The sequence below is a fragment of the Crassostrea angulata genome, chromosome 2, assembly GCF_025612915.1.
Source record: "Crassostrea angulata isolate pt1a10 chromosome 2, ASM2561291v2, whole genome shotgun sequence".
In the NCBI taxonomy this organism is placed as follows: domain Eukaryota; kingdom Metazoa; phylum Mollusca; class Bivalvia; order Ostreida; family Ostreidae; genus Magallana; species Magallana angulata.
In genome coordinates this window covers 38,543,250-38,615,338 of record NC_069112.1, presented here as the reverse complement: position 1 = coordinate 38,615,338, position 72,089 = coordinate 38,543,250, and the positions used below count along the sequence as shown (strand labels likewise).

The window sequence follows — 72,089 nt, the reverse complement described above, 5'->3', positions numbered from 1 at the left end:
TCAAGATTAGAACCATTTACAATCTGGTTCACTAAGGAGACATGGTTTGTTCCAGAGCTTAGAACCGCGCCAAATAAGGAACTGGTTATTCTCCCCTTGTGCAGGTCTCTCCACTGGCTGCATGCCCTCTGTCCTCTTGTTTTCTACTCAATGTACGCGCTGAGGCTTTCGTTGATTGATATTGTCATGGGCACTTTGTACAAAAAAGTTATTGAATAATCCTTCTCAGTTTTACTTTTACATTTTTTTACTCTATATTTACATGTAAACAAAACATTCTTACAGTCCTCATCAGACAGGATCAGAGCTTTCATAGCCTTTTCCATCGGATCCTCTGTTGACTCTACCTCCACTTCAGATTCAAACACTGGGCTTTCATCCGGAATATTCCACAAGTGAACCATGCCTTTCAAAAGAATTCATTTATTTTATTTATGTTATGTTTTCAGAGGAGTTTTAGTTTTAGTTTTTTTTAAATTGTTCATCCTATAAGATCCTATCAGTTGTTGATATAAATGTATTTTTCTTAATAGTGTAGTCAATTAAATTTTAAACTAAGATCATGTTGGAGTATGTTAACTGACCAGTATTGGGAAATATGCTCTTGAGCAATTTAAGCTGCTCAAGAGAGTGGCATATATTGAACTTTCTCTGTGTTGGATGACTCGGATCAAAATCCAAATTTCTTCCATCTGTGGTCCTGTGCTCAATCTTACCACTCTCTTGCAGTTTTGGCTATGCAAAATTCCACTCCTTGAGGGGCTTAGGGTCAATCTTGATTGGTCTCGGCACGTTCCACATACATTGTTTCGAAGTAGCACTGTCCGATTTCAAAACCTCATGTAAATGGAGATGGTGCCAATGGAATAGGAGGCCACCAATACGGGTGAACGATCGGGCTAATCTGTAATGATAATATAAATTATTAACATATAATTATATATTTTTTCATCTCATTAATATTTATGTTCTACTTGAACCAATTATTCATCAAATTAAATACACATTGTTCAATCGATCCACCAGTAAATTCGCTCAAGACTCCTGCATTGCCTGTATTTTACAGGATGCTTGATTTAAATGATTTGATAGGGTTTGAAAGCATCAAATTGAACATTTTTATGGAATTTAAATGTTTTCTGAGAGAACAGCTGAATGGTAAAAAGCTCCTACCCAATTGGGCAGTCACAGTAGGCAAAACACACATTTTGTTTGTCCTCGATGCAAATATACACTTTGTATTTTGCCTTTTTTATTGAAGCAAGACAAAATCCTCTAATGTATTCAACAGAATCATCAATCTAGAATAAATGATTTGATAAATGATTATCAAATAGGCAATATATCACATCTATTCTACAAATTGTTCCTCTTTAAGGGTCAGATATAACAAAATGTTTAACTTGTCTTAACTGACATATTAATACAATATGTTAAAAATTTGTAGAGCAAGCTTGCAAATGAACTTATGAAAAAAAAATGTTATGTATTTTTATGAACTAAAAGTATGTGGTTGCTGTGTATGATAACACTGATATTTTAAAATAATTTTAAATAATCATTGTAAATCCCTAGTTTGAAAAATAAAAAAAATTATACTTTATAATCAGGGATTCATTTGCTTACTTTAGAGCTACAATTTGAGAAATATCATGGCCCCGTCCAAGCCCTGGTAGTTATTAATTTTTTCCCATCAACTGTACGTCGTTAAATCATGTGATGGTAGATTTGTTGAAAGGAGATCTTGGGAAGGGAATTGGGAAGGATGGCAGAATAAGACGCCAACTGCAATGGGGGAGGTTTTCATGACCAGGTATATCTGGAATAATACCATTAAGTGTTGTAGCCTGGTACTTGATGGGCAAATCAGTCAGAGCACCCTTTCTTTTCCTCTTTTGGTCATTTGAATTCTCCCGGGTAGCCATCTTCGATGAAGTATATAAACAAGGAAGTGCCCGTATTGCACGAAGTTAACTCTTACTTTTAAATTTCAATGGCGTAATACTTTGTATGTTTGCTCATAAAAAGTGGAATTTGGATACAATGATTACTTTGAAATAAATAACAAACACACTTTCACTTAAAACTACTTTATTTTATGTGTATGAACTTCTGTTCTTTTGTAGTAGAAATAGTGACCTATATAGCAGTTGCCCTGCGGAAGTAGTTATGCGCATTCGTGGAATTTATCGTGAAACAGCTGTCTATTCAAATTAATAGTTTGGGTGAATTTATTTTCGCAAAAATTATTAATTCTATTTGATTATTAAAGGTACTAAATTAGAATGAATTTCCATTTTCAGCTTCAATCAGCAAAAATTGTATTCTGGTGAAAGAAAACATGTCTATTTTAAAGAATTCGCTATAGTTATTATTACGAATTCGTTATACGGATATAACGAAATAATTGTTTTGGTCCCTAGGAGTTCGTTATAACTGAGTGTTACTGTGCGTTACAGTTATACTCTGTCCCGAGTTTTTGCTTCCACCACGTTTTGCTTGATATTTCAAAAAAAAATAAATACCTTTGTGCTCAAACTACGTTCATCCACTCATATGAAAAATGTACAGATTATTTCTTTTGAAACGCTCCCTCTACCGCTTCAGGTTTCAATACACATCCAATAATTGAAAGTTTACGGAGATTTTGCATTGCATTAGCCATAAATAAGCCCGGACGATAATGTTAAAAAATTGTGCGATGTATTCCGAGTGTATTCCGAATTGAGAAAAGATGTAAACATTTCCAATTTCAAATCTCCGTAAGAAAATTGTTTTCGTTCCTGTGAAATTTTAAGAGAGAAAAGCGATAATTGTTCAATGAAGATATCTTAGATATATTCCCTTTCATCGATTTCAATTGTATTTCTGTCACAGGTATGTGTATGTTTATTAAAACTCATCAAAAATTGATGGAAGCAACAAGCATTCTGAGAGAATTGCATAAGCAATACACGTCCCCTACCGGTTTGTATTATTCTATGAAAGCTTCCAAGCACACAACTATTTCAGAGCTATTGTAAACGAGATGTCATGCTTTAATCAGAGATAAAAGAACAGAGGAAATTAAAACTATATCGTTGATATAGAAATTGAATACAAAATTAGTAAAATAATACTGTTTATTTTATCTCCTGTAATTTCGCCAAGTCTATTCTGTATTCGCTGGTAAAAATTTGTGAAAACAATGCACTGTTATGCACAATATCATTTCTTATCGTCTTCTGTACCCCGAATCAAACCAAACAGTTTAAAAGCCCAACCCGACAACGAACCCTATTGTAATAATACAAAAAAAACCTGCCGATTAAATTTACAACACAATGCTTGACAGTATTTTACTTAATTCATTTGTTTTTTTTAGAAATGGTACAGGTGACGCACGATATCATTACTGACTACATACTGGCCTCGTTTATTTAATACACACCGAACCGGATAACGAACCCGAACATTAAAAATTGAAATATAAAAAAAATATGTCAATCAGACGCTACAAAAGTGTAAACTTGATCTGTAGTTTAACATTTTGAAGCTGCTCAGCAAGTTTCATATTATTCCTCAAAATGCATAAAGAAAAAAAGTATGGAAAACTGAAGTGGGACAGACAGACGGACGGACGGACAGACGGACTGACAGACGGACGGACTGACGGACGCAAAGGAAAGCTATAGTACTCCCCTCCCCTCCGGTGAAACCGGTAGGGGACTAATAACTTGGGACAGACTATAATACTTTTGTTTTATAAACCAATTTTTTATCATCATTTCGTGACAATCATTAGGTTTGAGAACTCTAGAGTGAGGCTTCACTCAAATGTGATAACACTGTATTCCTTGTTGTGCAACAAAATCGTTTAAATCATATTTTCATCTCTCGTGTAACATCTGGTTGTTAACACCCGTGGTGCCTTACAACCCTAAATCAATGCAATAAAAATACTCATAGATTCATTATAGTATTTTTTGTAGTGAATGCATTAGTGTATATCAATTGTTTTCAAAATAAAGCTATTTTGATTCAAGTATAAGATTCAATATGATTACAAGTATGAAAACTAATAGTTTCCTTTCAGAAAAAAAAATAGAAATGATCCTGTAATAAATGTACAATGCGCTACGGAATAATGTCGTCTCAATTTCACATATTACCAATATATCGTAGATATCAATATCTCTTTTTCTACTAGCGTATTCTTTTCTGTTCATACAGTTCACACATTGCATATTTAACAAATAAAGGTAATGGAGAACTAAGTAGCAGGAATATGTTTACTTTACATTCATTAAAAAGATCGTGCACGAATATCTCGGAACGAATAATTATCATCCATAAAATCGAATCAGAGATTTTAATTCAGAAACTTATAAATGAATTTAATATGTTTTAGCTGCTTTACAAAATGAAGTTTTAGAACCTGTATATACTAGCTGTACTGTCTAAGTGTATTGTTCATTTAAACTTTAGGGATGGAGGGTCATTGTATGTGCTGTCAAGTTGTTTTGTCAAGCACGTGCCATCATTCGTGAGCGTGTAACTATTTCCGTAGGCTGTATTAAAAGTAACCTGACCAGGAAATGTGTTTTCTTTAAACTTGTCAATGTTAATTGATTTCTTGTCATTGCTTCAAAATCCGGATTTTCTAAAGTATTATCTGTCCGATAAGTGGTTTTTTTTTTCAATAATTATTTTAGTTATACAGACGACACTTCAATGATACTTAAAAGAAGTAATTACGGGATATAACGTATTCATAGATATGTATATTAACATAGGTTAAGATATACTCTTAATTGTGATATAATCCATTTCCATATACTTTTACAATGAAAAAGAATATCACTTTTATCCATTAGATAAACCAGAGTATATCCTGGTTGATAATGTAAGATATTACCTTTTCCATCATCCGTAACTTATCTACCATATAAACTTACACAGCACTGTACACACCGCTAAAACTAACTCAAAAATCTATCATGAGAGTCAGTTTAACAAAAGAATCCTTCTACTTCTTTAGCACTGGTTTTTGTTTTCAATTTTCACATAGTTGTGTGCCCCGTTTACTTGCAGTTGTAACAAATTATCCTAATGTTAATGATCCTAATTGTCAACCGCAATGTTTGTCACCTCCTCAACTATCTAAGCTTGCATTATCGTCTTTGAATCTGTATGTTCTGATGGTTGTGGGGAGATTGTAAAGATTGTTTTATTACTCAATCATTAGGTCAACTACACATGCATTTGATACGAAAGAAAACATTTGAATGTAATTGTGCGTAAACTATATGCATCTCTCTACCCAGTATTTTCCTTAACCTCGCTAATGGCGCAGATAACTTTAAAAATCAATGAGCTAAGGTAGTATTTTTCTACTTAGTTCCAACATATAATATTTGTTATGGTTATCTATTTTTTTTTATTTTAAGAACTTAAGCCAATGTGAAGTATTTTCATTTCAGGAATAAAATTAATATTGAAGTTTCTGTGCACAAAACACTATAACGCGTCAAGAGCATCCAGTAATACAGATTAAGTACAAAAGTTCGGCAAGTTGAAATGGTTTGATTTCTACATTGTTGCAGCGCTTTAGATTATATAAGTTCCATATTTAATCTATATACGTATTGTGATAAGAGTTAGTTGTCAAATAAATGATATGTTGCTTGAAACCAAGTTTAAGTTTAAGATTACGTAGATCAAGAGCATACAAATTACCTTGTTAAAGGACAGGGACCCAATGAAGGGACAGTTTTATCTGTAACAATAAAAAATAAGACAGGCTCAACAATTGCAAAATCACCATTTTGTAAGTATATGATAAAACATATTATATACCTTATTAATGGCTATTTAGCATGGACAGATATCAAGGAAACTATTTCATGGTTAGATAGAATATCATGTATCATTTTACATAGAATATATTAACTGAAGTATAACAAAATGATATAGTCAACGTAGAGTTAGGTTAAAAAAACAGGAAAATTATCCTTGCTTAAATTGATTGCACGTGCTTAATTTATTTAGAATTAGTTCCCTGTGTCCTCATTAAAATGTAAAAAAAAAAAACAAATCTTATAACGTTAATTATAAACTTCCTCTTAATGTTAATGTGTATCACTTTTTTACGTCGTTTACACTTCGGTACGTCGCTAATCGGCTTAAGTAAGATACAAACGTCCATTTACAAGACATTACATTAATTGTTTTGGTCATATTGTTAGTTTGATTTGTAATTGTTAATAAGTGGGTCAACAACTAAAATAATTATAACAATTTTGTGCAAACATTTAAGAAAACGTTTACAAAAAATGATGAACAATTATGATTAAAAATATACAACTGAATGCAGTTTTCTGAAGGAATGTACTTTGAGATTTTAGTTAATTTTACATAATCACAATTAACCATGCCAATTAAGAAAATCGGACGTTACATACCGGACGGTTTTAGAACAATTTGTGTGCTTAACTTGTTCGTATAATGCATAAAGTAAACCAAAACCATTTTTTTCTTGACTAAACGAACTAATATTTCATACGTGTAATTAACATAATCTGATTAAATATTTTGCATTATGTTGAATATGCCTGACAATCGATTAATATTTGCACGGTAATTAGTAATCTCTAATTTTTATTGTTTAGATTATTTGCATACAACGCTTTATTGGTCGATGGTTATATTCAAAATCGGAAAATTATTGAACGTCCTTCACACTCTGTTTTTCATTTCTGACATATGAACGCTTATTATATCCGCAGAAAAGCCCAGTCACGGAAATTTATGCGTTACAAAGGAAAAATAAATAATCTTAAACACTTAATTTTGATTCTTGATTACCCCACACCGTTTAAAGTTGTAGCAAATTCATTCCAGTTCCGTTTTCAAAATGTTTAAATTCGCATCGCAAATTGAATAAACGGTGGACGTTCATAGTCATTAACTGTGAGTATTTTCTTATTTAAACTAGTACAATTAACTGCAATATTTCTGCATTATTAAAGAATAAAGAATTATTTAAAAAAAAAAAAAAACTACAGGTATATAAGACAGGTTAGCCAGATTCGAAGCTACATGTAAGCATGAATATTGTCTTCATTTAAAATGATCGATTAAATTTCTCAAATGTAAAACTAAATACAAAGTAACAATAATTTTAAAATTGGGACGTGAAAGATATACACCAACATCCACCATGTCGAGGCATTTTGATTTAAGGGGTTTGTACCGAAGCATAATAAGTTTTTTACATAAATCTCATTAGTATGATATCATGGTTCATGTGACACTGACACTAAGCAGAATTAATGTTTAATGAAGGGTCTGGAAAGGTGACAAAATGTTATAACTATGTTTGCATGTAAGGGATATTTTAACCATTGTTCAATTTAACGATAACATAGCTTCTTTCAGTCTAAAAACATGCAAAGATAATTGTAGTCTTTTGCGACGATAATACGAAAAAGCTTGATTGTCCATATTATTCTTTAACTTTTATTGATCCAATTATTTACTTAGAGCAAACGATCAATCTAAAATAAATAGTTTTCTTATGAACAGATTACTTAAAAGGGCCTTAACCAATATTTGAATACATTTGAATATAAGCCATTGTTAATGTTGCAAATTAGGTTTATTTTCGCCATAGAATTCAACAGAAAAACATTGACAGACGGACGAACAGAAAACCGACGATAACCTTATATTTAAAATGATTGAAACTTTATAACCGACATTCAAATGTTTGCTGACCATTAAAAATAAAATAACGTTGCTTTAAAACGGGGGATGGGGTGGGTAGGATTGAACAATTTACCATTCAGTCAATTAGGTATGAATGAAAAGTACTCTCTACATGAAATGAAGAATGTCAAACCTACAGTATGCCATTCACTCAAGGTTTTAGACCTGTCAAACAAATTTTACTCATTTATTGGCATGGTTTTATCCCTTTAGTAGCATTTAGATGAAATCATGACCACTTCTCTTTTCATGGGCTATGTTTTTTAATCTTTCAAGCTATAACTTCCGTTCAAATTCGCTAAGGAAGTGTTGTATTGTTTAAATATTTTTACTTTCAGGTACATATACTCAATGGTTGCATTACCCCCATGGGTGTCACACAGTTTTACATTACTTTTAGCGTTTTATTCTGCCAGGGTGTAACATACGGTAGGAATATTTGTAATATTCACACAAATATTTATGGTTAACGAAATTGTGATTTTATAAATACATAGTCACTGTCAAACCAATGCTTTCTTTTTTCTTTGTTTTTGTCTTGATCGGGAAAAGTTGCATAAATATTAAAACTGTTAAACCAACATTCAGGATAACACAATACCATTCAGTTATACTTTCTGAATTACCATAGAAACCCAAATCTTAAATATGCATGGGCAGTAGGTATACATCATGGACAGGGCATCAGCGGTTTCTTTAATAAAGAGCATCAATCAGTTTTAGATATGCGAGTGTGGGGGGTGAGGGAGGGGGTAGGTAACTTGAAATCATTTTTTTTTTAGATCGGGATCTTTCTTGATTCAAAATGCAAGAAGTACATGCAGGGGAGTCGTGTCACACCCATAAAATGTTTTCATCACTTGTTAGTCTTTAATTCTTACAAACAGTCAAATTTTGAAGATGGGGGAATAAGATGGCACAACTGCCCATTTGGTTTAGTCATAAAATACAATTTCAAAGTTAACATTTTTTCAATTAAATACATTTGATATATTATAATACAAGTTTACAAAAGGGAAATTCATAACTTTATTCAGTTTGAAATATTAAAAAAAAGATAAGAATTAATAATTAATCCTTAAGGTTTGGTGGTATCAAACCCACAATCTAAAAACCCAAGTTCTATAAAATTACCTAATGTTTGGTGCTCTAGCTACTGAGCCATTTCATTCACATCAAATTGCTTCATTTAATTGCTATATGAGACGTTGGTCACGAATTTACGGACTTGTATTTTTTTTCTAAGACGTTCAATTGTCGGGCTAAAAAATGACATTTTTAAAGTATATTGGGTCATCTCTCCACATTTTTTCCGATTAAAATCGGTTTAAATTCCATTAAACCGCATCAACACTATGACTAAAATATGGAGCTCAGACCCACTCTATAAAAGAAAAGGCATTTAAGTTCTAAAACTTTTTCTATTTTGAGGTTTTGACACGCATACGTCAGTTTAAATCAACCTATTGCAAGTATTTAAAATACTGAACGGTTACAAATCCATGTTCAGTTAAACATACAGTGTTTTAAATTATTTTTTTTTTAAAGTATCAGATTTAATGATATTTTAATTTTGCACTATCAGATCATTCCTCATATGGGCATTTTACACGCCTTATTCACCCATCTTCTTGATACAATATCCAAGATTGGCATTTATAACCGTATGACATAAAGTACAGGGGAGGGAGGATGTCATATCATCAAATCTAAGGGAGGGGGGGGGAGAGAGCTATCGTCCATGACAATTGCTCGTAAAATTTATTTTATTTTAAAAAATATTTCAAAGAGAAAGGTGGTAGAAAAGGCATGGTAATACTTTAATTATCCTCCCCTTTAACATCATTTTGATCTAACTCAATCTATTATGCACGGGTGAGATACAGTTTAGCATGTAAAAAATACCATTTTATTGTTCTTTGTGATTTCGAAACTAAAAATGTTGAACAGTAATTAAAACTTGACTTGTGTCTTATCAGAAATATATATTTCGCTAATAGAAAAGACACTTTGTCTACAAACAGAAAACGTTGGGTTCAATAAATCAGCATGGGAGAGGTATCCTTATCATAGTCACGCAATTTCCTGTGATTTCAAAAGTAATACTGTCTCAAAACTATCTGAAACATGTACATCAAATCAACAATATATAGCGGAATAAAAAATAACACGATTATTTATTTTTAAAACAGAAAACATTGGATTAAATAAATCAACATGGCAGCAGTCTCCCTACCATATTAAAGAATGGGGAGCAGTGCGTGCTGTAGACGGTCTCTATTCAGACCTGACTGCTACTGGAGGACAATGTGTGATATCAGGCAATGGAAAATCAACCGCAGAGTGGCGGGTGGACCTTGGAAGAATACACATAATCCATCATATTGTTATATATTATAGAGCGGAACATATATATTCGGGTACTTTTATTTAGATATTCTAATTCTAGTACATTCGTGAATAATTAATTAGTTTCTTTCTATTATTTTGTTACTCATTTTATGCACAATATATAATAAAAGCAGTTTACTTTCTCTCTATTCATGTTTGATTTTAAGTGGGGGTTTTCATTAGATATGATCAACGCGTATGCCTCAAGATTTTTGGGATTCTCGGTGTACGTATCAAACACCACTGACAAATACGATGGAATTCTTTGCTTCATGGACAGAAACTTCACAATAGAAACAATACCTAACCCGATGAACATTATATGCCCAAACCAGGAAAGCGGAAGATACGTTATATACTACAACAATAGGACGCATCCTCCTTATCCTGATGGTTATTCTACCTATGCTTACAACGAGCTTTGTGAGATGGAAGTTTTATGTATGTTTTTAGCACCAATTTAACAAACAAATACAGAGAGAGAGAAAGAGACAGAGACAGACAGACAGAAACGAAAAGAAAGAGAGACAGACAGACAGAGAGAGACATAAAGAAGAGACAGAGAGAGACAGACAAACAAACATACAACTACACTAACTTTTTAATTGATATATTTGTTAGCTTGTCCATATGGGTTCTTTGTAATCGAAACAATTCTAAAAATCGTATGGGTCCAAGCACTATTGACATCGAACTCTAGTCTCGTTCAACCGGACGCTCGGCTGTCTCCGTAAATCTCCGACAAGCAAGAGAGCCTCTCTGCTTGTCGGAGATTTGCGGAGACAGCCGAGCGTCTGGTTGAACGAGACTTTATTACACTCTGGCGTAGGAACACATGAGACTACAAAAATATCTAAATTGCATGTTCGTATTATATAAAATCTGACTATTTTCAAAGTGTTTAGAGATAAGTTTCCTTCAAAAGAATGCTTCAGCATACGTTAAATCGAATTTTTCTATTATTTTCAAGAACAAAATCTTATCAGCGGCGATGATTTGTGCTTAGGTCCAAACACTGTTTCACTTTCGGTTTGCCAGAGTAACTGCATAGGAGAGTTTATTAAAATCAACTCCCAAAAATCAAAAAAATTGTCTTTTTTTATTTAAAGTCAATTTTAAAATACTTTTTTTTTGTTTAGAGTTGAAAGCAATCTAGCATAACGTGTCATAACCCCCCCCCCACCCCCTCAATAAATATTTAAAAAATATTTTAGTTTCATCATTTGAATATGTAATTAACAATCATTACTAATTTATTTTATATGCACTTTTTTACTAATAAGTTTAACAAAATTAGCATGCGTATGATTTGTCCTTATTTACTACGGGCCGACATGACGTTTATTTCTTTGTTGTTTTATAAAGAATCTTAACTTTTTTCTTTAAATAAAAAAAAGGCTTTAACGTACATGCGGCTCTTTAATTAAATGTGTAAATCACTTTGAATCCATTTAGTTTATGCACATGTTTTCTTAACTAGTTCTACACCTATAAAAAAAAAAACCATAAGAAGAGTTTCCATTTTGAATGGGATAAGCCCACTGTTTTCAATCGGCCCATGCTACATTTTATTGGCTCACCTGAGCTGAAAGCTCAAGTGAGCTATTCTGATCACATTTTGTCCGTCGTCCGTTGTTCTGTCTGCCTGTATGTACGTCTGTAAACTTTTTACATTTTTAACGTCCCCAAAATCGCTTGGCCAATTTCAACCAAATTTGGCACAAGACGTCCTTATGGAAATATAAATTGCAGATATGGAGGACCAATCTTAATTAAATGCGGAGAAAACATCGAAAATGTAGGAAAAGGGGGTGCTTTTAAAAAAAAATCTTCTCCTCACAAACTACTGGGTCAAATTTAACGTAATTTAGCTGAACAATCCTTATGGGAAGGAAAATATAAATTGCAAAAATTATTGGCTCATTTTGTTTCAAAACTGAGTAATTACGAAAATAATAATAAAGTAAAGACGTGTTTCAATCAGTTGATAGCTTTGGGTTCAGTATTCCATACGAGTCTTGGTTAAATTGGTTAGGCAAACCCGGACCGGGACAAAATAAAAGCCGGGGCAGATTGAGATTTTTCAATTTATGTCGATATTAATTAACCAATGTCATTGAAGATTTCAGGATATGTTACAGACCGGTATATATGTATTCGCTGTAAATATTGATAGACAACGTATTTTGGAATATATTGACGATACTGTGGTTTCATCAATATTCGTTGAATACCAATTTTCGTGGATTTCGTTATTCAGTTGATCCACGAAATTAAATGTTCATTGAAGTGCAATTTCTAATAAAATTTTGTATTGATAAGACCAATGGCCACGAATTTACGTATCCTTGAAACTGTGATTTTCACTTTATCCACGAAAATTGATACCCTTGAATATTAATGAAACCACAGTAGTTAATTTCCAAGTTGGTAAAATGGGTAAGCAAACCCGGGTCGACATTTTACGGGTTTGTAGACTTATTAAAAAAAACTTAATAATTCATATTTAATTCCATACTTCTAAAACGAGGTTCTTTGTTTAAAGCAGCCATGACGTATGATAAGGGGGTCGATCTCACAAAGATAATTTTTTTTGTTTTGCAACAGTTCGCGTGCAAAGGGAATCTTTGAAACATGCAAAATACATCGGTGCCGATTTTGTGAAGTAAACTGAGGTTAAATATTTCTATGCGTTCACTGTTTTTACATATGACGGCGGTGTTGGCTTGTTTTGATTTTCGTTTCGTTTTCATTATTTATGCTTTGTAACCTGGGAACTTTCGCCAGTATATTGTGTATTTTTACGTATCAAATCAGATACTTCGGTAAATCAGACAGTTGGCAGTTAACATCCGCACAATCTGATGTATACAAAGTACTAAAATATAATTCATTTTATCGGTATTTTGGTATGATCTTTTGCGTAATGGTTGATTAATGCAATGTGTTTTGTTGAGATGCTCAGCGTTTTCTCGAGTTTATTCAGTTTAAAAAGAGTTTATTATAGCTGATGAAAATATGTAGGTATATATATATATATATATATATATATATATATATATATATATATATATATATATATATATATATATATATATATATATATATATATATATATATGAATCTTTTTGAAAAATAAATTGCGCTCTATATTTGTAATTGTGCATGTTTCTTATGTTTGGTTTTTTTTTTCTTACAATTTCTATTTACTAACCATGTTTGGGTGTTAAGCTTTGAATTATAAGCAAGAAACAGCTTTGCTCACAATTCTATGTTTTTACACAGATATGATGCCATTCTTTTTCAAGTTTTCCATTTTAAATGCTGAATAGGAAATACCAAGTAAAAAATCTTAAGCTGAATGTAATAAAATCATGTGAACAGAATATGACTCAAACCTAGCAGAATTGTGAGCTCTGTATCTTGCTTATAATTCTATGATTGACGCTGAATTTTTTGTTGATCATTAGAAATGTCTCGCTAAACTTTAAATACTTGTACAAAAAATTAATGGATGATATGCTTTAACTACTCTCTGGGCCCCCTTTTTATACAATGAATAATATGACATCAACATTAATTTTGATAGTTTTTTCCAGACACGAGTAAATAATAATGACACCGTCAAAACAGTTTTTATAGTTCTGACACATTTCTGCTACGGGGATAAAGGCATTATCGCTATTCCAAAGAAAATATTACAGCAGAAAATCATCCTGGTTTGAAGCCATTTGTTGTTTTTTTTAATAAAGATGGAAATAATGGGTGGGCCTTAGTAAAACAGTGATATACCTGTCAATATATTGACTTTTGTAACACTTTAGCATATCACCTGACAACATTTTTCATTCCGGCGTATTCATCAATTAAGTGTGAGTAAGGTTATAAAAGTCACACGAGTTTACGACAGGTAAACAACACTCGTTTGATTATAATGGGAAAGACAAATTAGATATTGGAATGTTTTTAATTTGAAGAATTGAGCGCATTTAGGTACAATTTTCTTTTTCACATCTATAGGAATTTTTAAATAAAATACAACAACTATTAACATATATTTTTAAAAAAATACAATAACTATTAGTAGTTGTGGAAAAAAATGTACCTACATGTATATGCTCATACATTTTGATCCCTTTATAAAGTGAGTGTGGGGGGGGGGCGAACATATAGGGAATTGGATGTTAACAATGTACCCCTACCAAAAGTTTAGTTATATATCTTGCGTAGGATTTTCTTAGTCTCGGTAAAATTAGTGTTCCATAAAGGTACAATGTCAAAGATTACGCGTATGCACAAATAAGTGTACTAATCGAATACTAATACAACCAATGGGCCATGTTGCACACAATATTTTTTGAACGCCCATTTAAAGTCATTTTTGCTCAGGTGAGCGATGTGGCCCCACGGGCCTCTTGTTTATTCCCTAGTTATTTGCTTACATTATTTGCACAATGGAGTAACTTTTAGCAGACACAGTAGTGAATAATTAAACAATGCTGTCAATGTTATTGTTTTAGGACGACATTGATTATGCTCGTAAATTGCTTTAGTGCATGAGGTCTATTTTTTCTACATTTACAGGTAAAAGAATATACAGTGTATATTTATATTTTTCAACAGCTTGTGCTGTAGGTACATATGGATTCGAATGTAAGGAAACTTGCGGTAACTGTCGTGATATTAGCAAGTGTTTAAATACTAATGGGACGTGCCTAGGAGGATGTAAAGATGGCTTTCATGGATACTTGTGCAAATCACGTGAGGAATTGAATCACACAATCAGGAATTTACACAATACTTCTCAAGAAAGTCTATCATGATATTTTTCTGATGTAGTTACTGTATACAGGAAAATATTCGCCCCATTTTGTTTTCGCCCCTCTCGCCCACGTTGTAAACGGGCGAATTTAAGCCTGGGCGAATTCCAATGTACCATATCATCTCTTTTTAAATACAGCAACCAATGGGCGAATTTAAGACGGGGCGAAACCGTTTGCAATTGAAGAAGGACGAGAATAACATGGGGCGAAATAGCCCTGTATACAGTTTATTGAAAATACAAAAAAATGTCTAATAATATTTCAACAGCTTGTAGCACAGGATCATATGGTATCGATTGCAAAGAAAAATGCGGCAACTGTCTTGATGTTTACAAGTGTTCACTTTCTAACGGAACGTGCTTAACTGGATGCGTCGCGGGTTATCATGGGAATTTGTGTAAAACACGTGAGTGAATCTTCCATAGAATCAGGTATATGGATATGTTTCAATGTTTAATAGATCAATGGATCGGTGTTCTGATGGATTTTATTGTTACCAGTAATTACTTTGTATTGCCATGCGTTGTGCCCCCTTGCGTTGTTATTGTCATTTAAATTTAGACCACGTGGTTTTATTAGACCCTTTCAGTTTTGCAGTAAAAGTCTTGCCACCTGTTAATAGTCAATTTTCTAAAATCTAGATACTTGTAGTCAAATATAAAATCTAAACGTTTATTGATTTTAAACTTTATATTCATTACTTGGTGGATAAAATGAGTTCTAGAGATAAATGTGTCAATAGAAAATATAGGGTTTTCCTTCTATTGCAACAATTAAAAGCAATCTCCTCTACGGATTAAATTTCGATCCGCACCTGACCTAGTAATAAAAAAAAAAGTGAAACAGACTATTCTATTTTATGCAGAATGCTATTTGAAAATTGCTCGATATACTAAGTTTTTTATACAAAACAGACACCCATTCTTTTTTTTCTTAAAAAAGCATGGTAATGAACCTCAAAAGCTTTAAACATGGCTATGGTTTTATCAATCCACGTAACGTTTACATGTTCAACCACGTGTAGAGTGGTTAAACACGAATGATAAGTCTTTTCTGAATATCATCTGTTCGTTTAAATAACCGCTAGATGATGAAATAAGGCATATATTTCAATAGAGTTTTATATTTTAACATAAATCAAAGTGGGTATGATATGAAAACGACCATCACTTACTATTTTGAGATTATTATCTGAACACTTATACCCCTCAATATTCACAGGAACTGAACAAATCTCGGGGAAGTCTCGTGAACTTTCATTCGAGCACCTCTGGATTACATACATGCTTAGTAACGATAAAGAAAACATCCCGAACACATTCGCAGGGAAGTGTGGGTTGAAGTTTCAACCCACATGGGTCATGATGGGTCATTTATATACCATTTAGTGATGCAACTGTATTTAGTCTTTGTTTTTGTCTTAGTATAAAGAAACATAAATCGAACAAAAATACACATCCCACACACTCCGACCCCTCTTACAATGAACTCTTGAAGAGTTGAATTGACTTAAGTTCACTGCCCTTAGTCATGTATATTTGTCAGCATATGTGAACGGCTGCTTTGTACAACGTACCATGTCAATTCTCATATCAAATTTGATATAACATTTATTTATTATTTAATTCGACATTTTACAATATGTACGTCTCGTATTTGATATAAATAAGTTATAGACCTATATCGTTTTCTTTTTAATTTTATCAGGGTATTAATATATGTAGATTTTTCAACAGCATGTACGTTAGGTTCGTATGGACTGGAATGCAGAGGCACATGTGGTAACTGTCATATGTGTTCAAATGCAAATGGTTCCTGCTTAACTGCGTGTGATGCTGGATACTTGGGAGAAATGTGTAAAACGCGTGAGTAAATCATTCATATTGTTATTTATTTCATGAATATATCTCTTAAAAGGATGAATGAATGAATGGATGAATAGATAGAAAGATAAATAGAGATAGATAGATAGATAGATAGATAGATAGATAGATAGATAGATAGATAGATGGATAGATAGATAGATATAGCTAGAAAGATAGATAGATAGATAGATAGATAGATAGATAGATAGATAGATAGATAGATAGATAGATAGATAGATAGATAGATAGATAGATGGATAGATAGATAGATAGATAGATAAAACGATCGATCGATAGATAGGTAGATGAAATTTGATATATGTTTATGTCAAACAGCTTGCGGACGAGGATTCTTTGGGAAAAACTGTACCCATACATGTATTGAAACATGTAATGGATGCAACAACGTCAATGGTTTGTGTGATTCTGGTTGTCTCTTGGGATGGAAGGGATATTTTTGCAGTGAACTTTACGGTATATATATTTTCTACCAACGCTGTGTTTTATTTAAGGATTGTCTTAAAAGGGCATGGTCACGATTTTGGTCAAATTTTATTTTTCTGTTTCTATGCTGTAGGAATGTATTTCTAATGATCAAATAAAATTTGAGTGTCAGTCTTTGAGTGTTCAGCAAGATACAGGGCTCACAATTCATTGTCGTGTAAACAAGGCTTGTGCCCTACTTTTGTTTACTGATTATGTAATGTACCAGTAAAAAATCAGTTTAATCTGATTTGTCTATCTAATTATTCACTTTAGGCATGAATAAACAGTTTCTAATGATTAACACATTCATTTTTGGTCTAAAACTGGAATTTTCACTTCAACATTCAAAATGTAATCAAAGGCTTCAAAATGTAAACAAAAGCTATGCTTACATAGCAAAGCCCTGTAACTCACTTATAACTCAACAAATGACACTCAAATATTGGTTGTCTATTAAAAATGCCTTACTGAAGCATTGTAAACATTAAAATCGAAAAATGATTGTTGACCATAATCGTGGCCATGCCCCTTTAAACGTTGTTCAGTTTTTTGCAATGCGACCAGTGCAACTTATTGTTTATATATATGTTACATTCAATTCATGTGTCTTATATAAACCAGTTACAATTTGATTTTATTGAAGAGATCCTTTAACAATACATACAACCGTCTCAATGAATCAAACGACCATGCAAACATGGATATCATATACGTACATACATGTATACAGTTGTTTTAATACAGATAATCTAACGACAAGAATATATTTCAAAGTGTATGCTTTCTACACACATAACAAAGATAATTCTATCAAATATAGGCAAAACAACCTTTGTCAACTTTATTATTTTGAGCAGCATTATGAATTTTCTAGGATGTTCTCCAAAAGGATATTTCGGATCCAACTGTAGCATCCCCTGTCCAGATGTCAATTGTCAGGAGTGTCACATGGAGTCCGGCATCTGTCATGTTTGTAAACAGGGATACAAAGGCCAACGATGTGAAACTGGTATTGCTTTTATATTTCGTTGAACAATATAGAAACAACATTATACAAATATTGACTGGGGTTGTGGGCAACATTAATTATAATAGCCCCCGAGGGACGAACGACAATTTCCAAAATATATTCGGCATCAAACAGTGATATCAATAGCTGGTTATATTCTGCCGCTCGTAGGAATTAGGTTACAGATGTTCTATCTGATTTTACTTCACAGTAATTCGCGAAACTTATATCAATTATTATAGCAAACTGTCGCATTGCGTTTGGTGTTTACTTGCCCTGACTGATTGCCTATTATGACGTCATCTTGTTTTCCTGTAATCTATTTAAGTCACCGTTAACGAATAAGCAAATCAGAAGCGATTACTTAAAATAGAGGGAATATTATCCAAAAATTGTTACTAACCGGTCAATATAAAAAAAAATATATTGACCGGTCAATATTTTTCGGACGAGTTAATATAACAATTATTGACTGTTCGTCTATATAGAACAATATACTACTGAATATAACAAATAATGATATTTATTTAAGTTATACAATAGCAAACCTATTAGCCTGGACAAAAATGATTGTCATAACGATTTACTGATATCTTTTGCCATTATTATATCGGTTCCATAAACTGAAAAATATCACGTAGAACTGTTTTCATAAATGTAGTCAAATATCAGTTTCAAAATTTGCAGACTTCATAAATAACATCAAGTTCTACAGTCTTCTCGGCGCCTTTTGTCTCTCTCTTACTGTCATTGGAATTCTAATTGGTTATAATATAATGATACGGTATGTATTCCTTTTTCTCAATACTTGTGCATTTTTTACACGTTAATCTGAAATTATGTTTAACGTAATATGAAATACACCCTGCTTCATACCATGTTTTTTTTGGGGTTTTTTTATAAATCTTAAATGACAGGAAGAGACAGCTAACACAGCATCAACCATACGATCATCAAGAATCATGTGATGCCAACCTTCCAGATGTTTCTAGAGGATATGTTAATTGTGAGGAGCTAAGGGACATGCAAATGTACGATACAGCTCAGTAAATGATAGTAGATCGTTCCTATCTTTTTGTCAATTATTCTTACATTAGAAAGAAAGAATCAAACATTCTCTATTTTATTTTGTAAATATCTTGTATATCATTTAGTTTCGGGAATATTTTTGTTTTTATATCTTGCCTTATCTAGTACTTTCAATTATTTTTCATCAGTTGATAAACTGTTAATCAAAGTACTGATAGTACTGAAAAACGCTAACCCAGCTTCTGTATGTATATGGGTCATTATCAAAATATGCAGCCTTTTGCGCCAGTGTCAATTTCAAGGGGGGAAAATAATGCTCTGGGGAATATATACAGTACCATTGGATTTTAGAAACTTAAACCTATATTGTTGAACAAATAAATTGACAATTTTACTGCTTAAAGTATAAAAAAAATATTATTTGTTATGAGATTTCAGTGAATTTATGTTGTCATTAAATTTTTCAAACGTCTTTAACCTACACTATCTTCAATAATATTGATGTTTTATTCCAAACATCAACGTTAATTTTCAAAACAACATTCATATATTAATTTCTGCTATGCTCCTTAACAATTTCTCTTTTAAAAACAATGAATTTGATGAGATATATGCTTGTACAAAAATTTTTTGTCATTGGTGTTACAAGGCAAATTAAATAAAAATATCTTAAAATACATCAAGTAAATAATATTGTACTACAATTGGAATCCCTCAGATCATAGTGACATCATTCCCTGCTACTAAAAAGATAAATGTATCAGTGATGACATCATTGTAATAAAAAATATGGCAGAAAATATTAGTATGCTCAGAAAAATACAATGTAAACTGTGTCAGTGGGATAACGTGCTATTTAAGGTTTTCTATTATGATAGAACAGAAAAGTTTTTCACATAAATGATGAATGTTAATCACATTATAACATAGGCTATGTAGCTTTGTGTAGTATTTATTCTCTTGGGTCATACTGCTACATATACATCAGTGGTATAACGGTCAGTGGTGTAACGAAAAAATTGTTGTTACACCACTGATAAAACTGTTACACCACATGATATTATTTAATTATTTTACGTTTTCTTCCATTTCATTTATATTTTGAGCATTTTGAACAATTTCTATTTATCAATTTTGCAAGTTAGACACTGTCACAATAAAGAAAGCTTGACTATTTAATTGCAGTTGTGTTTTCTTAATCTGGAAAATGAGACCTGTTACACCATTGACATTATTTGAAACACCATTGAAACTTTGTATGCTCTAATTATGTTTTACCCATTTAAATACTTGATTAAAAAATAGAAGTAAAAACAAATTTATTCTAATAAAGAAATGAAATAATCCACATTTTATTTTTTATTAAGAAATAAAAATTTTTATTGACTTATAGTGTATTATAAGAGATGTTATTTCACTGACATTTCACGTTCCCTATTATGTTATACTAAAATCTTTCAAATGCTAAAAGGTAACAAATGCTAGCTGAGCTTCAAAAAACATATATAAACAAAGAGGAAGTGTATATGAGTTGTATGCATAGATTTTGGAGAAAATTGGAGAAATTTCAATTATATAATCCAAAATGTATGATTGATATGAGCCGGTATAGTATTGACGATGTTGTTTGTGAGATTGATGAGCCAAAGAAAGTTCGAACTCGGTACAAGGTGGATAAAAGTGTGTGGATGCCAATAATATAAAATATAACATCAAAAAATGAGTGAATTCATGTAAAAAAAAACATCTACATGCCATTTTTGTGTCAGTGGTGTAACACTGATTATAAGTGGTTTAACAGTGTGTCTATCTTCAGATTATGAAAGAATGAGGTACAGAACTTTTATTTAAGATCAAATTTATCATGTTTTAAATGCAATTAAAAATAGAGATTAGTTTATTTTACAAAATTTAATACATTTATCTCTTATCTATTATCGCTATGTCAGTGGTGTAACTTTAAGTCAGTGGTAAAACATAATAATCAGTGGTGTAACATGTACATTTTTCTCCAAATAAAGTTAACTGGCAATGATACATGTATATTTGAAAACACCAGTGCATTTATAGTAATGTCTTTTTTATGCTCCATTAAAAGAAAAATCCAGTTGTGTTCTTTTTAATGCTCAAATTAAAAATTTGTTGAGTAACATCAAGACTTTGTCTCAAATGTTATGTTGGTCACTATGTAAATGTGTCAAATATTTCTGTTATCTAATTCTGATAACTTGAAATGAAGTTTGTTGATATAAACATTATGTCCATCATTTTAAAAGAAATATTTTATTTTATTTAAGAATTTTTTCCTATACTATATGCCTGTTACACCACTGACAAAATTTTCACAATTCATTATATTTTAGTCTAATTATCAACTAAATGGTAGATTCCAATGTTTGCAAATTTTTAGATGTTATACTTCATTGTTTGTTAACTGTGTTTTTTGCAATCAAAGTATTTTTTTCAGCAATAATTTTCTCATGTTTTACATTTTTCAAAAGTCTGCATATTTTGATAATGACCCAAATAAAAGATATATGTATATAACATTTCAGCTTATGTATACGCACTACATGTCTTCATTGCTGCATGACAGTCCCTGCAATTCTGTAAATACGTCCCGTACGTTAAATTCACAATAGTCCGTACATTAGATTCACAATAGCCCGCGCAGAACTCTACTTTATGTGCATAAACCCTTGAAACTTGATCCCAAACCAGTTTAAACGATGTATACTTCTGCTCATAGGCGGTTATCTGATGCAGCGGAAGTAGAAGTCTAACGACAATAAAACGCTGAGCTATGCTTAACGCTTTAAAAAGTAAAAATTGGATATTTGTGTCTTTCTCATTTTTTGAGATGTTACATTCATTTTTTACTCTATTCCATGCGTTGTCTACGAAAGTAAATTACAGCTCGATCATAAACTCTTATGGATTTTTAGTTTTCTTATGACATTCGAGCTTTATATTGATAAACTGCAAGATGTTTTCGCTTTTTTTCTGCCTATTTTCATTGCCATATATCAATTTTATATTCTAAGATAAATGTGCGTTTATCGTAAACAAAGTTGCTTTTTCTATTTTATGTTTAAATTTACTCTTGTTTTTAAATTCCTTAAACCTGTTTGACTGCATCCTCACATCCGTTTGGTCAAGGAGTCCAATGCTACACATTGCTTAATTTATGGCTCCATTGGGTTATCGAATAGTTTTGAGAATTGCGCAACGTTTTTTTTTTAAAAAAAGCTAATATATATATATATATATATATATATATATATATATATATATATATATATATATATATATATATATATATATATATATATATATAATTTTCTTATTTATCCTTCAGATAAGGGTTTAAACGACAGGTTCAAGCATTGTTTTTATACTGTTATATATCAATCCAAGTCTAAAGCGTTTATGCATGTTTTATGTATATATAAGGGGTTAAAGCTACACATTGACAGTAACATGATGTTTTATTTAGTTCATAGAACAATAAGCTCATTATTAAAAATATCTTTAGTTATATATAAAAAAATAGGTTTTATTAACAAATCTTTTTTTTTTCTTACCTTTGGTTTTGTATCTGAATGTATACATATAGTTTTTGCAAGATATAATGCTTAGATTGTTTTGAAAATAAAATATCAAATCGTATTATTATTTTTTTTTTGCTATAGATAAGCATGATACATACATTCATTACTTCCTTCTGTTGCATTATATATAAATGTATATATATATATATATATATATATATATATATATATATATATATATATATATATATATATATATATATATATATATATATGGAGCATGAGTGATTTTCAGTTTATTTCATTGATTCCCTAATTCTGTTTTTTGCATACTAGACTCACCTTGTTGAAGCTTTTCAATTCAATAATTGCTTGGTGAATTTTGATCTATAAGATACACAAAATGATCAATACAAGAATTTTTAAGTTTTCTTAAAATGCTTTATAAATATTGATTTTACAGTTTTTCGGATTAAGATCTAGAGTTTTTGCACTTTGAAATGTATACCATTAAGAAGTAGAAAGTGTTGTCTTTGGTCACTTAATGTTGGTGTCATCATTTTACGAATGAAATTAAACGCGGGAATTCAAGCACCTCTTAGAAAGACGCTCTAATTCACTTTCTTTCACAGGCTGACGCTGCACAGGTACATGTAACACCTCAGACTACCAATTTTATTCTTTCGGACTATTTCTTTAAAATTCCCCACCTCCCCTCGTATGTTTATTTTTTTCAATGTTATTTTCTTTACTTTTCTTTTTGTCTTCTTTTTCATGCGTTTATTTTAATGTATATGTACAATTATTTTTTATATTAGCGCGTTTTCAGACCACAAGGATTTTTTTGACAATATTATGTAACCAATTTTCGATTTCAGTTTCCCAATACAGCCAATTGATAAACTGCATAATTGTATATGACTGTTATCGGAAATTTATGATAATTACATAATGTTAATACCAAACGCATAATTGTGAGATCATTCTATAAAATTTCAATTGTAGTATTATGTAATATCATTTTATATACATGTAATTTTACGTTATGTATTACAATGTTACGTAACAATTAAGGTCAAGCTGGTGGCAAAGATCAACATATATCATGTCTTGTTTTGCTTACATGTTATGTATAAATGAATCACAGAGGTAGCTTCAGATGCAAAGCCTGATCTCCATTGTCAAGGATTCTAAAATTACAACTTAGCTGTTACTGGTCCTAACTTCACCAAACGTAGATGTTGCATCTTATGATACAACCGAACCTGACAGCATGAATGCTGAATCTGTAGTTTTAGAGAAATTATAAGACGCACCATCCATGCAAGTTTGGTGAAGTTACAACCAGTATAAAGTAAGATTTAATCATCAGAGGGCACCTGCTCCAAAAACTTTAACCAGCTCTAAAAACCCTAACCAACTCTGAAAACCTCAACCCAACATCCGAGAGCTATGGCTAAGATTCAGCATTCTAGCCTGTCAGGTGCAACTGCTCCAAAAATTTAAACCAGCTCTAAGGACCTTAACCTCCTACAACAACCTTAACCTCCTCCATCATCCGAAACCTATGGCTCAGATTCAGCATTCAAGCCTGTCTGGTGCATTAGTATCAAACGACGCACCATCCATGTAAATTTGGTGAAGTTAGGACCAGAAGTAACTTAGAAATTGCTATCAAAGGGCGCCTGCACAAAAACTTTAACCTACTCCAAAAACCTTAATCTCCTCCAGCATCTAAAACTCATGGCCAAGACTCAGCATTCAAGTTTTTCGAGTCCATGAGTAGGTCCAGATGCATCATCCATGCAAGTTTAATGAAGATAGGACAAGGAGTAACTTTGATACAGGACCTGCAACAAAAACTTTAACCAGGTCTGGACGCCGACGCCGGGGGTATAGCATAATCAACCCCTGACTTCGTCTCGGTGAGCAAAAAATGAACAATTTTCATAACTCATTAGTTTAGAGTACTCTTATTTTAGTTTCCAAACTTTCAGCGCAGATCTATCTTCATGATAGTTTGTGTATTATGATACATTAATGTTGTTCTGTAAAACATATTTAAACAATATTTTGATATTTTTATCGAGATATTTTGGCATATTTAGCTGATATTTCATTGAGGTCAAGTAAAAATTAACTCTAATTCTTGCATAAAATTAGGTTATTTTAAGCAATATCTGACATTTTTGAGACGTGACCTTTTTTTATTTTTACATTAAACATTGAGTGTATTCGTATACAAAATATTTTTTGGAAAGATGACATTACTAATAGTTTTATTATTGCGTCATAATTTGACTACTTCAAAATTCTATAATATTCTTAACATCTGCCATTGTTTTAGTACTGGTATTTGAAGCCACCAGTCAAGCAAGGTTTATAAAAACTGAATTAAATATATTACTTTTACAGTCACTACATGTGTTCAAACTGTAAAATATTGTCTAACTTCTTCATATAATAAATTTTCATGCCAAATGTCAACAATACTTTCAAGAAAAAAACCAATTCTGTGTGAGGCCCGATATTTCGAAAAATTGGCATGTGATATGGGTCACAAATAAAATAAATAAACATTTTATCTCCCCATCTTTATATCCAAGTGATTTTCAGATGAATGACATTACTAGTGTATCAGGTGCCAACCTCCTTAATGTTAATTGATTTCCTGTCATTGCTTCAACATCCGAATTTTGTAAAGTATTATCTGTCAGATAAATGTTTTTGATTTTCAATAATTACATATGTATTTTAGTTATACTGACGAAACTTTAATGATATACTTATACGAAGTAATTACGGGATATAGCTTATTCAAAAATATATATAAACATAGCTTATTTTGACATATACTCTTAACTGTGACATAATCCATTTCCATATACTCACAGTGAGAAAGAATATCAATTTTATTATTTAGATAAATGACAGTAGTGCATGGTTGATAATGTAGAAATATAACACTTGTTGTGGGTTCGGATGCTACATTTATTCTAACTAAACTTTCACACCGATTAATGCTTTCCCATGCATTCTAACATTTATAATGTAAACAATTGTTGGTTTCACATAAACACACAGCAAGCGCTAATGGCTAGCTAGCTGAAGGATTAAGATAAACTGTTTCTAATGGACATTACAGTGGACTATACCTATGTCTTGTAACATCAACCCCGTCATCAGAAGTAATGAAAATTACGATATGCGTTACCGGAACAAAGTGTTAAAAAGTGAAAATAATCTCCCTTTGATACAGTTACTGCCAGAAAATAATAATAGTAAAACAATATTTAAAAAAAAAACATTGAGAAAAGCTATAATTTTTTGGAGACTATGTCTGAAAAAAAACTAGTGTGTATTGTTTTGATTTTTGTTTACAAAACAAAACCAAAACAAAACATGTCTCCCCTTCTTCCATTGGTTTGTAAAATTGGGCAAATTTAATGCTAGTGTAAATGTCATATTAGTGTATTTAGACTAAGTCTTTTTTTTTTTATTAAGGTTAAATATTATTGGTACTGTTCATCTATATTTATATCATCCGTTTATGGTACAAGTCCTTAATATATGGAATTCCTATTTATAACTAGTAAAATATTGTCAAGCATTTTCGTTTCAGGCATAAATATCGAAGTTTCTCTGCACAAAACACTATAACATGTGTCAAGGGCAACCAGAAATACAAATTAAGTACACAAGTTCGGCAAGTTGATATGATTTGTTAACTACATTGTTGCAGCGATCTAAATGATATAACATCCATATTTTATAACAATCTATATTACATAGATCGTTGAGTATACAAATTACATCTTTAAATGATAGGAATTCAATTAAGGGACATTTTTATCTGTAGCTAATAAAAGATAGAACAGGCTCGAACATTGCAACATCACCTTTTTTGTGAGTATATGATGAAACATATAATCAACGAAGAGTTCGGTAAAAAATAAACAGGAACAGTATCATTCCTTACAATGTTTTCACGTGCTTAATTTATTTAGAATTAGTTTCATATGTCCCAATTAAAATGAAAAAAAATGAAAAAAGAAGGAAATTTTTTTAATATTAATGATAAACTTCCTCCTAATGTGTATCACTTTTTTGTTGGTACGTTGCAGATTGACTCAAAGAAGATACGTCCTCTTACAAAATATGACATTCAGGTTATTATTCTTTTGATATTGTGAGTTTGATTTTTACATGTTAAGATGTCGGTAAACGAGTTAGATATGATAATTCTATGCATACATTTAAGAAACCCGTTACATAAAATGATAAACAATTATAATTAAAAACTATTCAAATGAATGCATTGTTGAAGGAGCGCACTTTGATCTATTAGTTAACCTTACATCATCACAATTAACCATGCCAATTAAGAAAATCGGACGGTAACAGAACAATGTGATTTCTTAATTAGCTCGTATTATACATAAAGTAAACCAAAAAACAACATTTTTTCCATAGACTAAATCAAAAAGTCATACGTGTAGTTCCGTATTGCGATCAAATATTTTGCCTAACGTTGAATATGCCTTACAATAGATAATTATTTGGACGGTATTTAGGAATATGTAATGGTCATTGTTTAGATTAGTTGCATTGAAAAACATGGGCTTTTTCTAGCTCACGAAACGCATTGTCAGTCGATAGTTATATTTGAAATCAGGAAATACTTGTACGTCCTTCACCCTTTTTTTTTAATTACTGATATATGAACGCTGATTACATGTACATCCGCAGACAACCCCAGTCACGGAAATGTATGCGTAAAAAAGGGGGAAAAACATAATTCTAAACACTTAATTAATGTTGATATTTGATAACCTCATAGCTTTTCAAGTTGAAGCTAGTTCATTCGAATTCAATTTTTAAAATGTTTTAATTCGCACCGCAAATTGAATAAACATTGGACTTGATTATCATTTACTGTGAGTATTATATTATTAATATTGCTACTAATTACTGCATTAGTTCTGCATTATTGAAGAATAAAGAATAAACTTTAAAAAAAAACACCAAAAAAACAACCACAGGTTTGTAAAACAGGTTAACCAGATTCGAAACTAGGCATGAATATTGTCTTCATTTAAGGTATCGGATGTACAATTGAGCCTGAGAGCTCTGGATTTTTCGTGATGAACTCGGTAGATTACGGAGATTGAAATGAAGTTTAAAAATGCAGAACTATTTTTGATTTTATATAAAATACAGTAAAGAATACCCAATTAATGCATAAAGTCAAACAAGAATTGTTTAATTTAATTTTAGAACAATATATTTTAACTCTTTTTCCGTAAGCTGATTATGACGTTGTAGCAGTTATGCGTTGTATGACGTTGTTTTTTATCCTGCAGAGCTCTTGCGATTACGTTATGAAAAAAACCTTAATTTATAGAGTAAAGTTTGCAGTGTGTGTGTCTCCTATTCTGTCGAAAAAAAGGTCGTTTTCACAGGATGAATGACCATCTTTAAGTCCTCCTTAAAGATAGCTTAAAGGTGTTTAAAGGTAGCTTAAAGACGATCTTTAAGCCACCTTTAAGCTACCTTTAAGCTATATGTATTGCTTAAAGGTGGCTTAAAGAAAGCGTAAAGATGGCTTAAAGGCAGCTTAAAGACTATCTTTAAGCCACCTTTAAGCCACCTTTAAGGACAACTTATAGGTCCTTAATGTCCAAACTTCTTTAAGCCACCTTTAAGCTACCTTTAAGCCACCTTTAAGCCATTAAAAAAAATTTTTAATTCAATATTGTGCTTAATTTCCAACAAAATGTATTAACTTTATGAAAGAAAAGGTATTAAAACGGTTTTTGTTCTAGAAAGAAAAATGAAAAAAAAAAACCCAAAAAACGGGCGCGGTGAGAATTGAACCCGGGAACCTTAGTTTACTAGCATCACCACACATCCTCTGCGCCACGACAACTTACATATTTATAAGTGTTTTTATATCCTATATATCAGTGGATATTGAATCACTGTATTGAATGTGTTTACTTGAAAAGATTTTGACAAACCATTCAGTTTGTAACAATCAATTATATCTAATTTATAAATTACATGCATGCATGTATTTAGAATGAAATACGGAACTTGGTCTTCAGTGAACAAAAATATATTATACCTAAATGGAAACCGTTAGGTTCACTATAGTAGGCTTTCTTAGTTAATAAATTTAAACCGAGTAGATATACGTAATTCATCTAATTTATAGCTATAAACATGTAAGAAAGAAAATGAAATCATTTCTTTTATTAAATGCATTGATACAATTAGGGTATTTGTTCAATTTCCCGCAATTTCCCGGTTTTCATGATCGCGGCGCCGTTCCAATATGTTTAAATATTTACATGTAATTGTATGTACATGATTTTTAAGCTATCAATTCTATAACAAACAAAATTACCAATTACCGGTGACGTATTTACTGCATGTGGCAATTGCAAATGACTTGTACATACAATTGTATAATGTGCCAGGCCGGGTATATTTGACATATTTACCCTTATACATATATTTAAATAATCAACCCCTATTTATGATCACCGGTACATTAATTAATTAGCCTCAAGATTTTACTCTTACATACATGTATCGTTAATTTGTAGACGTAACATATTTGAAACCCAGAGCTAGGAAATAATACTTTGAAAATGAATTACAAATGTAAATTAACTTTTATTCACTAGACTTATCGTATACTCGTACATACTAAGATTCAACGCCTTTAGAAACACTGACGTGCACCTGGGCACACGACACACCTGTTGTGTATATCTTGTATATTCTGTGTTAGTTCCAGGGGTTTTCTTAAGTTGGACAAACAATAGACTTTAATTAGATATACACAAACATGCACCTGGGCACACGACACGACTGTTGTGTATATCTTGTATATTCTGTGTTAGTTCCAGGGGTTTTCTTAAGTTGGACAAACAATAGACTCTAATTAGATATACACAAACGAACAAAACTATGTCTAGACAAACAAAGCAGTAATATCCTGCCCGATATAACAAAGGCAGTTGAGAGTCTTTTCATCTTTAACATGTATCTAGCAGATCTAGAGTTAGAAATAATGAAAATTGAAAAAAAAAATACAAACCTTAAACCGATTAACAAATTAAATCATGCATTTTTGGTTCATTATCTTTATTTTGTTTAATAACCAGATGAACTGAGAGAGAGAGAGAGAGAGAGAGAGAGAGAGAGAGAGAGTTTTTTCACCGATTAATTTATAATAGGAAACAAACATACTTTAATTAGTTTTATGCACATATTAAGATACAGAGACTGCGCTCATCCCTACAATAATTTTGAAACCCCCAAAAAATTATAAAGAATTTTATAACGGCAATCTGTGTCCATCGGAGCGGTGCTGATGATAGCGATCTGTGTTTAATGGAGCGACGATTAAAACCGCCTGGAACCCCCCCCCCCCCTTCCTTGGAATTATATTATCACTCGGATGACCCCCTCCCATCTCTGTAAAAGAGCTTTTGCATTTAATATATGTTTTTATTGTTCAGCTTGATCAATATTGACTTAAAGGCCACTTAAAGACAGTGTAAAGGCAGTGTAAAGAGAGCGTAAATGCCACTTAAAGATGCTTAAAGGTGGCTTAAAGGTGGCTTAAAGGTAGCTTAAAGAAGTTTGGACATTAAGGACCTATAAGCACTTGCTTAAAGGTGACTTAAAGGCGGCTTAAAGGTTGTATAGCCTTTAAGCTCCTTTAAGTCACCTTTAAGCCACCTTTAAGGACTTGCTTAAAGATGGTTTTTCGCCCTGTGTTTGATCATTGAAGTTTTAGCTATTGTAACTGTGCATAACTCAAATTTAGGGTCTTTCGGTAATTATATAACCTTATTTAATTTAATTTAATTTGTTTGTTACTGTGCATTAAAAAGGTAAACATACATAATACTTCAGACTCAACATTTGTTTAACGGCGTATTTACCATTAACTCTTTTTAAGTACCACGTATATGCATTTCATTGGGGGGGGGGGGGTTCGTACACGCTTATTGTAATCATTGTGTTCACATCTACTTGTTATTTGCCGTTAAATCGAATTGAAAAAATCAAATAATATCATGTATAATCATTTTTTTATCGAGATTCGAAACATATTTCTTCTGTTGCATTTGCAGAATGTGAACAGCATATAATTTTCATTTCTTTTAAAATTGCTAGATTTCCAATCAGTCAAATTATACTATTGAATGATGATTCCGATTGCTTTTATTTTATTTAATTTCAATTGACTTTTGATATAAAAGAGGTGCGTAACCATTGGAAAAGAATATAATTTTGATTAAAAGATAATACAATGTATATTAATTTGTACGAGTTAAAGGTTTGAAATGATTTAATTTCACACAGTTCTCACACGTTTTGTTCGTAACGTTTCATACTCCTAATGTGACCCGTAATTCACGAATTCGTTGTACTGGTCACAATATTTTTTCGTGTTAAAATTTTGCTGAACGAAAAAACTCAACAATTTAGCTTTTTAATTCATAAATAACAAGGTCTCAATCGAAAAGAAACAGAAAAAAGTAAAATTACCGGGTAACGAGAACATATGTTAGATTATGATTGCAATGAAAGGGGGGGGGGGGGTAAGTTTTTATATAAATTTTATCAGTATGACATTATTATTCATGTGACACTGACACCTAGCAAACTAAATGTTTAATGAAGGGTCTGGAAAGATGACAAAATGTTATAACTATGTTAGCCTTTCAGGTATCTCACTCCTCCCGTTTTGATTTCATCGCGCAGATGATCATTATATTTAAGTGAATATGATTTTATTTATTTAATTAATTATCATAAACAAATTTTTATTTGATAATTACACAACGTTAATAAAGAAAACCAATTTGAATTCAGGAAGGAGACAAGTATTGGGAGGAATTATCTTTTTCGTGCGGAAGGGTTTTTTTTTTCTGAGAGGAAAATGACAGAGACAAGCAATTTAATGAATTTTCAATATGCTTTTTTTTCTTTTCTTTTTTACACTCCATTCATTATTCACATTTTTAGCATTTGATAGGTTTGTGAGACACGTTTACAATTAAATATTGAAGGAGTGGTATACGTTTAGCATGAAATCATGCAAATATATAGGAAATATCTGATTTTTAAATCAACATTTTGCGGGAATTTTAACTTTGAAGCAATATATCTAAAATTTGACTTCACTGACCCCCATGTTTTATTATGTCAAAATGATATATATTAAATATCTAGGCAAACTGGATTAATCCTATAAAAGTCTTGATATTCAAAAAGGTTTTTTTTTTAAATCATATTGCAACTACTTTAGAAATTGTTTTTTTTAAGTGGAAAAGGTCACACACAAATTATGCAGCTTTGTACATTTTTGTCGTAATTCCTCTATTCAGTGTGACCATTATGCACAATTAAAAACAGGATTGGCGAAAATAAGTTTAATCAAAAATACCGACAACAAATCCTAATCAGGCTGAAATTGCATTTTAGGTGCAAAAAGGTCAAATCAAATTAGCGGTAACTCAGAGGGATGAACACTAACCCATAAGTATATTTGTATTTTGTAAGTATGTTTTCTCTACAGATTTCAATGATGTGCTTCGTAGGAAATTCTTGACACAAGAACATTGAGGAGTTGGATATCTTAAGTTATATTACCATCGTTTAATTTAACGATAATATAGCTTCATCAAGTCAAAAAACATGCAAACATAATTGCAAACATATTTTTTTTGTGACAATAATACAAAAAGGGTTGAATGGTAATATTATTCCTTAACATTTATTAATCAAATTATTGACAGAGAGCAAACGATACATTTTAAAGAATGGTTTCTGATTAAAATATTGACTGCTGGGGTCGTTTATCAATATTTGAATACATTTGAAATTATATTATTGTCATTGTTACGAATGAGGTTTAATTACTCCATTCGGTTCAACAAAAGAAATAAAAAAAAAATACGATAAAAATTGACAAACGGACGAACAGAAAACCGGTGATAACCTTGTATTTGAAATGGTTGAAACTTTATAACTGGCATTCAAATGTTTGCTGACCATTTAAGGTGAAATAACGCTGCTTTAAAACGGGTGGGGGATTAACCTCTGCCTTTCAGTCAATCAACATATGACGGAAAAGTTACATGTACTCACCACATGCAATGAAGAATGGCAAAAATAGAGTATGCCATTCAGTCAAGTTTTTAGACCTCTGAATTAAATTTTTCCCATTTATAATTCATTGGTTTATTCTTGTAAGTGGTATTTAGTTGAAATCTTGACAACTTTTTACTTAATGTGCTGTGCTTTTTAATCCTTCTAGCTGTAAATGCCGTTCAAATTCACTAAGGAATTGTTGAATTGTTGAAATGTTTTCACTTACAGGTACATGTTCTCAATGGTTGCATTATCCCCATGGGTGTCACAGAGTTGTGCATTACTTTGAGTGTTTTATTCTGTAAAGGTGTAGCTTACGGTAGGAGTATTTTATTATTCACACAAAAGATTATGGTTAAAGAAGTTGTGATTTTATAATTATATAATTACTCTCAAACCAATGGGTTTTTTTTCTTCTTATCTTAGATGAAGTTTCAATTTACTTTTGTCTAGATAGGAAAAAGATGCTTAAAATTAAAACTGTAAAACCAGGATAACACTTTACCATTCGGTTATATTATTCTGAATGACCATAGAAAACCAAATTTTAAATAGGCATGGACAGTAAAAATACATCATGGACAGGGCGGGCTTCAGTGGTTTCTCTAAAAGCACCCATCAGCCTTGGATTCACGAGTGTGTGTGTGGGGGGAGGGGGCGGGTGGGTGGGTGTGTGTGTATGTGTGTGTGTTTGGGGTGGGGGGGGGGGAGGTCGGAGGGTGAGAGAGGGGGAAGTAACCACTAGGTTTGAAACAATGCGGTGAAAGTGGTTTTTTTTTCATTTAAAACAAAAAATACATTTTTAGGCAAACTGGATTAATCTTATAAAAATGTTGATATTCAAAATGTTTTTATTTCAAATTAAATTGTTATTCTTATATAAAAAGGCTATTTAAAATGCATGAAGGTCACATAAAAATTTATGAAGCTTCGTACAATTTATTTTCGTAAAAAGTTACAAGAAATCCTAATAAGGCTGAAATTATATTTTAGGTGCAAAAAGTGGTCAAATTAAATTGGCCATAGCTCAGACGGATAAACACTGACCTCCAATTATCTTTTTATTTTTTAAAGTTTGTTTTTTCTACAGATTTCAATGATATACTTCTCAAAAAAGTCTTGATACAAAAAATAATTTAGGAGTGGGATACCGTAGAACAGAAAATCAGTTTCTACAGATCTTGGTCTTCTTCACAATACATGCAGGGGGGGGGGGGGGGTGTGTCACACCCATAAAGGGTGTTTTGATAACCTGTTAGTTTTTAATTCTGACATACAGTCAAAATGGATAGAATATCCAAGATTGGCACAACAAATATTTAAGACCACATGACAGGAGTTTCAGGGGGTAGAAGATATAATATCATCGAGTACAGAAAGGGGTGGAAAAAGCATTGTGATACTTAAATTGTCTCCCCTTTTTCATTATTTCGATCTAACTCAATCAACCATTGCATGTACAGGTGAAATGCAGTTTAGCTTTTAAAATAATAACCATTTTATTGTTCATTCTGATTTTGAAACTTATCATGTTTATCAATACTTAAACCTTGACGTGTATCTTATCCGGAATATAAAGTTGGCTTATAGAAAGACATTCTGTTTTCAAATAGAAAACGTAGGATTTAATAAATCAGCATGGGAGCAGTATCCTTATTATCATCCTTACATGCAATGGGGAGCAGAGCGTGCTGTGGACGGTTTGTATTCAGACCTGACTGCTGCTGGAGGACAATGTGTCATATCAGCAAATGGAAAATCAACCGCAGAGTTGCGGGTGGACCTTGAAAGAATACACATAATCCATCATATTGTTATATATTATAGAACGGAACATATAGATTCAGGTATTTATTTAGATTTTTGCAGACTTTAGTGTATAATACAGTGCGTAAATTATAAAAAAAAAATATGAATAGGTTTCCTTTACTTATTTCATTATATATATTTTTGCACACATAATAAAAATAACATTTACAAATGTATTTCTATACAATGTTTGATTTTGATTAGATATAATCAACCTGTATGCTTCACGATTTTTGGGATTATCGGTGTACGTATCAAACACCACTGACAAAGACGATGGAATACTTTGCTTCATGGACATGAACTACACGCTAGAAACAATACCTAACCCGATAAACATAACATGTCCAAACCAGGAAAGCGGAAGATACGTCATATATTACAACAACAGAACACATCCTCCTTATCCCGATGGTTATTCTACCTATGCTTTCAACGAGCTTTGTGAAATGGAAGTTTTCTGTATGTTTTGTACACCAATTTCATAGATCAAGAGAGAGAGAGAGAGAGAGAGAAAGAGAGAGAGACACAGACAGACAGACAGACAGACAGTCAAAGGAGAGAAAGAAAGTGAGACAGACGGACACTCATATAACTATACTGACGAACTTTTATTTGATATATTTGTTAGCTTGTCCCTATGGGTTCTTTGGAAAAGATTGCACAGACAAATGTAACTACACGTGTACTGGATGTAATGATGTCAATGGTTCCTGCGACTCTGGTTGTCACCCTGGCTGGTTTGGAAACTATTGTAATAAAGGTTGTTGTATTTATTTTTACACTATACATTTGTTACATACAAGATTCTCCTTTTGTTTGTGTTTAACCTGTTTATTTATTTAATTTTTTTTTTTTTGGGGGGGGGGGGTTTGCTTGAAATGTAGATTACCACAATCTTTAAAATCGTTTGCCTTTATCTATTCAAAATCAATTTAAAAAGACTTTTTCGTGTTCAAATTTGAAAGAAACATATCATAACATGTAATATTAACCCAGAAGATATATGTTTACAAATAACCTAGCTTCATTTTTGAACATGTACTCAGCTATGGTAAGGGCGTCTAAGAAATAATAGCGAGATTTATTACATAAAATGTTAGCCTTTGAATAATCTTGGAATTCTATTTCTATTGGAATTTCTATTGTTTCACAAAGTGATACTTTATCAGTATACAAATAAGATAATTCGCTATTGCATGAGGAGTTTTTGAGTCTCTTGGGAATACCCTGTCAAGTGATACTGCTAAAAATAGATAAACAGGGAATAACACGAAAAAAATAATGCAATGTGCAAGGGCTGAACATTACCAACTATGATTATTTCTGTTTCTAATTTGTAAAATGAACATCTAAAAATTCGAAAAAAGTTTCTGAGCAGCAATTTACAGGGAGTGCTAGAATTTTGATACCTCATCATAGCTGAGTAATAAACAATCAATAACATACATATTTTATAAGCACTTTTCTCATAATTAGTTTAACCAAAAATAGCATGCGTATATTTTGTCATTATTTACTAAGGGCCGACGTGACGTTTATTTCCTTGTTGTTTTATATAGAATATACCAATTTTTCAAAATAAATAAAGGTATTCTTTTTAAGTGGGGGATGGTGGGGGGGGGGGGGGGTAGATGGATGTTAAACTTCACGCTTTAATAACGTACATTAGAAAATGGGTGAATCTCTTTGTATCCATTTTGTAAATGCAATTTTTTCGGGTGGATATCAATATAATTAGAAAACATATGAGGAGTTTCCATTTTGAATGGGCTAAGCTCACAGTTTTCAATCGACCCATGTAACACTTTATTTATTTGTTAATAGCCTACATTTTATTACAAAAAAGAATTAATTTTAACAGACACAGTTGTAAATGATTAAAAAATGCTGCCAATATTGTTGTTTTAGGGCAATCTTGATTATGCTCGTATTTTGCTAAAAGTAAGATCTATTTTTATTCTACATTCACATCTAAGTGCCTGTACAAAGTGTATATTTATATTTTTTAACAGCTTGTGCTGTAGGTACATATGGTTTCGAATGTAGGGAAACATGTGGAAAATGTGGTGATATTAGCCAGTGTATAAATACTAATGGGACGTGCTTAGGAGGATGTAAAGATGGCTTTCAGGGAATCTTGTGCAAATCACGTGAGTAGATGAATCATTCATTCAGGAATTTACACAAAAATTCTCAAGAAAGTGTATTATGAAATTTTTCTGATGTAATAACATATACATGTATATTGAAACTGCAAAAAAAAAAAAGAAAGAAAGAAAAGAAACATGTCTAACAATATTTCAACAGCTTGTAACACAGGATCATATGGTATTGATTGCAAAGAAAAATGCGGCAACTGTCTTGATGTTTACAAGTGTTTATATACTAACGGAACATGTTTAAATGGATGCGTCGCGGGTTTTCAGGGAAACTTGTGTAAAACACGTGAGTGAATCTTCCATAGAATCAGGTATATGAATATGTATCAATGTTTAATAGATCAATGGATCTAATGTTATCAGTAATTACTTTGTATTGTCAAACGTTGTAAGTTGATGGTAAGGGTCAGTTTTGTACCATTTAGTGATGCAGCTTTATTTAGTTTTAATAGAGAAACATAAATCGAACAAAAACACACATTTCCATTTAAAGCAAAGATCTTTATCCATTGTGACTATTAAAGCAATGTATATCTATCTTGAACTTCCTTCAACCCTTGACCCCTTACAATGATCTCTTTTTTGGAGAAAAATAAAATGTATTTATTTATGAAATTTATGTATTGATATTATAAATTTCAGATTGTATTTCTTACAAGAAGGATGTTTAAAAAAAAAAAAATGTCAGTGTTTTTTTATACGTTGAACCCCTACTCAGTTCTACTAAAAATTGAGCTGAGTTCACTGCCTTTAGTCATGTACACTTGTCAGCATATAAGAACGGCTGCTTTGTACAACATACCATGGCGATTTGGTATCGACATTTTAAAATGTGTACGTCCGGTATTTGATATAAATAAGTTATAGACCTATATGATTTTTTTTATATTTTATGAGGATATTTCTATATGTCGATTTTTCAACAGCATGTACGTTAGGTTCGTATGGACTGGAATGCAGAGGCACATGTGGTAACTGCCGTATGTGTTCAAATACGAATGGTTCTTGCTTAACTGCATGCGATGCTGGATACTTGGGAATATTGTGTAAAACGCGTGAGTAAAATGGTTAATATTATTATTTATTTCATAGATATATCTCTTAAAACTAGATTAGCATAATTAAGGAAACTGCACAACTCAATGATTTTATTTTGATTTCTTTCATATAATTATTATCAAAATTATAGAAAAAAAATATGAAGCTGAATTATATTTTGAAACAGCTTGCAGCGAAGGTTTTTATGGTCCTGATTGTAAACAAAAATGTGGAAACTGCCTTGACGTTAACAAGTGTTTACATACTACTGGACAATGTTTAACTGGATGTGATGTTGGATATCAAGGAACACTCTGTAAAACACGTCAGTTAATATTTCAAAAATTATATTTATATCAAAGTGTATACAGAATTCAAAAGAAAAAATAATGAAAACTGTTTTCAAGCTCAGCCTCATCAGTCTTTCAGATGACAAATATAATAACTTTTGTAGCCTGTGATAGAGGATCGTATGGATACCAATGCCGTGAAAAATGTGGGCATTGTCGTGATTTAAACCAGTGCTTCCATATCACAGGGGTGTGTCTTACTGGATGCGATGCTGGCTATGAGAGCTCTATGTGTAACGCGAGTGAGTATAATACATAAATGATAGATAGATAGATAGATAGATAGATAGATAGATAGATAGATAGATAGATAGATAGATAGATAGATAGATAGATAGATAGATAGATAGATAGAAGAAAGGGATGAATGAATCAATAGATCGGTGAATGGATAGATAGATAGATAGATAGATAGATAGATAGATAGATAGATAGATAGATAGATAGATAGATAGATAGATAGATAGATAGATAGATAGAGAGAGAGAGATAGATAGATAGATAGATAGATAGATAGATAGATAGATAGATAGATAGATAGATAGATAGATAGAAGAAAGGGATGAATGAATGAATAGATCGGTGAATGGATAGATAGATAGATAGATAGATAGATAAATAGATAAATAGATAGATAGATAGATAGATGGTACGTAAAATTTGCTATATTTTTATGTCAAACAGCTTGCCGACAAGGATTCTTTGGGAACAACTGTTCTCATACATGTATTGAAACATGTAATGGATGTAACAACGTCAATGGTTTGTGTGATTCTGGTTGTCTCTTGGGATGGAGGGGATATTTCTGCAGTGAATTGTACGGTATATATCTTTTCTAGCACCGCTATGTTTCTTTAAGGATTGTCCTATACGTTGTTCAAATTTTTTTTTACAATGCAACAGTGCAACTGATTGTTTATGTATGTTACATTTAATTCATGTGGCATATATAAACCTGTAACAATTTGATACCATTTGATTGAAAAGAAAACCCCTTTATTAATGCATACACACGTTTTAGTGAATAAAGCGACCATGAAAACATGGATATTATAAATGTACATGTTCAGTTTTATTAAATCTGATGTATATTTTTGATAGAGGTAACATCAGATGTTATCATAATCTAAAGACAAGAATATATTTCAAAATGTATGATTTTTACACACATAACAAAGATATCCCCATCAAATATAGGCAAAACATCATTTATCACCTTTATAATTTTGAGGAACATTATGAATTTTCTAGGATGTTCTCCAAAAGGATATTTCGGATCCAACTGTAGCGTCCCCTGTCCAGATATCAATTGTCAGGAGTGTCACATGGAGTCTGGCATCTGTCATGTTTGTAAACAGGGCTACAAAGGCCAACGATGTGAAACTGGTACTGCTTTTATATTGCGGTGAAATATCTAGAAACAACATTTAATGATAATTATTTAAATTATACAAAAGCAAACCTGTTAGCCTGGACAAAAACCATTGTCTTAACGATTCCCTGATTATCCTTTTTTTGCCATTAATATATAGATTCCTTTATCTGAAATATTATGTAAAGTTGCTTTCATTAACGTAGTCAAATTTCAGTTTCAGAACTGGCAGACATTATAAATGGTGTAAAGTTTTACAGTCTTCTTGGCGCATTTTGTCTCTCTCTTACTGTCATTGGAATTCTAATTGGTTACAATATAATGAGACGGTATGTATTCCTTTTGTCAGTATTTGTTTATTATTTACATGTAATCCGAATTGATATGTTTAACACACAATGAAATACACCCTGCTTTTTAACATTATTTTTTATAAATCTTAAATGACAGAAAGAGACAGCTAACACAGCATCAACCATCTGATCTTCAAGGGTCACGTGATGTCAACCTTCCCAATGTCTCTAGAGACTATGCTAATTGTGAAGAGCTAAGGGAATTGCGAAGATCTGAAATATACGATACAATTCAGTAAATGATAGTACATAGTTCCTAGCCTTTTGCCAATTTTTTCTTACATTAGAAAGACAAGAAACAAACTCAGTATGTTATTTAATACTTTGAACAAAAAATGTCTTCAAAATCATTTAGTTTATAGAATACTCCTTTTTTAATATCTTGCCTGATCTAGTCTCAATTTTTTTTTCATCAGTAGATAAAACGTTTAAAAAGTAAAAATGGGATATATGTGGGTGTTTTTTCCTCTTTGGAGATGTTACATTCCTTTTTCTCTATTTCATACATTTTTTTTTACAAGAGTAAATGTTTGACTGGTCGATCATAAATTCTCCATGGATTTTAAATTTTTGGAGGACATTCCAGCTTTAGATAGCTTAACTAAAATTTAATCACAAAATAATAAGACAGTTGTAATCACAAACCCTCGTTCAAATGTAAAATGTTATATACATGTAATATAATTTTCCAAATGGCACTGTCTTTGATTGTTGGCGTTATTTATTCTTTTCTACAGGGATAGGGGTCCAGGGCGTTGCACAAGTTGAAATATATACTTGTTTGGAACTGCATTGTTTTTTTTTTCTGCATATTTTCATTGCCATATATTAATTAAATATTCAATTATTTTTATACAATGCATATAAACCGATTTTTTGTAGCAAAGTTGTTTTCATGTTTTTAATTTGTATATTTGAATGCCATTTTTGTTTTTTATGACATTCCTTCAATGTGTTTGCATTCTAGAATTCCCTTGGTCCAGTAGTCCAGTGCAATACATGGCTGAAGTTATAGTTCAGTCAGGTTTATCGAAGGGTGTTGACAATCGTGCAACTTTTGGTTAAATGAATAGCTATGGGATGCCTCCTTACTTTTTGTAATTTGAAAAACAAACAAACAAGAAACAATACAAGCCATACAAGTAAAATTACACAGAAAATCGCCATATTTCCCACGTCAAATGAAGGAGGTGCGTTAAGCACTCTTTTTCAAAATGTGAAACGTACGCACGTGAAATCAAACTTTGCTGTTTGTAGTGTAAATTTTAATCCATTCCTTAATGCATACTTATACCCCCCGTCGAAGAAGGGAGAGCATATTGCTTTGCTGCTGCCTGTCTGTCGGTCGGTCGGTCCACCAACAGTTTCCGTTCATTTTCTTCGCAGAGGATGCACATATTGGTTTGATTTGGGTTAAGATCGAGCAATTTTCGACAGAGTTATGTTCCTTGGACGAAAGAAAAATTTCAATTTTTTGCAGTTTCTGTTCATTTTCTTCGCAGAGGATGCACATATTGAAATGAAATTTGGTATACAGGTTAATCATAATAATATCTAGGTCAAATTTAACTTTGGGTACAATCAAGCATTTTTGGGGGTACAATCAATCATTTTGACAGAGTAGTGCCCATTGGACTTGGAAAATTTCAAGTTTTTACTGCTTTTGTTCATTTTCTTCGCAGATGTTTCCAAGGGAGGGGGCATACGTGTTTTACAAACATGTCTTGTTTTTTGTGGGTTTTTTTTTTCAAATTCATATATGTTGTTTATATAAGGGTATGGACAACGTTCAATGCTTTGTTATAATATTGTTATGTGTCAATCCAAGTCTAAAGCGCATGTGCATGTTTTATGTATATATAAGGGGTCACATAAACAACATGTATTAATTGACTGTAACATGATATTTTAATAAATACATAGAAAAAAGGTCAACAGTTCATAGATATGATCTATTGATAACCCCCTCTCTGTTTTACTTATCATTGGTTTTGTGTATTAATGTGTACATATAGTTATTATGCTTAGACTTTTTTTGTAAAAAAAATATCTAATATTATTAAAATCTTATTTATGGCTATAGATAGGCATTAAACATGCATTTATCACTTGTTTCTGTTGCATTATATATGAACATATGCACGTAAATTGGTTAAACAAAGATATCTTCCGTGTCCACTTCCTATATATTATTTTTGAACCTCGGTAAACTATCACCCATTGTAAATCTGCCATTTTAACCTGCAACCCAGCAGCCTGCTGGTAAAGAGAAGTTTAACACTATCATGTGTTTTAAACCAGCAATATTGAGAAGACTTGCAGTACTTATGGCGCACATGTTAACGTTTGCATCATTTTCAAATAAAATTAACCATGCTTTAAACACTTTGTGACAAGCTACATCAAGAGAGCTGTTTCAATACTTAGTGCTTACTTTAATATCAAACTAACTGTTTTGTAAATGTTTTATTCATATGATCATTTGTTTGTTGTACCAGCTTCAAAAACTGGACTATATGTATGTCTTGTAACTCCAACCCCGTCGTCTAGTATTAGCTGAACGGTTCTGCCGTGACCAATTTTACAAGTTATATAATGCGGGCTTGTTCCTTTTTTATTGCATAAAATAAGTTAGGCCAATTTCTTGTAAAATATTTACATATTGTATATGTACTATGCGATGAGTTCGGGCCTTCAATAAGAAACGCTACATATGTAAGATCAGTATAAATATTTTTGTTTCTTCTTTTTTTCAAGAAATCTAATGAGCGATTCATTCAACGAGAGAAAAGGCACACTTTTCGCTAAACGGAGTAAATGATAGTTTCTGATTTTATCTGTATTGAAATATTTCCCTCGCTTTTTACAAGATTGTATGAAAAATATGATGATTTGGTCTTGGCCAGTCAATGAAAGCAAAATATGCAAAATCTAATTTTGCTGAACACATAATTTTCAAAGGAAAGTACGATTTTTTTCTTTGGCCAACAGGAAGTTGGTCTACAGAGACTAATGGAAGCCAAGTTTTAATCACAACATCGTGAAAACATACATACTGCTGATTTCATATGACTGTGAAAAAGGGAAAAAAGTGAACCAATGCTGCATCTGTTCGCTACAAAATCACCTTTCAGCTTTTTCTTTTCAAGACTGCGTTTCGTGGCTATCTGTAAGGCAAGGGGAAACTTTTCCTTTGATGTCTTTATGTTGGCCGAAACTCTCTTGGCCAATGCCTCCAGCTGATCTTTGCTCCAATTCGGCTTACGCTTGTGTTTATTCAATGTCAAATATCCCGCCGATTTTACAGACGATTATATAACTGGAAGATTTGTATGTGCGGTTTCGTTAATAACGAAAGTGCTTTGCTTGAAATCTTTTGTCGAAAGTTTAATCTTAAGTGTGTTTCTAGATCGAACTCTTAGGAATTCTCTGAAGTCTATTTTTTCACTTACAAGTGGTTTCGTGAAAACGACTTAAGAAATGACTGACGGTATTCGTAAGACAACTAATTAAGGAAAAAAACATACGAACTTTTGTGTAAAGGGCTACTGATATTGAATTAAATAAACCAAATATTTATCATCATTAAGGAATTGTTCAGTTTGTTTAGTAAATATAATTATCTCGCATTTCAACATCACAATGCAGGTTGACATTAATTTGCATGTCAACATATTTACTTCGCGGGTCAACATAAACAATTTGCATATATACTTATCTCGCATGTCAACATAACTAAGATGAATGTTGGCATGAATAGGTTGCATGTCAACATATTCATTTATCTCGCATGTTTACATAAATAAGTTTCATATCCACAATTAGAAGAAGCATCTAGCATGTTGGAAGTCACATTTGAGCAACATTCGATACTTTTTTTTTTAGACTTTTTATAATCCTTATCCAATTACAATTGTCTTGCATGTCAACATAACTGTACAGTGGTATTTTGAGATATCCAGGTTGTAGATCAACATTTTTAAAGTGCATTTCAAAATATATGACAGACACACAATTTGCAGGCATGTGGTAAAAATATGTTTCAATATTTTTTCTTTATTTCTAAAGATGCAGAAACCCATATCGTTGAGATGCGGATCAAAGTAAAGAACGGGTGTCCAAACATTGAAGAGCTACTCACTGGCATTTTAAGCGACTTTGTATGGAAACTGGATTATGCTTACTTTTCCAGCAAATTGGATAATTTCCAAAAAATGTCTTTAGTACATGCCAAAACTATTTTTCAGAGAATTATGGATGGAATAGAAAGATCAGATGATAATGAAAGCTTTGAAAATATAATTTTGGAAACAAAGAGTGCCCTAAAAAAGTTTATTTCTGTCCACAACAGTGATGCTCAAAAGTCGTCAATAATCATAGTTCGACAATTTCTTAATTTCTTGGATCGTATGAAAAAGAAATACTGCGTTCAAAAATGGCGAGTAGATTGGAAAGGACATACTGTGATTTTTGTTGAATTCAATAATCTTTTTGATTTCGAAACGTGTTTAGAATCAGGATCATTAAAAAAAGAAGCAAAAGATACATTTGAGAGTATTTTTAGTCATTTTAACGACGTTCGGCTTCATGCACCATATGTAGAGATACGGAGGATTCAATTGGATAATAAATGAAATAACGTTTATTAAAGTACTGAAGTACTAACGGGAGTTGATTCTATCGATTATCATTTATTTTAAAATCAACTTATCTTGCATGGCAATTAGTTTCTAGTCTGTATTTGAATTACGCACTTTTTAATAATATGGATTTTTAGACTTTTCTGACAAATTTTTTGAGAAACCCCATATGAATGATGTTTAATATATTTAATGATGGATTTTAAACTATGTATAAGTAATGGAAACAATTGTAAACATTGTATGTATCCACGCACTATTGATATCGAACTCTTGTCTCGTTCAACCAGACGTTCGACTGTCTCCGTTCATCTCCGACAAGCAAGTGAGCCTTTCTGCTTGTCGGAGATTTACGGAGACAGCCGAGCATTTGGTTGAACGAGACTTTATTAAACTCTGGCGTAGGAATACATGAGACTACAAAAATAGCTTCAGCATACATTACATCGAATTTTTCTATTATTTTTGAAGAAATAAATCTTGTCAGCGGTGGTAATTTGTGCTTAGGTCCAAACACTGTTTCACTTTCGGTTTGCCAAAGTAACTGCATAGGAGAGCTGACTAAAATCAACTCCCAAAAACTTGTATTCCAGTTTAAATGCGCTGAAAGTTCTTTGACGCATAAATGTGTAAAGTATTTTTTTTTACGTTTGTATAACTAGAAAAATAAATTGTTTGTATCAATATGGCTTGTAGTGGTCTGTTTATATGGGCATCTGTGCACAGCGAAACGAATATGAAAATAGAAACTAAACAACACCCACAATTGAGACGATACAAACCAAAACTGAAAAGGAAAATCAGAATAAGAGTATTATGTTTTAGGCAATTTAAAAAACTAGATCTATATTTACAAATGTAAACTACAAAAAAAAAAATATCAAAACTAAAGAATTACAAATCGACTCGCAAAAACAATCGATCCATCGCTTAACCATCATCGAATTATCACATCATCGCACTATTGACGAACACCAAGATGGCGCGATGTTCGATAGTGAACAACAAGAACATATCTTAATTACATAGATTTCAAGGGCATCCGGGTAAGGCAGTATTATGGAATCTTAATGGGGTCATATAGTCACGCACCATTCAGATTTGCATCAATAATGCGATGCTGTGATAATGCGATGACGATGAAGCAATAGTGTGACGATTTGTTTGATAAAGCGATGAGATGTAATGGTACGATGAAGCAATTACACGATAACGCGATAATGCGATAGCAATGAGGCGATTGTGTGATAGTGATAACGCGATACTCTATCGTTTCATCGTTTGTTTTCTATTGCGCAATCGTCATTTGACTATTTTGCTCATGCGTAATTGAAAAACGAAACGACACCAAGCATGGAGTACAAAACTGATTTAATACAGTACCCCAACGTTTACAAGATAAAAGTTAGGATAGGATTCACGCACAGTAGGATAGAATTAACGCACGATAGAACAATATACACGCACAATAGAATAGGATTTATACACGATAGGATAGGATAAACGATGTTCATGATAAACGTATAATCGCTTTAAACGATCTTTACGAATAAACTGGTAATGGCAAAATATGAGACAGAATACGTACGAATACAGATTTACGTGGAATTTCTTTTAAGTAACAACTTCTAAATTCTTAATCATCGCTGCATCATTCATAGAATTAATAAAAATGACCAGTTCATTAATTTTTTTAACTAAAATTATGAGCTTAAATGATCAATAAATTTTCTGTATTGTTAACATTGTTTCTTTTACCGAACACCCTAGCCGACCACCGCGGATACTTCCCGAGATCAAATCACACGAAAAATAGTGGGTTCAGTTATGAAGAAATCCAACTCTTGTTTAAAGTAAATATCTATCATAAATACATTTCTTTCTGCGTAAGAAAATGATGCAATAAAACGAATTATATTACATACCAGTTAAATAAATATTCACGCAGATATACAATTTGCGTACGAATTGTTAACATTGTTTTCATTACCACACACCCTAGACGATTGCAGAGAACATTTCAGCCCGGAATCAAATATCACTTGGTAAAAAAGGGGTTCAATTTAAATAAAGTCTGGTTTTAATTAAATACAAATTATATCAAATACGTTTGTGTCTGTAAAATATGATGCATAAAACACAAATTATATTGCATATAAAGGAATGTTTACGCAAGTATACACTCCGTGTACGGTTCAATATATTCGACGTACAGGTAAATATTACCTTGTTCCTAAAAACTTTGATTCGACAGTTTACATTAATTCTTCATTTTCAATGCTTACAGATATGATTTACCTGAAATATTGGTTAATTGTGATCTACAAAATTAATAAATTAGTATTATGATAGAATGCTGGATAGGAGTTTACAAATCATATATGATAAATTTCCGTGTCCGGCTTATTGAATCTTTGTATCTTTGAAATAAATTAACTTTCCTATGAAAAGGAAATAAACGATTAACACGATATGATAAACGGAAAAACTGTAAAAATTAAACGATAAACCTGATAGGATTAGCGCGCGATAGGATAGGATTAACGCACGATAAAACAATATATACACACACAACACGGTAGGATTAACGCACGATAGAACAGTATACACGCGAGGATAGGATTGATACACAATACGATAGGATAGGATTGTAAAAAAAAAAATAACGTATATTGTTTCAGACATCGGTATTACTCTGATTCTTAAACTTGTCTCACTAAATATAATTAGGTTTTACAAATTAACCGCATACTTCTTGCCAGACAATATACATATTTAGAAGTTCTAAATTATAGTATATTAGAAAATTTACCGGTTTTGCCAAAACAACAGATTGATCAAGTTAAGAGAGTTTTTTTTTTCAAAATTGGTAAGCTATCCCAGGTAGCACAAAACGTTTTCATAACATTTTATTCTGGTTGTAAGGTTGATTTCCAAGAATGTTTTCATAAAAACATTTTTAGAACGTTTTAAAAACATTTTATTTTTGTTGAAAGGGTGTTATAAGAAAACAATATCAATACAACCTTTTAAAAACATTTCCGTTTAGTTTTGACAACGCTGTAAAAACATTATTAAAAATGTTATGGTTATTTAGCATAAAAACATTTCTAGAATATATTATAAAAATGTTTTATTTGTGATTTTTATAACACTGTCAATTAGAAATTCCTGACCAAAATTGCTTTCATTGTATTGGTATTTCAAATGTATATTTCTGTATCGTCAGAAAACTGCTTATAATACAGAATGAAAATGTTATTAGACAGCATAATAAAAGCATTACCTGGCAATGTTTGGAGAACTTTTTGAAAACATCTAAATAATCGAATTGTTTTTTCCTCTTTTAAATGCTAAGGATTGGCATACCTCAGTTATGCATGCTACGCACAAAATAAAAGTTAAGCAATAATTACATTTTAAAACAGTGTATATTAAATATCATTATAAAAAAAGAGATTAATTGATTTCCATATTCATACTGTTTGTTGTATTTTTTTAAAATCTAAATATTAAAAAGACAGAGCATGAGTTTGATTAGACTTGCATCTCACTATGGAAAATATATGAAATACTTAAAGTGCAGGGCGTTGGGTTTTCCCTTTCAATATGTTTACTGCGAGTTAATTGAATGTCACAGCGGGATGCCATGGCCAGGGTGAAAGCAGCCGATCCCAGTTATACAGTTTCCGCGCTATTTGTTATCTTACTCGGTCAGAATTTTTGAAATACTCACGCCATTTTACAAAGAGCAAGGATTTGGAATGGGGGATATTTTCGGTAAATGTTAGTATTTGTTTATCTTTCAATGCAGAATAATAACTTGGGTAGTGTGCACATGTACATTTAACGACTTTGTACTAAGCCATATCATATCTATATACTGCTTGTGTTATTTAATTGGCGATAAATGTGTACATATGCTAGCGATATACAACTCCAATACCATGTTGTTTTTAACTTACAATTATATTTTACCATTTATTAGGGGCTGCTCCCAGAGCTTGACTACAGTGTACCATTCCAGAGTGTGAAGTTTTGTTTCATTGTGTTGATGTTAGCCGAAGATATGACTTTCATGGGGTATCAAGCATATAGGTATTTGAAAATTTTTCCCCAGCATTATATATGTATTTTTTTATATAAACTACATGTTATTGTTGATTGAACTTGCTAAATGCATCACATGATAAACCATGCATTTTAATGATTCAATTCCACCGACCAGATATTTTATTTAGGGCTTTTCGACTTTCGGTCGAAAAGACCTATTGTTATTCTGATGTTTTATTATTAGGGCTTTTCGACTTTCGGTCGAAAAGACCTATTGTTATTCTGATGTTTTATTATTATTATTAGGGCTTTTCGACTTTCGGTCGAAAAGACCTATTGTTTTTGTCTTTTTTTATTAGGGCTTTTCGACTTTCGGTCGAAAAGACCTATTGTTTTTGTCTTTTTTTATTATTATTAGGGCTTTTCGACTTTCGGTCGAAAAGACCTATTGTTTTTGTCTTTTTTTATTATTATTATTTTCTCGACAGTTTTTTGTCAACGATTTCTATACAACTGGAAAGTATATAGATACAATTATGCAACGGTCTTACAGCAAATATATCAATCTATGGAATGTAAGGTTTTGAACTTCCAGTTCCGGTTCTTCCGGTTTATATAAGGAAAATTGTAAAAATTGAACGAAACGCAATATTTTGTTTAGTTTTTGAATTAGAACGTTCAGCTTTTGGAATTAGATACATCTTGTCTTGTTGTACAAAATTGTAAGCGTAGACAACTTTCTATATCTTACCGTTTTTGAGATATTAAATCCAAAACTTTAGAAAAGGGGGGATGAAAAACAAAAAGATTCAAATGACCTTTAAAAATTTAAATTATACCTTACCATTGTTAAGATAGAAGTAATAAACGTACATTCCGAGTTTCATTGACATATATTGACTACTTCCGGTTTTATAGGTCGATGAAAATCACCTATGGGAGTTTCAATGTTAAACAAAAATCACGCGTCGTTCGTTTTCTAAAAAAGTTTTCAAGTTAACATTACAATATTTCATCTGTAAAATGGTACACACAATCCGCAGACCGGAAAAGTTTTTGGGTAGACAATTTGAGAAAATTAGGGATCTGCAGGGGCCAACGTACAAAACAGCACTTTAGCTGTAACTTTTTTATTTCTCTTCCGATTTTAAAAATCTTTTCAGTTTATTGTTTAGAATAAAGAGAACAATCTTAAAAGTATGGTCCGAGGGGCCACTTTATGAGTCCTTATAGGGGTTTGGAAGGCCCAAAGATCATCACTTGTTTAAATTTCAAAATGTTTTTTAGTAAGAGTTTTCTCGCTTTGCTGTAAGAATGTAGAGCACAAATACTATAAGCATACTAAGTTTTGTGTCCGAGGAGTGAATACTTACTTCAATATGATTTTTTGAATATATTCCTCTAGAAATTAGAAGTGTAGCTACCTGTAAAGTTCTGGAGTTATCTTTCTTTTCACATTGCACTAATCATAAGTTCCTATCTAAGCAACTGGGGATATCAAGGCGTTTAGAACACTTGGAATTTTATTATTATTATTTTCTCGACAGTTTTTTGTCAACGATTTCTATAAAACTGGAAAGTATATAGATACAATAATGCAACGGTCTTACAGCAAATATATAAATCTATGGAATGTAAGGTTTTGAACTTCCAGTTCCGGTACTTCCGGTTTATATAAGGAAAATTGTAAAAATTGAACGAAACGCAATATTTTGTTTAGTTTTTGAATTAGAACGTTCAGCTTTTGGAATTAGATACATCTTGTCTTGTTGTACAAAATTGTAAGCGTAGATAACTTTCTATATCTTACTGTTTTTGAGATATTAAATCCAAAACTTTAGAAAAGGGGGGATGAAAAACAAAAAAATTCAAATGACCTTTAAAAATTTAAATTATACCTTACCATTGTTAAGATAGAAGTAATAAACGTACATTCCCAGTTTCATTGACATATATTGACTACTTCCGGTTTTATAGGTCGATGAAAAATCACCTATGGGAGTTTCAATGTTAAACAGAAACCACGCGTCGTTCGTTTTCTCAAAAGGTTTTCAAGTAATTGTTACAACATTTCATCTGTATAATGACAGTAACAATGTGCAGACCGGAAAATGTTTTGGGTAGACAGTTTGGAAAAATGAGGGATCTGCAAGGGCCAACGTTCAAAACAGCCCTTTAGCTGTAACTTTTTTATTTTTCATTCGAAATTAAAAATCTTTTCGGCTCATATGTCAGAGTAAAGGGTACAATTTAAAAATTATGGTCCGCGGGGCCACTTTTTGACTCCTTATAAGGGTTTTAAGGGGCTAAAAAATGAATCTTTTTTAAAGTTCAAGAAAAAAATATTTAGAAAGAGTTATCTTGCTTTGCTTAGAGTACATGTAAGTAGAGCATAAATACTGTAATGAAACCAAGTTTTGTTTCTGAAAAATGAAAAAATACTCTTATACGAATTTTTGAAAATATTCATAAAGAAAATCAAAGTATAGCTATTTCTAAAGTTCTGGAGTTATCTTTCTTTTTATATTTCTTGTAAGTTCTTATTCAGGCAAGTGGTTATATGCATGTACATGTACCAAGGCGTTAAAGAATTTGGGGGGGAAAATATTTTTTTTTTTTACTAAAAAAGGAAAATGGGGATGTCAAAAAGCCTTTACTTACAAGTATGACCATCTGTTTATACCAAGGCGTTCTTATTTTCTATACATATTGCGATTTTTTAAAATAATATGTTAATAATTTATTGTTTGGTATCAATAGAAAAAATTAATTTGATATAAAACATATCTGTACATGTGTCACATTTTTTTTTCTTTTAACTGGCGACTTTGCCAGGTGTCAAACCACTTAAGTGTTGTGAATGTCATTTCCAGCTATTTTGAATATGTACGTTCCTAAGAAAAAAAAAAAAAAAAAAAAAAAAAAAAAAAAAAAAAAAAAAAAATATATATATATATATATATATATATATATATATATATATATATATATATATATATATATATATATATATATATCGATTCCGCTCAGTCTAAAAAAAAATAGCATAGGCCGTCGGAACCGGGGGGGGGGGGGGGGTTTAGACATAACCATAACCTCTATCCTTTTTAATTTCTTTTTGGTTGTCAAGATTTCTGATAAGTCTTAGCTCTCCTTCCCTCCAATTTAATTTTCTTTTCGACGCCACTGAATAGTTATTATGCTTTTGGCTATTTTGAGGTAAAACAAGATCTTGTTTGCATCGCCTACATGTATATACACACAGCCTCAAGATACACGAAGAAAACTCTCATATAAACATTTTGGATATCAATAACCTTTAAACATATACTAATAGTTATGAAATACATTTTACTGTACATATTGTACAAAAATTATGGCGTACTACAAATATTTGATAGACTTTAACCCTCTTTTAAGAAAATTAAAGTTGGGAACCAATGATGAGAATACACAATACAGCGAGATCTTAAAAAATTAAATTTGATACAAATCCGATTACTATCAATTTAATGTTTGAATTTTCCAGGGAACCCCTTCATCTAGATCCGCCAAGGAATTTTCGTCAGTCTACATGCGTGACAAAAATATGTTGTTTTTTTTCAAAAATATATCATTGAAATCAAGACTTATTTTTAAAAGATTTTATTTTCTTTTTGATTTTTTGTCAGATTTTGAAGAAATTTATATTGATTTTTCAGTTTTTGACATACATGTACACTGAAATAATTTTTTGACAACTCGTTTGTAAAATTTCAAACCCAGCACAAAGATTTTTATAATATATCTTTTGCAAAATGCGAGTCGAAAAATCTTACTTTGGATTCAGGAATTGAAGGTTGGAAAAACATTTAAGATTTACAAAGATTTTTATAATATACTGTATCTTTAATTTTGTAAATTGCGAGTCGAAAAACCTTACCATCAAAACTCGGGGTCCGAAGGATAATTGTGTGTCCAAGGGGGGGGGGGGGGGGGGGGTCAGAGGTATATTTGCGATAATTTTACCGATGTAAATTTAATAAATTTTGATTTTCTAGGGGGGTCGGGACCCCCCCCCCCTTAGATCCGCGCATGATATAGCAGGTGCGAATGTGTCGATCGGGTTCGGGAGTACATAAATAGCTAATATTCCTCGTGCAAGTGGAAGCCCCACATGTTAGGTCTGTTTGACAGCCGGCTCGAAATAACATATTTTCCTGTTCTATTACAACCGGAAAACTTTTTGCGCTGAGAACCAGTGACGAAGAATTCTTGAAGGCATTACTGTTTATATTTGTGCCTTTAGTTATATCAGGGAGAGACCTACATTGAAAACGCGTAAGTAAAATGACTTTTAATATTTGTTTAGCATGTTAGACAGCTGTTAGATACTGCAAACTTTTAAAGAGTGTTTTAATATTTTATAGATGTTTTAAACTTGTATGTCATTGTTTTTCACTAAACAGATACAGCTTCAAAACTATGTTTTTACCCATGCCTCTGACTTTTTATCAAAAGCCATTTAACAGGTTTGGGCAGTTTATTTAAGAAATAAACAGCAATTTAAAAAGTTCACCGGGATATGAAGTTGGTTGGTCATATGATCAAATCCTGTAAAGCCCAAAGATTTTGTACATTTTGTACCAAACAACTTTATATTTCGGTGAACTTTTTAACATTGCTGTTTATTACTTACAGAGACATACATGTATATACTAACGGGATATGCAACTTCTACATTCGCCATGTTTACCTCCCAAACTATCATGTGAGCCTTGACAAGTTTTTAAAACTCTGTTTAATCCCAGTAAAATATTTCATTTTTTATTAGATTATTTATTTCCTCTTGTGGGTCTCGGGGTTTTGAGAACTCGATCCCTCGTAATTATGATCAGATCAGGGTTATAAAGTACAAATATCAATTCTAGAATAATTTTTAACTCTTTACCCCTTAATGCCACCTTTTGACGCATAGGCCGTATCCTTAACACTCTACCCTGGGCTACCCTTAGACTGTTTTCAGATGAACTGAAAACAGCTGGTGTGTGTTTTTAATAGACTTATTACAGGTCTTAGCAAATCAAACACATAGAAAATTATATATCAATGGATTTGTAATAAATTAAAATTTTAATATTCATTGAAAAATTTTTATTTTAAGTCACTAATAAAGCAATACAGGTGCTAACAGGTATATGAAAATAAAACTGAGTGTTCTACATTAAAGCTTTATTAACAGATACTTGATAAACATATTTAAAATTGTATATATTACAAATTATTATTTAATACTTTTTATAGAAAGATTCCATTATCATCATGGAATTCGTTTTTTGATAGTAAATAATTAAATGTACCTGTGGCTGACTTTTCAATTCATGTCTATCGTTTTCAGACTTATATTTACGTTTTTTTTTTAAATAAACATGTTAAATGGTGTAAGAGGATTTGATAAATCTAGCATGTTAACTAAATAAGTGTGTTGACTTTTATAAAAAATACAAATTTACCGGTATATTCGTGTATTTAGGGGTTGCAGGTAATGCACACCTTGTGTTCCGTTTTCTTTAACTACACAGATTTTTCCACAAAATTTTGCATGAATTTGACATCTGGCTTTCATCTTTCAATCTCACTACCAATAAATCTAGAAAATTCTGCCTCTATACTTGATTATAAACAAAAAGTGAAAACATGTGTGATGTCCGCATCGTAGTCCGCCATCTTTGTTTATTGTAGTAATGCATCACGCCACCATACACAGGTAAATCACGTGATATCTTTATTTAGAATGAGTGAACAACCATCCGTATACATGGCCAGGTGTATACCAGTCAATGTTTATAATAAACAACAGGTGTTGAGGGGTCTAATTAAGAGCTGTGTATAGGGTGCGTCAAAAGTCGTCATTAAGGATATGGCCAGGGTCGTCAAAACGCGTCATTAAGGGTTAAAGGATAGACACCTCTAAGGGGAAAAGAGTTAAAGGTTTTATAACGATACATCACGTAACATCTTAGATATATGAAATAAAATATGACCTACCAATTCTTGTACCACGTGATTTCGGCGAGACTTGCGAGAGTTGCCTATCCCGTAAGTATATACATCCTTGTTACTTACATTTACGTTTGAGAGACACAAATCGTTCAGAACTGTTAAAATTAACGAGATTTTATGTTAACAATAATCCAAACGATAAGCACGTGTGGTTATCAAAACGTTCACACAGAATTGAACGTTTTCGCTATTCTATAGGTTCATATAAGGAAATATATTTGCAAATATAAATATATGTTAAAACATGTTCAACTGCAAATGACATCTGACCCTGCCGTCTAATACCTAACGTTCCGATCCATTACCTGGGCTCCAGAGTAGTCATGCAGTCAAGTTCCTATCACATACCTCTTTGCAGCTATATCCTTCCTTGTCTTTGTCCTATTTGTACCATGCATCTATTCCATGTTCAAGTTATAAATTGAAGTTTGGCTTTTTGCCTTATATATTGTTTACCATTATATAATATACCAGATGATATCTCGTGCAAGCACAGGAATTAACACTTTACACATTACATGTAATATGATACAATTTTTAATATGTTGATTGATCCATGAATTTTGTTCATTTTGTGTATATACAGTCAAAACTGCCGAAGCAGCCATGCACCCCTATTAAGCAGTCACCTTCCATATATATCATTTAATTTCCTCTCCATGAAAAATCCTATATAATTGCTCTCTAAAGAGTGGTCACCTAGCTGTCTAACGCGGTTAGCGGTCATCGTATTTTGATCCGAAACTGTACAGTCGACTTGCATTAGGCTGCCATTTTGGCCAGTCACATGACTTACACCCGGGGATTTTAAACATGGCTCCCGAATGTCGGGTGATAAACGTAAATAATAGTTATACGCTTTAGGCGAGCGAAACCAAATAAATCGATGTATTAATATTTAATAATACATAATTGGCAGATCAGATGCGAATGGGAATCAAGTGAATTGTTTAAACCTGTATTAACAATGTTTGTTTTATAAACATGAATGAAATAGGTGTCAAAAATGTCCACGGCGAGGCAAGAGAAAATTGCTTGATTTCATAATAGTTCAGATTTAAGTTCAGATAGGGTCGGTTAAAAACTTAATTGTTGATTTGTGTTAAAAGTGTTTGTTTTCTATATATATGGTACTCATGAAGATAGTTAGAGTTATAATTGTGAAAATGTTAGCGGCAAGGTTTTACCACGTATAGTGACTTTTTTCAATAATTTTAAAAAATACAAAAAATGCATGTACAATGCATTGTTGTGTATTTGTACTTATTTGTAAATATAATACGTACTTTAAAAAACATATAATCACTTACTTTATCTATCATTTTGATACATTATTGTTTTATTGTGATAATTGTTTTAATAAGGTATTTGATGTTGGCAAATTCACAAGTCTCTATTCAAAGGTCACCTCTGTTAAGAGGTCACTTTGGGTGCCTCCCGCAGGTGACTGCTTAATACGAGTTTGACTGTACATGAATTGTGTCACAAAATTTTCTTAATAGGCTTAGCTATTCTTTAAAATTGAAATAAAGAAGCTTACATTGGCTGGACATTTAGAGGAGCGGGCAGAGTTGAAAAATCTAAACTGAAATGGATGATATATTATATAAATAGTGCCTGTTTGGGAGGGTAACAGTTGAAATTGACACCCCGAGAAAACCATTGTCAACCGACGTGAAGCGGAGGTTGACAATGGTTTTCGAGGGGTGTCAATTTCAACTGTTATCCTCCCAAACAGGCACTATTTATTTTGTTATACTGAATGTCTTTTTAAAAAATTTTAAGAAAATTTTACTGCTTTTATATAGGAATAACGTGAATTCTACAGCGAACCGTACGCGCATAATTTTCGCGCATGTAACATTTTTTAATGTTACCCGTTGCCAAGTGCGTTGCTAACGCTGAGGGTAATAGTAAATATTATTAACTGCGTCTTAACCAATCAGATTTCAGTATTTAACATGAAAGTATAACAATATATAAATAGTGCCTGTTTGGGAGGGTAACAGTTGAAATTGACACCCCGAGGAAACCATTGTCAATCGACGCGAAGCGGAGGTTGACAATGGTTTTCAAGGGGTGTCAATTTCAACTGTTATCCTCCCAAACAGGCACTATTTATTTTATTATACTGAATGTCTTAATTTTATAGAATTTTTTACTACCTTTATATAGAAATGACATATGAATTCTACGGCGAACCGTACGCGCATGATTTACGTGCATGTAACAATTCGTTGTGTTACCAGTTGCTAAGTGTGTTGCTAATGCTGAGGGTAATAGAACGGATTATCAACTGCGTCTAAACCAATCAGATTTTAGTATTTAACATGAAAGTATAATAATCATAAATGTGGCCTTAATTGTTTTTGTTGCTGACTGGTAAAAAATAACAATTATTTTTTTTAATTTCAAACCAGGGAGTTGGTATTTAGTACGTTGTATCTCTAAATTTTGTTCTTTAGATCAAATTGTAAGTACTATGATTTTTTATCACTGTTCCGAATAATATTAAGAAAAGACTGTTTAAAAAAACAATTAGGGAGGGGGGGGGTCAGCCCCCCCCCCCCCAATTAACTTCCCCGTTTTATACATCAATACATCATTTAGTTATATAGACGTAGCCACGTAGGGCACAAATCTGTTTGGTGTAATTGTTTAATGTATAAGGTTTCTACTGTACAAATCTGATCTAGTCTATGCATATTGAATTGCATATATTAAACAGTTTTAAGGGAGGAGTCTTTTCTGGTTTTCGACTTGTCAAACGTAAATTTGATTAATTGTTCATTGCTTTTCATATTTCATTCAAAAAAGTATATTTTTCTTTCTTTTTCATTATCATACAACTTGGCATAGAAAAAGTAATGAATGTTTGGAATCTAACAAGGACTATATTTTTGGCGTTATCTTGGCGTAGGAAAATATCACATGTTTCGCAATTCAGAATTGCTGCAGATTATTCTGTATTATTAGTCTGTTTTAGCATTTTAAAAACAATGACATAAATATTGCATTTTGTTTTACTAATGTGAACTAATGATACCCAGGCATGTTATTAAGGCTTCCCGACTGATTTTACAGCAATGTGTAGAAAGTCACTTGTCTGTACTTCATACGATATGACGTTATAATTAACTTTGACGTCACAATCTGCATTCCTGTCGATAGTTCTCAGGGAATATAACTTAACATTAAAAGTGAATTATATCAAACCAGTATAATACTGCATGTTTCCTTTACATAGATGCTGCCGTTAATGCTAGACGTACAGAATTCATTCATATTAAAAACCAGTATCAAATAATCAGCAGTTTTAAAGCTTCGTTTTAAGTAAAAGACTATTTATAAACTAGTGGTTTGGAGACTCTCCCTGCTACGTGTAAACAACTGAATGATGAAATTTCCATGCATGTAAAACCAGCTTGGTGCAGGTGAAAGATCAACACAATTTTAGAATATTTTACGTAAAATTGGTAGAGAATATAAATACTAATGTGAATCGTGCTTGGAAAACCTACGGATTTACCCCAATTTTTTGTAAATCGCTTTTGATTAGTAAAATTGTGCATCATTTTGATGATTTTGTGGAATGTTTCAACAATATCTTCCATAAAAGAAATATCTATTTCTTTCCAAATCAAGAACTTCAAAGTATTTGACTTAACAAAGGATTTTTATTAAAAATATGTACGATTTATTGTCATTAATCACCTGCGCCGATGCGATTTATATAGATCATTCGCATTATTAGAATTCGCCCGTCACGTGATTACAAAGTACATATGACGTCACAAAAATGCATCAAATGTAATATTTAACATCGGTGTCAATAAATGTCACATAGATTTTAAGAAATACTCCCGGTCAAAGTATTTTTGCGATGATTCAAATAATATCATTTTCCAGCCATATTTTAGCATCGGGACACCTTAACATTGCTGTGTATGATACTTGGGTTTCAGAATATGTTTTTAAAATATGATTTGCCTATCAAATTAGACTCTCTTATTAAATGGTCAATATATTAGCTTTTCTGTCAATTATATCTTTAAATAAAGTCTTCATTATACATAAAAATCAGAAATATTATATTGTTGGAAGCATAAAAAAATAGTCAAAATTTCTTCAAAATTTAAAAAAATTAGAGGAAATGCGGGTTAAGCAATATCAATTTAAGTATAAATATTTATTCCAATTTAGTAGTATAAGCTGAAAGACATTCTGATATTCTATCATTTCATCGAAGAATAGAATCTTCAAATCTTAAAAAAATGTCTACAGAACTACAAAGAGCTACACTTTTTTTTATCATCCTTTACATTGAGGAAAAAGGTAGTGACCTTGACCTGACCTTTGTGCGAAAACAAAAAGGTCAAATTTGTGTAAACTGATTAGAATCATTTGGTAATATGATCTGTGTAACTGTGTCAAAATTTCATGAATTTCTTATTATAAGAAGTAATTTGTTTCATAACTAGAAGACTCCTTCCTTAACTAAAGTTGTCAGATCCAAAGTATCTGGTTAATTCGCCCTACACTTTCTGAAATTAATTAGTTCCTGGGCACCTCATTCTTGAAAGTTCTCTCCATTAAAACTAAAATGGCATCAAATTGTTCCATTTTAGTTAATTACTTTTGTATTATGCATGATCTTTATGGTATCATAATTCTAAATTGTGGGCACTCAAAATGAAAGAATGTAAAAACAACACATATATATCTGTCCAAAGAAAACAAAGAATTACATTAAAATGATGATTTCATTTTAGGGGACCAATTTGGGCCCATATCATATATAGTCCTTTAGACATTTATGAGTAGTACAAAAATACCAAACCTGATCAGAAAATTTTTTCAAGTCGGTTTTTTTAAAAGATGTGCTGTACTGTCTCATTAAATGCGTAAAATGACCACCACTAGAGGAAATTGGCTTAGAAAGTAGGTATTACCTATCCTGATGACAATTAATAGGCTTAAGTTAATTACTGAGAAAATAATAAATACTTTAAAACAGTTTTGATCATTTCAATCATTAAATTCATAAATTTGCAGTAATTTTGCTGTCTGATTTTATGAAATAACATTAGGCAACCTGACTTATATTACCAAATTTTTTTACAACAGCATATTTTTCTTTCAAATGAAGTTTACATGTAAACAAATGCAGTTATCAAAGTATGTTAAAAAGTTTTTGGTCCTTCCTATCCAAAAGTGATATTTTAGATATATTTACAGAATTGAAAAAACCACCCCCTAGCTCTTTCCAATGGACTCCATTACCTTTACATCTAGGATATGTAAATGTACATTTGACCAAGAAACAACATATTTTTATCCTTTTATTGTATATATGCATCAAAAATGTAGAAAAACATAAAATTTGAACATTTTTCATGGAATTCTCATCTGTCTCTAGGTACCAGGTTGTGTTTAATTTCATTTTAATTGAAGGCAGACATCACACTTGTAGGTCTTACTGTTTTAGCAAAGTTAATAGGAGGCTAGAAACCAGAATAGATGAGATATTCACTAAATATGATTATAAGCTTACTTTTTCATGGAGACAAGAAATAACATGTAGGGTGGCATGTCTTTTTGTGAATAGAAATGCTACAAATGACCAATTTACCAAAATGATCAATTTTCAATATCAGTGATGGTTGTTTTCAAATATGTGTGAGAAATGACTCAAGAAAATTGCCACAAGTTTCATAATATTAGGTTAAAGTGTTCAAACTAATGCTTCTTATGAAAATCAAAACATAGGGGGATGGTATACATGTAAAGGTATTTCTAAGTGATGTGATGCTTTTATCATGATAATATTATGTAGATGTATGTAGTATTGAATAAGCTTTCTTACTTAAGGAGGTTGAACAACAATTGACCTCTAAAAGATTATGTAAAGATGCTTTATTTAAGGTGAGCCCTATGAATCTGTGTTAAATAGAGGAAAGTGGAAATGGTGGGTTCACTTAAATGGCCATATTTTTCTTAAACCTCAATGGAATTGGCAAAGTGTGGTATACTTTTTCTCATAATAGCATAAGCTTTCTAATTTTCAGACAAGATGACTTTTCAGCGAATGTTAGTGTAAGTAAGAAGTCTGCGACTTATATATAGGTGTTGTAAGAATAGCGGCAATCAAACAGAAATATGGCGTACACTGCCTTTTACAAGAGGTGTCCTTAAGATGAACATGGAATTTGCATGGTACATAGGACATAGACAAGACAAGATCAGGTAGATGCAACTGGGTAGGTTAGGAACTTGACTGACTACTACATAACGTACATTTCACTAGTGTAACAGATGTAATAGGTATTTGGGATATAAAAGCCATAATGGTATATAAACTAGAAGTGCAAAAAAAATATTTATTTTATATTTAATTTAATAAAATATGATTAATCCACATTAGAATTAATAAAATGTAACAACTATTGGTTAATAACTTTTAAGCTCACCTGCGCTATAAGCTCAATGAGCTTTTTTGATCGCATTTTGTCTGTCGTCAGTCTTTTCCTCTTTCTGTGTGTCTGTCAATAAACTTTTTACATTTTCAACATCTTCTCCAGAACCACTGGGCCAATTTGAACTTGGCACAAAGCACCTCAGGCAAAGGGGATTCAAAGTTGTGAAAATTAAGGACTACACCTTTTTTTAAGGGTAGATAAATAGGAATTATTGAAAAAAAAAAAAAAAATTTGAAAAATCTTCTTTACAAGAACCATTTGGCCAGGAAAGCTAAAACCTATATGTAAGCATCCTAAGGTAGTGTAGATTAAAAGTTGTGAAAATCATGACCCCCAGAGGAAGGGTGAGACCACAATGGGGGGAGGGGTCAAATTTTAACATAGGAATATATATATACAGTAAATCTTTCAAAAACTAATCAGGCAGGAAAGCTGAAATTTATGTGTAAGCATTATCAGCTAGTGTAGATTCAAAGTTTTTAAATCATGACCCCCGGGGACAGGGTGGGGGCACAATTGGTTGGTCAAATTTTTACATGTTAATATATTGAGTAAATCTTTCAAAATCTTCTTCTAAGAACCTAATCAGTCAGGAAAACTGAAACTTGTGTTGAAGCATCCTCAGGTAGAGTAGATTCAAGTTTGTTGAAATCATGGTCCCCATGGAGGGTTTGGTCGCAAAACCCGAAATTTGTTTGGAAGCTTCCTCGGGTATGGTAAATTCAAGTTTGTACAAATCATGATCCCAAGGGTTAAGGTTGGGCCACAATGGGGGGGGGGGTCAACTTTTTAAATTTATATCCCATATATAAACAATTGTTTTGAATCTTTTTGAGAACTGCACTGCTCAACATGTGATGTGATTTTAACATCATCCTTTTAGAAAAGGGACTCTTGTTTTAATGAAATATGGCTTGATTGACCGGGAGAACTACTGCAATTCCTATTATTATACACTCTCTTATAACATGAGTGGCATAACTGTCGTTAAAAACGTAAACAGAATTTTATTTTCAATTAGACTGAGCAGCTTTAGGTTTAAGGATTTTAATATTTTATATAAAATTCAATAAAGGCACTTTGTCTTCTTATTACGGGTTCTTTCACAAACCAAAATGGACACCATTCGGGTAACATTTGGCCGACAAGAAAAATCTTATTTTGGCTGCACAGAAGTTAAAATGAAAACAACAAGAAGATTATGAAAATTGATCAATCCAGTGTAACTTGACCATTTCAATTTTTTATCAGGTAGGTAGTATTTCAATTATTTGTTAATACATGTAGATTGTTCATTAGATGTTGTCATATGATCATCAATTTAATTGTACTGAATATTTAAGTGAGCTTTTATGATCTCTTATTGTCTGTTTGTCAGTTTATTACTAAATTAAATTAGACTTTGTAAAAACCATTGTTATAAGAATAGAATTTTAAATTGAAAACACTTTACATAGCATAGCTCTTTTCAAAGGTAATATTACATGTATCATGTAAATGAAAATAGAAAAATAGAAATGGTGTCGTAAACAGTCATGAAACACCAATGATTCTATGTATTTGTTTAAACCATGACCTCAGGTATATACATGAGCTGCAGGAAGGATTCAACAATCTTTAAGAAGAATGTGTTTCATGATTTCAAAAAGTACATGTTTATGTACATGTACAATGAATATTGTTTGGGTTAGGGGTGTGGTGCATGGGCTCTTAAATTATTTAACTTACAGAGCTTTTCTGATCTCATATTGTTCAGTGTCCATCTGTCTGTAAGTTTGTTGATTACCAAGGGGAGGTTACTATAGTATTTCGAAATGAATGAATTATTTAATCTTTGCTCAAGCTTTTTAATATATTTTAGAATAAAGTCCTATTTATATTTTGATGCGTCAGGGTCAGGTTAAGAGCAATTTTGGGATATCACACACACACACACACACACACACACACACACACACACACACACACACACACACACAGAGTAAAAAAAAAATCCTTCAAGATATCTCAAGGAACTAAATTTTTTTAGTTTTTAGCTCACCTGAACTGAAGGTTCAAATGAGCTTTTCTGATCACCATTCGTCTGTCCGTCAGTCTGTTAACTTATCACATTTTCGACATCTTCTCATAAACCACTGGGCCAAATTTAAACTTGGTACAAAGCCTCTGTATGGAAAGAGGATAATGGATTGTTAAAATAAAGGGCACAACCCTTTTTAAAAGAGAGATCATTGCAAAACAGTGAGTAAAAGATGTGTGTCTAAAAAATCTTCCTCTCAAGAATCATTGCACCAAAAATGCCAATATTTACACAAAAGCTTGTATATATATAGTTAAGATTCTAAATTGTAAAAATTGTGACCCCCGGACAAAAAGTGGGACCCCAGCCATGGTTCAAATTTAACATATAGGAAAATGTGAAAAATCTTCTTGAGAACTACAATACAACAGTTTGGGATATTACTATGTATATATCCTTAAATAATGTAGAATCTAATTTGTAAAAAAAAGTGATTACCGGACTAATACTGGGTGTTCAAACTTTAACATTTTAAGATACGCAAAGGAAATGTTTAAAAATGTTCTTCTCGAGAACTACAATGTTTCAGTTTGTCCGATTACTATGCATAGCTAATGTAGATTCTTAATTGGTAAAATCGTGACCCCGGACTTATACTTGGGCCCCAAGAGGGGTCAAAGTTTGATGTAGAAATATAAGGTAAAATGTTTAAAAAACTTCTTTTTGAGTACTACAATGCTACAATTTGTGAAATTACTATGCATTCAACCTTGGATAATGAAGATTCGATAGTTTTTAACCGGGTTTTCCAACGGAAAAATCCGGTTATTAAAATGGTGAAAATGGCGGGCGGGCGGCTGCCATAAGGGTACCCTCATTGTACGGATAACTCCTCCTACAGTTTTTAAGATAAGAAGTTGTTCTTTTGCTGATCAATTGTACATATATCATAAGTGTGCATATTGCTAGGATTTTGATTTCCGATTATTTATGAAAAAATACCTGCTTTTGAACTTAGTCGTTTTTGGGCAAAATATTGCATATAGGGTACCCACATTGTACGGATAACTCCTCCTAAAGTTCTCAAGATAGGAAGCTGTTCTTTTGCAGATCAATTGTACATATATCAGAGGTGTGTATATTGCTAGGATTTTGATTTCCGATTATTTATGAAAACAATACCTGCTTTTGAACTTAGTCATTATTTGGCAAAATATTGCATATAGGGTACCCTCATTGTACGGATAACTCCTCCTACAGTTCTCAAGATAGGAAGTTGTTCTTTTGCAGATCAATTGTACATATATCAGAGGTGTGCATATTGCTAGGATTTTGATTTCTGATAATTTATGAAAAAAATACTAGCTTTTGAATTTAGTCATTTTTGGGCAAAATGTTGCATATAGGGTACTCCATTTCACTGGATACGGGTTGACATGGATGATGGATACAGTTCACATAAAAGAAAAGCCGGTTTGCTGTCACATTGACAGCTTTTCACTTGTATAAAAGTTACCCCGGGACTAATACTGGAGACTAAAGATGGGTTAAAAGTTTAATGTATATGTGGAAAATTTTTAAAAATCTTCTTCTTGAGAACTGCAGTGCTTCAGTTCGTCAGATAACTACGTAAGCATCCTCAAAAAGTGTAGATTCTAAATAATTAAAGCTGTGTCCCTCGATCTAATACTGGGGCACCAAGAGGGGTTCAAAGTTTAACATAGAAATATAGAGCGAAAATGTTTACAAATATGTTTCTAGAGAATTACAATGCTTCAATTTGTGAGATTACTATGCAAGCATCCTTAAATAATGTAGAAGCTGTGACAACTGGACTAATACTGGGGCCCCAAGAGGTTTAACATGGAAATATATATGGAAGAGTTTTTTTTAAATTTTACTCGAGAACTATAATGCTACAATTTGTGAAATTACTATGCAAGGATCTACAAATAGTGTACATTTTAAATTGTTTAAGCCAACCATAAATATCGGACCAATGCTGGGGCCCCAGAAAGGGGTTCGAAGTAAAAATTGAAATAACATATGCTTCGAAATAAAATGTTATAAGGAACTGTTGTTCAGGTGAGCGATGCGACCCCTCGGCCTCTTGTTATTATTACAATACAAACATTTTCAAGTATTTTTGATTTGGATTTGTTAAAAGCGAAACAAGTGTAACTCTTTGATGGGGTCAAACATTTACTTAAATAGTTTTGATTCAGATTTGTTTAGAATTTGATGTGTAAAATTTATAAAGGAAAACCAAAATAGTTTTGAACTTTCATCATTTCGTTATTGTTTCATTACAATTTGTTTTGTTTGTGCATTAATATTATTCTAACCTTTTAAGATTTCGTGATGTTTAACATGATTAATGTGCAAGTGATTGTTGAATGCAAGACATAATAAAGATTGGGAAGAACGAAGGTGTCAATTAGCACCCGAGTCCCGGGTTGTGTGTTAATAAAATCAAAGAAATCCCAGCAAATTGCGAGATTTCTCAAACGTAAAAATGAGAAAATGTGCAAGAATGCATAAAAGCTATAATATTGTTTTTTAATATAATTTCCAAATAATTCAATAATTCATTGTATTACTGACTAATAAAAGCCTTCAATACTTTCAGACCACACTCGCCATCCTTTCCAAATACAAATCGACCAATTGTAGAAGAAAATTGTATTCCTTTTAAAGCCTGGACCCTCACACTATCATCTAAAGCAGATAGTCTAGAGATCTCTCTTCAAAAGACGACCTTGTTTGCAAGTATTGCAATTATGAGTGGAAAGTCAAACAGGATAGTTACAAACATAAAAAAAAGTGTCTTTGACCTGTATTGTATGAATGATTGCGAAAAAAGTACTGTTCCGATTTAAAGTGTGAATGCCATCCTTCATTTCTTAAGGACACCCAAGGGTGAATATGAATCAAAGAACAACTTTATTAAGGATACTTTGTCGTACACACATAATGACTCGATCAGTTCAAACTTGTGTCCTAACTGCTAGATAGCTATGCTTACCACATGCGGAGTTTTTCGAAACAAGATGATAAAGGACACCAGAGAGAACAAGAAACTCCTTCTGCAGTTGATGAATAACTATGGACAGTTTTGTTTCATCTCCCTGCTTTGTGATTAGGAATTACATTTTAACTTTGTATTATAACTTGTTTGCACCAAATATAATGCTGTCAATTTAAAGCTATACACGATATAATTTTTGTCAATTATGAATGACAGTGAAAACACATGTATTTGTTTACTTTAAAAAGTTACTTTTATTATGTAAATTGCAATTGTGAATTCTATCTGGTTACAAAGATAAAGATTTTTAATTGTTTATTTTCCTGTCAGGAAAGTATTGCCTTTTTATAACAATTGATGAAGGAAGAGCGAAACTGACCTCATTGTGCATATCCGCGGGAAATCAGGTGGCCCTTATTGTTTGTCTAATTTCATATCAGTCTTGATTTTCAATATGCTTAAAAGCTGTTCACAATTAAATTAATTAAGAATTGAATCATTATTTTTTAAAAGATGTGGTTTCATAACTGCAACGGTGTGTGCATACAAATCGAAAAACGCGGGCTAGCGCGTTATGAAAATTTGTTTGCACACATCGTTGCAGTTATCAGACCACATCTTTCAAAAAATAATTATTCAATGCTTATATTTACGTTTTATAACATTTATTCCCTTTCCGCAATTTTTTTTTAAATATTTGCCTTATTCAACGAGTAATACGCAATTTACGAAAGAACTATTGGAACAGCCGAATTATTCTGACAAAAATAGCGTACAGCGATTTAAATTCTGATAACACAGTTTTATTTTTCATGCTGTAATTTGATGAATTTTTTTTTGGTATACTAAGAAATTAATCAGTTTAATTCATTTAACTGTTGAAATAGTAATTACACCAATGAAATATTAATCAGCTTAAAGGCCGAACATTTTACAAACGCCCCCTTTTTTACCTGTACAAACTTCAAAATGATGCCGCTTGTCAATCAAGTTTGAAACAATAGCACCCAGTTTGATTGACGTGATTGTCCGAGCGTGATCTTGCCAGGTCCGCGGTTTTCTGTTTAATAGCAATTAACAACGCGATCTTTGATATCTTCCGTCATGTATTAAAAAGGGGGGATTGAAAATTGATTTTTAAACATTACCAGTATTATGAAAAATAATTATTCAGTGATTAAAAATACGCACAATTTATATTTGAATTATGTTGAATGTGTGTGAGCTAATAAATTCCACGAAAATGCATGGACAGCTCCAAAACATATAAAATTTTCTTTTTACAACAAACGTACAATGTGCCACTAAAGCTATATTTACTGGTAATTCACTCAGTTGGAAGTTGGTGCATGTAAACGTCTTTCAATGGAAAACGAACTCCATTAATTGTCGACGTATAATGGCTGTCTTTACATTCCACATTCTTACTGATCGTGTGGTTTTCTTATACTATTATAATTGTTAAAACTAACTTTTTAAACATGCAATGTCAAGTGCTAAGCACAATGTACTGAGTTATACTTTTATAGCAGAACTAATTTACTGCATTTTTTCAATTGTGCTTTACACACGTGTGCTTAGAGAAAATTCGGACGACAATACCATTTCCGTATAAAATCGCTTCGTATGGTCATTAGAACAATAAGATATTTAAACTAAGACCAATTCTGACTAATTCTTTATTTCCTGTGTATTAATTTGCCTCCTGTGTATAGTGATTAGCAGCGTTCACGACCGCAGGTAGACTGTAAGCCCCGGAGGCTTTCACACCTCTAATAATTAAGCCCCGCCCTCACCTGAGATTTACCACCCGGTAAAAATGTTCGGCCTTTAAGTATAATATAAGGTCGTATATGTAATCAGGTTTGAAGTCGCGAGGAGAGTCAGTCAGTCAAGAAATACAGAAGGAAGATTGTATTCATACGCAGCAGATTTGGTTATTGGGTCTTCTGTGATATGCGTAATTATCAATCAATGCAATTTAAAGCTGAACACCACTCGTAAATAGTGCCTATTTACGAGCGGTGTTCAGCTTTAATAGGGGAAAAGAAAGTTAATGTATTTATATTGAAATACATTATGTATTTTGTGTGTAATACGCTGGTCATACACGATACCCGCACTTTTGCATGTATAAATAGGATAACACTCACGAACTAAAAATTAATTGCCCTTCTAGGAAAAACATAGGCCTACGTACGTCATTGTTCAAAGAAGTTATATATACATGTACTTTTTTTCATTTTGTTTGTACTCGTATATCGAACACATTTATGCTTTACTGAATATAATAACGTGAAACAATTACAATTATGATGTTGATCCTTCGCCAATGTTTGTATGATAGTATCATAAGGTGTATTTGACACCTAATCAGAAATATTTTAATATAGAATTTTTTCCTATTTTCTAAATATTGTATCTTTTTTATTGTAATGGTGTTTCAAACTATTTCTAGAACAAAATGCCTAAAAAGAAACGAAGATCTTTTGTCACCACAAACCCTATTTCGCACATGGAAATATTTTCTATCTTAGTAAATATTCACACTTAAGACGGCTCTGAGCAAAATACCTATCTACTTAAGGTCAAACAAATTTTACATAAGAAATCACTTTTCAATTAGAAATTTCCTTTGATGTTTGATCTACTCAATTAGTGTCAGGTAATCGGAATAAACATCTTCGTCTGTACCCACGCTATACCTACCTTTTTGTCAAGAGGCCCTCGCAAGGGAATTCTTTCTTATTTTTTTAATATGATAAATAATTTACCTGTAATGTACCTCACCTGGTCTAAGTCGATTTTTGTTCCAAGAACCCAGCGCGCAACTTCATGCTGGATCTTCGAGGAATAAATATCATTGCCTTATATCAACTCAATTATCATTACAGAAAACCAAACAGTTAACCTACCAAAAATGCACGAACGTTTCTCGTGACAATAGACTACATTTGGCTTTCCGTATCACGTGATAGTTTTATATTTATGAGGAGGCATTACTTTCCTGGCCTGAAAATAAATATTTTTTTTGTTTGATATTTTTGTTACGTGATCGAATTGAGCATTATAATTAACAGCATAAAGTTAACTTTTATAAGTAATCAAACACATGCATTTTCCCCGTTAATTTTCAAAACTGACGCATATTGTAGCGTGCATAGCTTTAAACTTTATTTATGAATAGAAAATAAACTCGCATCGATGTAAAGTATTCTTTGTTATATTTTTTTGTTTCTTAAAAAAAAAGTACATTAATTGTGATATACATGTATATCTAAATAACTTCAAAGTTTAAATTGTAATTTGCATGATCATTGGTAACTTTGGTGTGCATTAAATAAAAGTCATAGTATACCCTACTATGACTATGACCTATGGTCCTCTTGTTTGTTCTGATCGTCTTTGTAAAGACAAGGAAGGCCCATTTTAATTAGTCCTAACCGTTCCCGCTTACATGTTTTTTGTCGTTTAATATTTTTGTAATAATATGCGTTTGCAGTTGTTTTGTGCTTGAATATTATATTTCTCAATGAATTCATTGGACATGGATCCAAAGGCCAATTAACAATTTCTACATAGTTATAAAGTTACAATTATAAAACATGTCGCTTTATTTGATATGCAACTTAGAAATCACAGGTAGACGTTAGAGTATAAAATTGTGACCTAAAAAGTATAATTACATATATTGCTACATTTCATTAAATAAATTCCATTTTGCTTAATTTGTGGCATTGGTTTGGAGATTGTTGTTCTGAAACAACAAAGTGTGTATACAGTTGACTTTTCTGGAAATATTGAAATATTTTGTCTTGTAATTTAAGTATATTAATTTCTGTCAGTTGAATTAATCACACTAATAACAATCTTAATTTTGTATTCTTTGTCTTTTATAGGATGAGGTCAAAAAGAATGTCAGCTGCCCAGAAAGCAGCCAAAGCAAAACAGAGGAGAGAAGCAAAGTCAGAGACTGAGAAGTTATTGAGTTTGGTGGGTGACTCGTTAAAAAACCCAGAAAACCCTTGTTCCTTTTCAGGAACAGAGGCCAAATCTAACGAAGTTAGTGGCCAGAGGCTAGTCAAGTCCTCTTTAAAAAAGCTTGACACAAAAACAAGAACAAAAACAAGAACTGAAACAAGAACAAAAACAAGAACTGAAACAAAAACTGAAACAAGAACAAAACTGAACAATGAAACAAAAACAAAACTGAACAATGAAACAAGAACAAAAACAAGAACTGAAACAAGAACTGAAACAAGAGCAAAACTGAACAATGAAACAAGAACAAAACTGAACAATGAAGCTAAAACAAGAACAAAACTGAACAATGAAACTGAAACGAAACTAAACTATGAAACTGAAACAAGAACAAAACTGAACAACGAAACTGAAAAAAAACTGAACTATGAAACTGAAACAAGAACAAAACTGGACAATGAAACTAAAACAAATCTGAACAATGAAACTGAATCAAAAACAAAACTGAGCAATGAAACGGGAACAAAACTGAGCAATGAAAATAAAAAAACAAAACTGAGCAATGAAACTGAAGCAGAACTGAGCAATGAAAGTAAGTCAAGAAACAAACTGAACAATGAAAATGACATAAAACTGACCAATGAAACTGAAACGGAACTGACAGTTGAAACAATAACAACACTGAACAATGGAACAGGAACAAATCTGAGCAATAAAACTAAAGCAAAACTTAGCAATGAAACTGAAACAAGAACAAAGCTAAACAATGAAAAAGAAACAAAAGTGAGTAATGAAAAAGAAACAAAACTGGAGCTTAAAAATAAAGAGAAACTTAAAGTTGAGATTGAAACAAAAGCTGCAAATAAACCGAAAATGAACCCCCAAACCAAAGTCAAAGGAAAAGTTATATTGATGAATAAAACGGGAGCATGCACAGTTAATCATAACGAAATTAAAGCGGAGAAAATAGAGAATGAGATGAAATCTGAAGAAATATTCAATGTGTCACATAAGCGAAAAATAACGGGTGATAAAGTTAAGAAAGGCGTGTCCACCGATGCAGTCAAAAAAAGGTGTTATTCAATTCCAACCGATATACAAAATCAAATCGAACGCAAACTTCAGCAGTTATCACAACCAGACTATGGAAAATTGGAAGTTCGATTAATTGATGTATTGAAGCAGAAACCAAAAACCAAAAAAATAGGAGACGCAAAAAAACAAAAAGAGGATGATGAAGTGTATGTAATTGGCAGTGAAAATAACGAATTGAGTTTTTGTCCCCTTTCAAACGCCACAAAAGAACGGTTGAAAAAACGAGCAAGCTCACTTATTGTTGCAAATGGATTTAAAGAACAATCGGTATCTATGGGCAAGGTACTAACAGCTCCTTCAAGAACAAAATCTATTATAGGGGATGGAAATTGTTTCTTTAGAGCGATATCATTTGCAATCTTTGGTGAAGAATGCCATCATTTCAAGATCAGAAGCACAATTGTTAATCATCTTTTGAAGAATGATATTACATTTTTTAGCTTTTTAAGATCAGGATATCAATCAGTCTGCAGTTATGTTCTAAAAAAAGGAATGCTAAAGAACGGTTCATGGGCTACAGAAGTTGAAATTATTGCTGCAGCTCATTTGCTACAAACAGACATTTTTGTTTTTGACGATTATAGC

At 31.9% G+C, this 72,089-nt stretch overlaps 3 protein-coding genes and 1 pseudogene across 3 annotated transcripts; 3 read left to right on the top strand and 1 right to left on the bottom strand.

Annotated features, from left to right (window-relative positions):
- Positions 1–1,925, bottom strand: part of LOC128174302 (uncharacterized) — a 2,496-nt pseudogene extending 571 nt beyond the window's left edge.
- A 4,905-nt stretch (positions 1,926–6,830) lies between these two features.
- On the top strand, positions 6,831–19,809 carry LOC128170653 (platelet endothelial aggregation receptor 1-like). Its single transcript, XM_052836424.1, has 11 exons — positions 6,831–6,951; positions 8,088–8,178; positions 9,942–10,169; positions 10,324–10,581; positions 14,764–14,901; positions 15,232–15,369; positions 16,700–16,828; positions 17,165–17,302; positions 18,189–18,323; positions 19,011–19,107; positions 19,241–19,809. The coding sequence occupies exons 2-11, from the start codon at positions 8,118–8,120 to the stop codon at positions 19,371–19,373; spliced, it is 1,455 nt and encodes a 484-aa protein (XP_052692384.1). The 5' UTR covers positions 6,831–6,951; positions 8,088–8,117; the 3' UTR covers positions 19,374–19,809.
- Positions 19,810–33,319: 13,510 nt separating this feature from the next.
- Positions 33,320–40,408, top strand: LOC128170651 (multiple epidermal growth factor-like domains protein 10). Its single transcript, XM_052836423.1, has 13 exons — positions 33,320–33,401; positions 34,696–34,929; positions 35,096–35,353; positions 35,523–35,654; positions 36,907–37,044; positions 37,202–37,339; positions 37,980–38,108; positions 38,279–38,416; positions 38,546–38,683; positions 39,126–39,263; positions 39,693–39,827; positions 40,031–40,142; positions 40,264–40,408. The coding sequence occupies exons 1-13, from the start codon at positions 33,341–33,343 to the stop codon at positions 40,403–40,405; spliced, it is 1,893 nt and encodes a 630-aa protein (XP_052692383.1). The 5' UTR covers positions 33,320–33,340; the 3' UTR covers positions 40,406–40,408.
- A 3,238-nt stretch (positions 40,409–43,646) lies between these two features.
- On the top strand, positions 43,647–45,473 carry LOC128174301 (uncharacterized). Its single transcript, XM_052839881.1, has 2 exons — positions 43,647–43,662; positions 44,235–45,473. Exons 1-2 carry the CDS (start codon positions 43,647–43,649, stop codon positions 44,798–44,800), a joined length of 582 nt encoding a protein of 193 aa, XP_052695841.1. The 3' UTR covers positions 44,801–45,473.
- The last annotated feature ends 26,616 nt before the right edge of the window (positions 45,474–72,089 follow it).

Coding starts and splice junctions, on each gene's coding strand:
- LOC128170653 (XM_052836424.1), top strand. CDS start 8,118: ATGGGTGTCACACAGTTTTACATTACTTTTAGCGTTTTATTCTGCCAG. Junction 10,170..10,323: donor AGCGGAACATATATATTCGG/GTACTTTTATTT, acceptor GGTTTTCATTAG/ATATGATCAACGCGTATGCC. Junction 16,829..17,164: donor GGGAGAAATGTGTAAAACGC/GTGAGTAAATCA, acceptor TATGTCAAACAG/CTTGCGGACGAGGATTCTTT.
- LOC128170651 (XM_052836423.1), top strand. CDS start 33,341: ATGGGTGTCACAGAGTTGTGCATTACTTTGAGTGTTTTATTCTGTAAA. Junction 35,655..36,906: donor TGGAAACTATTGTAATAAAG/GTTGTTGTATTT, acceptor ATTTTTTAACAG/CTTGTGCTGTAGGTACATAT. Junction 38,417..38,545: donor AGGAACACTCTGTAAAACAC/GTCAGTTAATAT, acceptor TAACTTTTGTAG/CCTGTGATAGAGGATCGTAT.